The sequence below is a fragment of the Drosophila willistoni genome (genome assembly GCF_018902025.1).
Source record: "Drosophila willistoni isolate 14030-0811.24 chromosome XR unlocalized genomic scaffold, UCI_dwil_1.1 Seg106, whole genome shotgun sequence".
Lineage (NCBI taxonomy): Eukaryota > Metazoa > Arthropoda > Insecta > Diptera > Drosophilidae > Drosophila > Drosophila willistoni.
This window is the reverse complement of record NW_025814055.1, coordinates 1,536,989-1,609,077: the sequence shown is the minus strand read 5'-3', so window position 1 is coordinate 1,609,077 and position 72,089 is coordinate 1,536,989. Positions and strand designations below refer to the sequence as shown.

General features: G+C 36.8%; 4 protein-coding genes across 4 annotated transcripts; all 4 read left to right on the top strand.

Annotated features, from left to right (window-relative positions):
• The first annotated feature begins 4,368 nt into the window (after positions 1–4,368).
• LOC6651939 (enhancer of split malpha protein) lies at positions 4,369–5,167 on the top strand. The gene has a single exon (XM_002074352.3). The coding sequence runs from the start codon at positions 4,461–4,463 to the stop codon at positions 4,923–4,925; it is 465 nt and encodes a 154-aa protein (XP_002074388.1). The 5' UTR covers positions 4,369–4,460; the 3' UTR covers positions 4,926–5,167.
• An 11,441-nt stretch (positions 5,168–16,608) lies between these two features.
• LOC6651938 (enhancer of split malpha protein) lies at positions 16,609–18,205 on the top strand. Its single transcript, XM_047011780.1, has one exon. The coding sequence runs from the start codon at positions 16,648–16,650 to the stop codon at positions 17,095–17,097; it is 450 nt and encodes a 149-aa protein (XP_046867736.1). The 5' UTR covers positions 16,609–16,647; the 3' UTR covers positions 17,098–18,205.
• Positions 18,206–21,023: 2,818 nt separating this feature from the next.
• LOC6651937 (angio-associated migratory cell protein) lies at positions 21,024–22,684 on the top strand. The gene is made up of 4 exons (XM_002074350.4): positions 21,024–21,181; positions 21,241–22,042; positions 22,107–22,314; positions 22,376–22,684. The coding sequence occupies exons 1-4, from the start codon at positions 21,095–21,097 to the stop codon at positions 22,587–22,589; spliced, it is 1,311 nt and encodes a 436-aa protein (XP_002074386.2). The 5' UTR covers positions 21,024–21,094; the 3' UTR covers positions 22,590–22,684.
• A 41,518-nt stretch (positions 22,685–64,202) lies between these two features.
• Positions 64,203–67,077, top strand: LOC6651935 (Y+L amino acid transporter 2). The gene is made up of 4 exons (XM_002074348.4): positions 64,203–64,751; positions 65,502–65,720; positions 65,790–66,385; positions 66,450–67,077. Exons 1-4 carry the CDS (start codon positions 64,430–64,432, stop codon positions 66,834–66,836), a joined length of 1,524 nt encoding a protein of 507 aa, XP_002074384.1. The 5' UTR covers positions 64,203–64,429; the 3' UTR covers positions 66,837–67,077.
• The last annotated feature ends 5,012 nt before the right edge of the window (positions 67,078–72,089 follow it).

Below are 72,089 nucleotides of genomic sequence, written 5' to 3'. Positions count from 1 at the left end.
TTTACGGACTGCACTCTACATATGTATATATGTGCATATGTACATACATTTGCGTACATACATACATACATATGTACATGCTAGACACAGACATTTGTACATACATATATGAAATTCCATTGACGAGGGTCTGCAAGGACGAGTCTCTATTATTTTTAACAACCTTACAAATAACCTAATTCCTATGTTTGATTGTCAGTGCAGTTTCTATTACAGTCCACCGCAACCCAGACAAAGACTCCAGAAATTTGATACACGCACTTGAAACAAATTAAAATGGATAACGTACTCCAGAACTATATATATGTATATTACATACAGTGTTTACTTTCGGCGTAACTCACATATATATTTAAGCGCAGAAGATATAGATTTTCAATTGGCTCTAAATTGGGTTGTGGGGCTAAAGCGAAATATTATACAGTTCGTCCTTTTAAAATGCACTATACACATTCCAACCCTTAGAAAAAGTTGAGGTCTAATAAAACTAAGCCAGAGGGCCGGTGCTAACTTCGACCGCGTCAAAGTTTGTATACCCTTGCAACTTTTTTGGTAACTCTTTCCTTACCTACAGCCATCAAAGTGGAAAAACGTTTCTTCTAACAAGGCTAAAGTTTGCGAAAGAATGACCTACAATCTTAGCATAGTTCCTATGCTAAATAAGATATTGATCAAGGTGACTGTTTTCCACCGATCGTTCCTATGGGAGCTATATGATATAGTTACCCGATCTTTATCAAATTCGGCACAGTCACAGTCACATATCAACAGATATGTTACACTAACAAATGTTTAATTTGAAAGCAATCGCGTTAAAAGTAACGAAGTTATTGACAAAAGTCACTGTTTTCGAAACATCGTTCCTATGGGAGCTATATGATATAGTCCCCCAATCTTGATCAATTTTGGCATAGTCGTTTATATGTGTAATAAACTCTCTAATATTCAATCTCCCAAAACAACAATACAACCCCTGCAGTATATACAAGCCTACATGCAAAATTTCAGCTCTGTAGCTCCAACGGTCTATGAGGAGTTTGCGTTAATCCAGACGGACGGACATGGCTATTTGAACTTTTTGCAAGGGTATAAAAAATGCACAAACAGTTTTTAGTTGGATTCAATTGATTTATTTGATAAGAAACGAAATACAAAAATACTCAGAATAAACATAAGCTTCTAAGTTTTTAAATAAATTACTATGTGGAAGATCAAAAATTAGTGAATGTACCGCAAATTGCCAATATTGCGACATAACGTCCAATCCATAAACTTATTCGTTTTAAGAATATATTTTGGAAATAATAACACTTTACAATAAACATCCTTTTTATCCATAAGCATATTTTCTGAGGTCATAAACACAAAAAGGAAAATTTATTCTAAGTCGAAGCCATATGTCAAATTTATGAGATCCCTAATGGACAGATCTTTAGAATTTTCAAAAAAATCCAATCGGACAAACCACAAGCCAAAAGGTCGACCACGATATTATTCAACGGTAACAGAACAGGTAATGGCATTATGGATTTCGCGGCACGTAATGAATCTACAAGACCTTAAATTGTCTAGTCTAGTGTTGAGAGGATAACATTCCGCAGGACGCCGGCGCCATGAAGATGATAACACCGTCTGGTTGTTTCTTTTTTCTTAGAATTTAATTTGAAACTTGCTGTCCCGTTTAAAACTGTGTGATTTTTTACACTTGTCCCGATAAAGAACAAATACCCACATATAAATGTATGTATGAAAATGTACAGTTGTTTTGTTTTCTTTTACTGAAAGGTAGTTCAAGGGATAATGAAAAAGATTGTCAATTAATCAAACTCTATTCGGTTATTTTACGCTAGCTCGATTTTCCTAAGATGCACCCATAAGATTTAATAGCATTTTAAAGTCACTAAAATGTAAGTAACAGAAAGAAAGCTTAACCGACACCATACTTTATAAAGTAAAGAGCGTGAACAGCCGGATCAATCTATCCATTACTGACCGTCCGTCCGTGTGGCTGTCCGTCTGGAGTAACGCAAACTTCTCCTAATCTGTAAAATTTCTGATATCTTGGATTCACCTTGACCAAAATATCATATAGTTCCCATATCAAGAACTTCATTGTTTTTTTTAGCGATTGTAATATTATATATGTAAAATAATACTTTTTGAACAGTACTCATTAATGAATGCGCCAAGTTGATTATACCCTTGCAAAAAGGGTATATTCATTTTGGTCAGAAGTGTGCAACGCATAGAAGGAAGCATCTCCGACCATATAAAGTATATATATTCTTGATCAGCACGACGAGGCGAGTTTAAATAGCTGAAATTTTGCATGTAGGTTTGTATATACTGCACAGTTTTTATATCTCGGATTCAGCCGGATCAGATCACTATACCATATAGCTCCCATGCAAACGAACAGTGACTTTTCTCAATAACTTCGTTATTTTTTGAGCTATTGTCGTGAAATTAAATATTTATGAATTTAACAAACGACTGTGCCAAATTTGATCAAGATCGGGTGTCTATATCACATAGCTTCCATAGGACCGATCGGTCGAAAACAGTGACTTTGGTCAATAACTTCGTTACTTTTAAAGCAATTTCCATAAAAATTTATATTTCTCAGTTTAGCATAACTATTAATGACTGTGCCAAATTTGATTAAGATCGGGTGACTATATCATATAGCTCCCATAGGAACAACCGGTGGTGAACAGTGACTTTGATCAATAACTTCGTTATTTCCTAAGCCGTTTTTTCGCAAACATTAGACCTTTTACACAAAAAACTTGCAAGGGTATACAAACTTTGACGCGGTCAAAGTTAGCCCCGGCCCTCTATGCCAGTTATAAATATATGACTGTCATCCTTTAATTTTTTGCTTGACTTTTTACAATTAATTAAGAGTAACTCAAATATACATCATACACATATCAAGATCCTATTAACTTTGAAACTGAAATTCCACCATATGTATGTTGGTATAATATGCTACATTTGATATTCTTTGATAAACAAGGTATGGCGTTTGTCAACTAAATAACATTGTCAATGTATGCAATTGAGATTTCACCCTTGATGGATGAATCCAGTGTGATGATATCACAATACAATATCTGGTTTTATGGCAAGAAAAAAAGTATTTGATATTTTGGTTTGTGCTAACATGTTTCTGTAACTAAGTATGAACAGTTTAACTAACGGAAGGCTTTATAGAACTCGATCGATAATTCCCACTTGTCAAAAACTGGCTTCACTTACAAAATCCTCATAGACATATTTAGCCGTTACAAAAATGTGAGAAACATTTAGGAAATATGAGAAGAGAAGACAAAAAATAAAATAAATAAAAAAGGGATAATAACAATTAAGAAGTCTTAAAAATAAAGTGCCGATGATATTCCCAAAAATTACTACACCGAAGCCCACAAACTATGTGAGCGCAAAGAGATGTATGCATGTACATACTTCTCTTTCCTCTTGTGCGTTGTAAATTTTTCATGCATCAACAGATATGAGATTTAACAATGACAAACAAATATAACGAAGGTCCCAAGAAAAGGACCTGCCAACATTAACGTATATTGGCTATCCTTGAGGAAAATTGCTTGTACCCAGAAAATACGTTACACTCAGCCTTAGGACAAAAGGACATGGGCACTTCGTGGGCTCTTCTTCAATGAAAATAACCGAAAAGTAAGGTATTTGGGTTTTCCGACAGCGAGATTGTCTGCGAGATAGGGCAAATCGAATGTATTGTTGTATCTTTCCCGAGCATTCTGGGATACTGTGTCGAATTTAGGAATCCCTCCATGCTAATAGCAATGGAGTCTTTGTGGGACAAGCAAAGACTTGTTTGGGTCGATTTGTGTTTAAATTTTTTGTTCGGAATTAGGGATTTCGCTGCTGTTGAAAGGAACAGGTAGAAAAGATCTATAAGGAGAGAGTAGAAAAGGGACCTGATCAGACAAACAAATTCTCAGTAAAAATCTACCCAATTTGTTTCGTGAGTGTGTCCTAGCCACATCGACTGCCGTTTACCCTGTAATCAATAATGTATTTCAAAAGCAACATGAGTATTTACGTTTATTTATCCTGACGAACTAAATTCCCAAATAAAAATAAACCCCCTTTTCCTATCCACATTTTATAAATGCATGTACCAGTAGTTTTTACTATATACCCCAAATTTCATGCCCACATAAGTCTCTCATCAGCATGCAACACGTTTCTCTGCTTCTCTCTCACTCTCTCTTTCCAGTTTGTCGTTCAACCACCTGCCTGCATTCTGCATTCTCATTGGCCAGACAAAACGACTCTCTTCTGCTTGCAAACTGAGAGCGAACAGTATAAAAGAGGATCGTTTGGCTCTTGGGAAATCAGAACATTACCGAACAACAACGTGGCAACAACTACGCAAATATCTGATCGAAAATTAAAATCAAAACAAAGTTTCCAGTATGTCTTTCAAAACACAAGAATACAAGTTTGACTGCAGCCAAATGATGCAGCACAAATCCGGTCAACATACAATGGCCATGCGGAGTCTGAAAAAACTTGTCAAACCACTGCTGAGGCTGGTTAAAAAAAAAGAGCTCTTGCGGAAGACTCTGGCAGAGGTGCAGACCCAAAATAATATCAATGCATCGTTGGAGGACATGCGCAAAGATCCCGCGGCCAGTTGTGACAACATGGCCAATGAGCAATTGGAACAGCGTCTGTACAACGAACTTCGCCAGTGTTCGAGCAACATGGCAATGATCGTGCGGCAAGGTCAGCAGCAACAAGTCGTGCCCATTCACCCAGAGCACACCTTCATCCCAGTCCACTTTGCCCGCACTACCAGTGGTACTTTCTTCTGGACCACGGCCCACCAACAAGAACAGAAGCTACGTCAGCAATACGATCGTTGGGTCCAGGCCTAAAATGGACAGCAAACTCACCCTATACCTACAAAATTTTAGTGCTATCAGCTTTAATTGCAATTATCTCTTCACACGGAAGGATCTACAATTTGCATCAACGCAATCTCAGGGTGATATTAGGATATTTGCTTTTTTTTTTATATATACATACATATATATGCGTAAAGATAAAAATGGCGTCCTTTTTGTACGAACCTTAGTCTTAAGAAAAATCATTGTCTTCCATGTTTGTTTGTTAGGGTTAGTTAAGGTCTAAATTTAAGAATCATTGTCTTCCATTTGAAATATATAGTTTAAGGAAAACAATAAAGTCCTACATCAAATTAACATTAAAGGATTTATTAATTTGGGTTTCCATAAGTTGACCTAAAACTTGTTTGGCATATTCTAATCATATTTCCAATCAGAGTAAATATAATCACCAAAGACTGTTATAAGCGTATACACCGAAAAGGGACCGTGCCGAGATATAGAAGGATTTGAATTAAATGATTAAGTGACAACTATACATCCTATACTATACATAAATGTAGCTACTTATAAAATCTCATAGGATACGTATGTATTACGTGACTCAGTTAAGCAAGGGTGAAGAAATTAGTTGTCACAAAAAATTATTTTTATACCCTTGAAAAACGGGTATATTAATTTTGGTCAGGAGTGTGCAACGCATAGAAGGAAGCATTTCCGACCATATAAAGTATATATATTCTTGATCAGCATGACGAGAAGAGTTCATATATGTAGCCATATCCGTCCGTCCGTCCGACCGTCTGGATCAACGCAAACTCCTCCTAGACCGTTAGAGCTACAGAGTTGAAATTTTGCATGTAGGCTTGTATATACTTCAGGGGTTGTACATCTCGGATTCAGCCGGATCGGACTACTATATCATATAGCTCCCATATAAACCGCAAAGTCACGAACAGTGACTTTACTCAATAACTTCCTTATTTTCTGAGCTATTGTCTCGAAATTGTATATTAGAGTTTATTATACATATAAACGACTGTGCCAAATTTGATAAAGATCGGGTAACTATATCATATAGCTCCCATAGGAACGATCGGTGGAAAACAGTGACTTTGATCAATATCTTCGTTATTTCCTATGCTAAGATTGTAGGCCGTTCTTTCGCAAATATAAGTCTTTTTAGATAAAACGTTTTTCCTCTTTGATGGCTATAGGTAAGAAAAGAGTTACTAAAAAAGTTGCAAGGGTATACAAACTTTGACGCGGTCGAAGTTAGCCCCGGCCCTCTAGTTTTTATTGTACCATATATTTATATAGAACCCATCAAATAGAGCTAATTTAAATAAATTATGCATTTATCCACAATCCGCTTTAAAATATTCACACCCGAAGTCAAGTAAAAAAGTAGTATTTTTTTCTTTTTTATGCTCATTTTGTCAATTATTACTCTTAATGAGAGATACATATATGTCATTGACTTGTGTTGTTATAAATATTGGTTCATATATAGAGAATAAAAGAAAAATGTATAAGAGCCAATATAATTGACGGTTACGGTAACATTTCGTTTCATTTGGCAGTTTCTTTCTTTGTAGCGTGCTACAGTCAACATTCAAATGTCTTAATATATGAGCAAAATTATTTTTCCAAATAAAAATTTGTACTGAAAATAAAATTAAATGAAGTAAGTCGTCCCGCCGACTTGGGTATACCATACACCAGGAGAAAAAAATATTTAAAATTTCGAAAACCACTCTACACACACACGAGAACTCTAGCGCCGCCACTAGCCAACGGCCAATTCTGCCGTTCATACGTATATACGTATGTATATTTTGCATGTTTCTAGTCTGATTTCAATCAATCATTTTGGTAGTTTGATAGAAATAAATAAGTTTTATTAGTCTGACAAATTTGATAGCGATGGTCAAAAAATTGCAAGAGCTAATCGGTTTTTTCTAAATTATGGAGGCGGAAGTAGGCGTGGCAACATATTAAAATATATATATTCTGCGCGCATACTAAGCCAGTATACATACTAAATTTGGTGGCTTTATCTTTGTTAGTTTCCGAGAAAATCTCTTTTGCATAATTTGCAGGGGCGGAAATGGGCGTGGCATAATTTTTAAATCTTTAATATCTGCGCGTCTATTAAGCTAGCTTACATACCAAATTTTATGTCGGTAGCACTCATAGTTTTTAAGAAAATCAGTTTTTTGTAAATTCCGGGGACGGAAGGAGGCGAGGCAAAAAGTTTGAACAATAAGTTTCTGCGCGCTAACTAAACGAGTATATAAAACAAATGTCTCAATACTGTTATACTTTTTAAGAAAAACAGTTTTATGTAATTTCTGGGGGCGTGGCCAAAATTCCAATTAACTCTATACATTTACATACACGAGTCTACATACCAAATTTGGTGGTTGTAGCTCTTATAGTCTCCGAAATCTGCGTGTTCATACAGACGGACGGACAGGCGGACATGGCTAGATCGACCCGGCTGTTGATGCTGATCAAGAATATATATACTTTAAGGGGTCGGAAAAGCTTCCTTTTGCCTGTTACATACATTTTATACCACTTCACCCTATGGGTGTATGGTATAAAAATCCATGAAGCTAATAATATTAGTTTGATGTGTTTTAAAAAATAATTAAATGCATTATCATTGTGTAATATAAGTAATGCAATATTATTATGCAGTATAAACTGCCTTAAAATAAAACATACATTTTTCAATTTGACAACAAGCAATTTTATACCCTTGCAAAGGGTATTATAAAATTCGTCAGATTTTTGACACACAGAAGGAGGCGTTTCCGATCCCATAAAGTATACATATTCTTGATATGATGATCAAGCATGAGAAGCTGAGTCGATATAGCCATTTCCATCCGTCCGTTAGTGCAAATCAACTTCACGCCGTTATCTTAAAAGCTATTGGGATGAAATTTGATATTTAAGTTAATTATAACCCGGGTAAGATAAAGTATGCAATTCATCAGCAACGGACTACTATATCATATACAGTGGTGGTCAGCGGGTTAGCCCCTTTTTTTTGTTTGATTTTAAATTTGATTTTCTCGGCTCCTAAGAAAGTTAATGAAGAAATTTTTTCAGTAATTTGTTGGTTATTGTATTTAGATAATGACCCGTAATTATTGTCATGTCAGCTTTCGACGTTTTTTTACAGGTGCGTTTGAACGAAAATCGGCCCCCAAATGCTGGCCATTAGTTTAGCCCGTTCTTTCCAAAATCTTTAATATTATAGTTAGACATGTGTATTCTTTGAAGAAGTTGTAGATCTAGGTAATCTAAGATAAACTGCATACCAAAAAGTTTGCTTACCTAGTTTTTTGAAAGTATGGGCGATGAAATCAATCTAATTTTTATCGGATTTCAATGAAACATGTATTATTTGACGGGAAATTCAATTCACTTTCATACTTAGAATAAGAAAATATTACTTTAGTTTAAATTGGTATCGTAAAACGGCGTCAAACCAAGAGACCTCAAGAATTACATACAAAAACCCGAAATTTCGATTGGCCCCAAATCAAATACTGGGGCTAAAATGAAAATTTTTGGTATGCAGTTTATCTTAGATTACCTAGATCTACAACTTCAAAACTTGATTAAATCAATGAATAGACGTTTGAATGCAGTTGTGAAAGCCAACGGAGGCCACACAAAATATTAATTATAGAAATATGTTAAGTAAATTGAAAGAATTTAATGTGTGTAAACACTTTCTTGGCAGTGGATTTTTGTGCCTTCTCTAGTTTTTGCTTGTTTTTTTTTATTGGAAACATTATTATTATGTTTTTTTTTTGTTAATTTAGAAGATAATTGTTTACTTTACCTAACCATATCAAAAAATATTGAAAAAACTTACTATTTATTGTTTTATTTTCATCTTGAAGTAGAAAAATGAAGAAATTTTTACTTGTGTAAACACTTTCTTGCCAAACTGTATATAAGCCACTGTTGGCTGGTGCTAATATGCCTGTAAGAGTGAGCGAGATACTGAGATATGATTGTAAGAAGCAGGCAATCAGAATTTTTATAAATTCATAAATGCATTTGTTATTATAAATTTGAAATATTTGTTTTACTGGTGCATAGTATACATAAGTCGGCGAGACGCGTTACCTACATAAATTTTTAACTATTAAAATCAAATTCAGTCACTGTTCGTGACTTTGCCGTTTGTATGGGAGCTAGATGATATAGTGGTCCGATCGGGCTGAATCCGATATATATAAACTGTGCAGTATATACAAGCCTACATAAAATTTCAGATCTGTAGCTCTTACGGTCTAGGAGGAGATCGTCCATCCATGGCTATTTTAACTCGTCTCGTCATGCTAATGAAGAATATATACACTTTATATGGTCGGAGATGCTTCCTTCCGTGCGTTGCACACTTCTGACCAAAATTAATATAACCTTTTTGCAAGGGTATAAAAATATACCTGTAATTGTTAGTTTGTTCCTTTTTACAGTAATTATTTCGCTTATTATTTAAATGGCATTGCATAATATAGTGAGCTAATCTGACTTGGCATCTTACTCTGAACAAGAGTTTATATGCTCGAAACGTCGCCTTCTCTGTCTGCATTAGAAATATGAAATCAATTATTTATTCTGTAAGGGTATAAATGTAATGCTTTTTGTGCAAGATTGGCTGGTTCTTTAGTTAAATGTGACAGAGTATTTGAGTCCAAATTAAATGCATAATACCGATAGAAAGCCCTCAAAAATAAGACCAGCTAAAAAAAACCCAAAAAACTACCTGTGCTCGAAGGCCTCGATGGGAAAATACAACTTCTATTTGTAACACGTGTTTAACGTGGGTCCGAGTCCAATCCACCTCGAACCTTCTCCCTGTCAGGGTCCATGAACTATTAATAGTGGAACGACTAATTAAGGTACATACTTGTACAAAAATTTGAAACTTTGCTCAGAAAGGGATAAAAAACCCAATAAATATTTGATTGTTTTAAAACTCTCCCACGAAAAGAGATTGGTTAGCCCACAGGTCTCACACGTGCACTACCTGATCTTCGTAAGGCGTAATGTGATTCATTGAATGTTTGAGCAGAAAGAAAAAAAAACACCTGCCTGTAGATTCGCCGTGATTGGTTCAACCAATCCTGAATACTGAATTTATTTTTACTTAGGAATCGGTGGTCGCACGATGGTTTTGGTATAAAAGTGTAGCCGAACATTTAAGAGGACATCATTTCACATGCAAAGGTTAAGCAAGCAAATTCTATTTCCAAAACCACCTTCAACATGGCCTACGACACTTTGATCACTAATACTGCTTTCAGACCTATCCAGAAGAAGTCCTATAAGCCATACAACATGATCGAGAGAGTCTTCAAAGCGGCCTGCCAAATGTTTAAGAATTCACCTCATCCAACATTGACAGAAGAATGAAATCCAACCATTTCCTGTATCGAACAATATCAGAATTGACAAAACGAACAGCTATAGCAATCTATCATAAATCAGATATGATATAAGACACTATCCGTTAAAACTCCTATCAAGCTTTCAGACCGAAATGCGAATGGTCTCTAAACTAAGCTGTAATGAATGTTTACCATTTAAACATACATAATATAAAATATAAAAATAAAGTAATTCACCGACTTCCACGCCCCAAGTAAAACGATTTTAAACTTATAACCTTATAATCGTAGATGAATTGCAGTTAGTTAGTTTCGCTAAAACTCGAGAACGGCAGGACCGAATAGGCTAATTATCTTGTTGCGTGCGTTGGCGTGAATGTCTAGGGAAGGTTCAAGGTGTGCTGTGTCGACGCCTTTTCAGCAGTCGACATGTACACAGGAATGTCAAAATCGAGTACTAACGATTGACATACACCCGTTCGAGCCGACGGCAGCTTCGAGTAGAAGAATACATTGATCTCCGTAATGCTATAAATGCTGTAAGTTGTTAGATGTACTCCTTAAAATGACAAAAGGGTGGTCTGGGGCCCAATGAGATGGATTCCACAACTTCAGCTGAAATTCCTGATGATACAGTTGATCCAAAGTTGCTGATAAATTGATCAAGCTGATAAATTTGCAGGTACTTTGCTGTATGCCGATTTGATAGGTGACCAGGCATGGCCAAAATGATCCAAATTCGTTCATTTTCCAAGTTATTTGTTTAAGACATATACATAGACAGGTATAGCAATACCTCGATACCACAGAAATTAGACTCTAAGTAGGTAAGTCGTCTCGCCGACTTAGGTATACCATGCACCCGTAAAAGAAATATTTTAAGTTTATAATAACAAATGCATTTATGTATATATAAAAAATTCTGTTCACGTGCTTTTTACACGCATATCTCAGTATCGCGCTCAATTAAGCATGTGTGCACCTCAGCACCCAGCCAACGGACAACTCCGGTCTTATGAAAAAAGCTTTTATATGCATAATTTGGCTATTTCCGATTTGGATCAAATTTGGTATGGTTCTGGATATTAATATCAAATTTAAGTATTCAAAATTTGATTGCATGAGGTAAAAAATGAAGTAAGTAAGTTGTCTCGCCGACTTAGGTATACCATACACCAGTAAAGCAAATATTTCAACTTTATTAAACAAATGCATTTTCACATGCTTTTCACAAGCATATCTTAGTATCTCGCTCACTCAATCATACGAGCACCCTAGCGCCCCCACCAGCCAACGGCCAACTCCGGACTTATGGAAAAACGTTTATATGCATAACTCGACTGTTTTTAGTCCGATTTTGATCAAATTTGGTATTTTGCTAGATATTAGTATCAAATTTAAGTGTGCCAAATTTGATTGCATAAGGTAAAAAAATACGGGAGATAATCAAGTTTTTTAAATTACGGGGGCGGAAAAGGGCGTGGCAAAATTTTTACACATACAAATTGTGTGCATTTACTAAGCGAATATACATGCCAAATATGGTGTCTCTAGCTGGAATAGTTTTTGAGATAAACGCTTTTTTTAAATTGCGGGAGCGGAAAGGGTCCGAATATGATCACTCTACATACTACACGAGTCCACATACCAAATTTGGTGGCTCTAGCTCTTACAGTCTCCGAGATCTAGGTGTTCATACAGACGGACGGACAGACGGACATGGCTAGATCGACCCGGCTGTTGATGCTGATCAAGAATATATATACTTTGTAAGGTCGGAGATGCTTCCTTCTGCCTGATGCATATTTTTTGCGACTTTAATATACCAGTTCAACCTAGGGGTATAAAAATATCAGTTATTAAATGAAGTAAGAAGTCGGTATACCATACACCAAGTGACCAAAATGTATGTCTATTAAATTCTTTTCAATTTTGTGGTCCTAGGAAACTCTTTTCAAAACAATATACAAAACAAAACGGATTAGAAGATCTTCAACCTTTTCCTATTCTCTCGCTTACTTGTCAATCCCTTGGGGTTCTTAAAAGAAACCCAAAAAACCTGTTATGGGCTTAAAAACCTGTTACCTTAGTGGCCTTTTTGTTTTTTGTTTTCTTATCTTCTTCGTTAGCGTCCCGGGCTCCGATAAAATAAATCTCAAGTTGCAACAGGTAGAGAGATAAACACAAACATGTCATACAATAATAAGTATAAAAAGAAACATGGAAAGGGATTCCGAAAAATGTCGTTACACTTTGCATTGACCAAAAAACTTACCAAGGCACTAAATATGTACGTATGTAGTTACATATGTATGTATGTAGTTACATATCCTATAAAATGAATTGTTGTTGATCGCACAATACAGTCCTAGGATTTGATATTCTTCTACCCGATCTTCTTTAAAATTGAACGGGTGGCATGTAAACAACTAGACTAAACTGATCACGAAATCTCTATTGCGTAATTAAAAATCATTTAATTGCATCATCTTTTTATGGCATAACTCATTTCCACTTCTCGAGTAAAATGCAAAAACACCCCCAAGAATGCATTGTACAAATATAAGAAAAGCACCAAGATTAATAAAAACCAGAGGGCCGGGGCTAACTTCGACCGCGTCAAAGTTTGTATACCCTTGCAACTTTTTTGGTAACTTTTTCCTTACTTATAGCCATCAAAGTGGAAAAACGTTTTATCTGAAAAGTCTAATGTTTGCAAAAGAACGGCCAACAATCTATGCATAGGAAATAACGAAGATATTGATCAAAGTCACTGTTTTCCACCGATCGTTCCTATGGGAGCTATATGATATAGTAACCCGATATTTATCAAATTAGGCACAGTCATTAACAGATATACTAAACTTACAAATATTTAATTTGAAAGCAATCGCGTCAAAAGTAACGAAGTTATTGAAGAAAGTCACTGTTTTCGACCGATCGTTCCTATGGGAGGTATATGATATAGTCACCCGATCTTGATCAAATTTGGCATAGTCGTTTATATGTATAATATATTAAAATTAATATTAATATTAATTTCACGACAATAGCTCAAAAAATAACGAAGATATTGAGAAAAGTCACTGTTCGTGACTTTGCGGTTTGTATGGGAGCTATATGATATAGTGATCCGATCCGGCTGAATCCGAGATATACAACGCCTGCAGTATCTACAAGCCTACATGCAAAATTTCAACTCTGTAGCTCTAACGGTCTAGGAGGAGTTTGCGTTGATCCAGACGGACGGACAGACGGACGGACGGACATGGCTATATGAACTCGTCTCGTCATGATGATCAAGAATATATATACTTTATATGGTCGGAGATGCTTCCTTCTATGCGTTGCACACTGCTGACCAAAATTAATATACCCTTTTTGCAAGGGTATAAAAATCATTTCTTCCAAAGGCATATATATTCTATTTCGAATACATATATCAAGAACAGAAAGGTTTCGGCTAAAATCATGACTACAGAGAACCTTAGGGTGCTGATGAGGCCTATTAACACCAAGGATGATGGCATAACTTGGCTATATAATCAGCCCCTTTGATTTATCATACAAACCTATGTTTTTATGACTGTGGGCAAAAAGTAAGGAAAAGGAAGAATTTTCAATTTAAACTTCGCGTGCTTCACATTTCGGGCTAGTGATTTTTAACATCTGGGCCAAATTTTATGCCAATGTCATTATCAGTAATATATTTACGCTTGTGTTTACCAATCGAGCAAGTGTGCGTTTTTTGATTTTTAGAATGTCTGATTGGATTGAGCAGAGAAGTGCCATCAAATTTTGTTTGCGGAATGAAATTTTGGCTGCGGAAACGTTGAGGATGTTGCGGAAGGCCTTCGATAAAAATCGTCGGTTGACTGTTAAAGACCTTACCGAAGGATCTGTGAAAACCATTTTAAAAGACCATTTGGGACTACGAAAAGTCAAATCTCGCTTGGTACCGAAAACGCTCAATTTCTTGCGTCTCACACGTATTCGGCTGATTTGGCTCCGTGTTACTTGTGGCTATTTCCAAAACTCAAGAGACCACTCCGGGGAACGCGTATCGAGTCGATTGAGGAGCTAAAAGCTGAATCGAAGAGGGCGCTGATGGCTATACCGGAAAGGGACTATTTGGCATGTTTCGAGAATTGGATAAAACGTTGGCATTAGTGTATTTTATCGGGAGTGGGATGAAATTTATTTACCAGAATAAATAAAGATTTTGCATTTTACAAACAAATTCACCTTACTTTTTGTCCACAGTAAAATAACACTTGGGCATTTATTCTCTAACGCTTTCAATCTGAGTATAATAAAGTAATTAGGTCGTCTCGCCGACTTAGGTATACCATGCACCAAGTAAAACAAATATTTTAAATTGATTACTTGGGTTGGCTATTTTTAGTCGGGCTATAGCCGTACGTTTCTGAATACTAATGACAAATTTAAGTATGCCAAATTTGATTGCATAAGGTGGACAATTACAAGAGATAATCGGTCTTTATACCATGCATCCATAGAGTAACATGGTATATCAAAGTCGCCAAAATGTGTGTAAAAAGCAGAAGGAAGCTCTTCCGACCCCCTTACGTATATAAATTCTTAATCAGCATCAACAGCCAAATCGATCTAGCCATGTCCGTCCGTCCGTCTGTCCACCAAGAATCACCAAATTTGGTACTTAGGTTGGTATAGTACGCCCGCAGATTATGAATATTAAAAATTTTAGCCATTCCCACTTTCGCCTCCATAATTTAGAAATGAAGTAAGTAAGTCATCTCGCCGTCTTAGATATACCATACAAAACAAATATTTCAAATTTATAATAACAAATGCATTTACGTATTTTTAAAAAATTCTGTTTTCATGCTTTTTACAAGCATATCTCAGTATCTCGCACACGGCCATCTCCGGCCTAATGGTAAAACGATTATAAGCATAACTTGGCTATTTTTATACCCTTGCAAAAAGGGTATAATAATTTTGGTCAAAAGTGTGCAACGCATAGAAGGAAGCATCTCCGACCATATAAAGTATATATATTCTTGATCAGCACGACGAGACGAGTTCAAATAGCCATGTCCGTCCGTCTGGATCGACGCGATCTCCTCCTAGACCGTAAGAGCTAAAGAGCTGAAGATTTTGCATGTTGGCTTGTATACACTGCACAGTTTGTATATCTCGAATTCAGCCAGATCGAATCACTATATCATATAGCTATAGTCACGAACAGTGACTTTTCTCAATAACGTCCTTATTTTCTGAGCTATTGAGCTATCATAATATTAAATATTTATGAATTTATTACACTAACAAACGACTGTGCCAAATTTGATCAAGATCGGATGACTATATCATATAGCTCCCATAGGACCGATCGGTCGAAAACAATGACTTTGGTCAATAACTTCGTTACCTTTGAAGCAATTGCCATACAAATTTTTATTTCTCAGTTTAACATAAGTATTAATGACTACCAAATTTGATTAAGATCGGGCGACTATATCATATAGCTCCAATAGGAACAATCGGTGGTGAACAGTGACTTTGATCAATAACTTCGTTATTTCTTTTTTGCAAACATTAGACCTTTTACACAAAAAACTTCCAAGGGTATACAAACTTTGACGCGGTCAAAGTTAGCCCCGGCCCTCTGGTTAGTCCTATTTTAATCAAGTTCTGGATATTAATATCAAATTTATCAAATTGGATGGCACAAGGGCGTGACACATACAAAATGTGCGCATTTACTAAGCAAGTACACTTGGACACCCGTGTTTGGTGTTGCCGTAAATACAATTTAAAGCAGGGTAGACAGGTTATATAAAAATTTTGCTCCAGTACTTTTTCATATTACTTCGACGTTTTCGTTGTGCGACCAGAATACATCTATAATGTATCTATTTTCTCAATTTGCCCCGTTATTGTCTAATTACAGATCCTCCTGTACCCAAATCAAAACATTGAAATTTATTTGCAGAGATTGATTCGCTCTAATTTACAGATTTAAATCACACACTGTTTTGATACGATCGGAAAAACAGTTTTCTTACAATTAGACTGAGCAACGCATAAATATAATATTTTTGGGCATGAGATTCCCACGCTTCTACATAGCATATTTTTTTACAGGACCTTACCTGCTTGGTCCTTAGCATGTGAAATTTAAACTCTAGGTACCTGCATCAAGATGAAGCCCTTTGCTTGGCAGCAGCTCTCTTTATCTCCCTCTGTTTCTCTTTTACTGTATATAAATAGAGCCGTATGGGTCAGAGAGCGTCATTCAACCATCGAACGTCAGAAAGAAGACTTCTATTAAATTTCTAAATATGTCTACCATCAGTAGGCCAAAAAACTGCGCCGTGTACAAATCGAAGGTGTCGCCTTCCCGAAGAGTGAAGAATATTTTAAAACCTCTTATAAACCATATATTCAAACTAACAGAGTCGAATCAGCCGAAACGCAGCTCTTACATCCCATCGGAGAGAAAGGAAGCGGAGTTCGAGTGGCTTAGCAACGACATGGATAACATGGCCAATGAGCAGTTGGAAAAGCGTCTTATCGATGAAATACGTCAATGTGCCAAAGAAGATGCTATTATTATATACAACGAATTTGACTCAGGAGAACTCCACACTATGGGTACAGATGACTTCTATGTGCCTGTACATTTCGCTAGCACTAACACTGGCACTTTCTTTTGGACTTCACTTCAGCCAAAAACCGCCGAACCGTATGCCATTGAGTGGAATTTTTTGGACCGTTGGGCTCAAGCTTGAACAAGAACCCTGATATGGGGGCTATGTTAAGCATAGTCTTTTGGGGGATTCATTCTTTGCATTTGGACTTCTTAGACCAGGATGAGCTTATTAATGTTTGGGTACTTCGACATTGAGTTCATCAATTGGAGACAACGTTCACGTTTCAAGTAGTTTCGCGAATTTTAAGCTTGCGTCTTAAAACAAGAAGGAAACTTATTCAATTAGCAGAGCTTATGGCAATTATATTTTTCTTTGTGCTAAGAGAATGTAAACAATTGTAAGCTGGCCTAAATTAAAGTAGTCTACAATGTATGTATATTCTACGCAAAAAAATAAACTAAACTTAAAGTAATAATTTTTGCTTCAGCAAAAACAGATTTCAAAAACATTGATGTAATTTTTAATTTTAATCGATATTAAATGAAATGCTGCTTTCGCATTAAGATATTGTTTATGTATGCGTGCCAATCACTGCATGGATGTACACATACAAAGGGAATGAAGAAACAGAAAATCAATACATATACATATAGCAATATATTAAGAGACAAAGTGAAACTTAGAAGGTTTTGTCTGTGCATTGATAAGTTTAGTTACAGTAAAAGAGTTTGTATCATGTAAATATTTTGAACAGGGACTTTTTTGTGCATATATTACTTTAAAATACATACATAAATAGTAAGTACCCTGCAGTACGCGTCTGCGGAGACTCTCCGTCGAGTTTGCGGGGACATGTCCGCTGTCTTGGGGGACATAGCGGCGACACGCTCATTTAAGTTGCGGCGACATTTAACATTAGATGACCTAGCAATAAGGACAATCGGGACAACTGAGCGACAAAGTCGACGGTATGTCCGCGGATGGTTTTTCGAAAATGTTTTGAGGGACATTTGCAAAGAAATTTCCTCTGAACGTCGACGGTATGTCGGCAGGTCTTCTTTGCGTTCGTGTCAGAGGACGTTCCAGCGACATTTGCTTTGAATGTCGACCGTTGATCGATGGATTTTCTTTGCATGCGCGTCAGAGGACGTTCCATCGACAATTGCGTTGAATGTCGACCGTTGATCGATGGATTTTCTTTGCATGCGCTTCAGAGGACGTTCCATCGACAATTGCGTTGAATGTCGATAGTGTTGTCCATACAAAAATAAAAAACAAAATACAAATGTTCTTTTGATTAAATTATTCATTTATTAAATTTTTATTTCACAGCAATTTATTATATTATATTTTTTATTTATATTTATTTATATATTTATTCTTAATTTTTAACTAATTTTATTTAATTACAATAAGCTGTTGATCCAGACAGACAGTCGGACAGACGGATTCGAACTCGTCTTGTCATGCAGATCAAGAATATATATACTCCATATGGTCGGAAACGTCTCCTTCTGTGCGTTACAAACATCTGATCAATTTTATAATACCCTCTGCAACATAAAAAATTAAAATTTGTCACTTCTATTGTTACAATTTATTTTCATTAAACTTCATTTGATTTATTTTGAAATCCATGCAAACTTACCTTTATAAATTTTTAATAATTTAAATATTTTCACTGTAATATTTGACAACTGTCTTGTACGCAATTCTAAATCAAATGCAAAGAGAAACGAAAATTACAAAGCGACGCGTGCCGAAATGGTAAATAAAAACAACAATGCAATGTCCCGTTTTAACTTTGTTCTTTTTGTCTTCCTTCTTGTCGCGTGCCGAAAACACAGAGTATGCTTGGCCATAACCGACGATGCATGTAAAATTATGTAAAATTTACATATGTTTCGCATCAAAAGAACATGCTTATTTAATGATAAATTTATAAGTAACAAGTTATTGACAAATTATGTATATATAAAAATAATATGTATATGGTAATAATGTTCAAATTTTTCCCTCATCCATAAGTAACAAGGGTATGGAAAAGCCGTCATGAAAATAAATATTATTTGATGCTGCATTTTTCCTATTCTTGCCTTTTTTTTTTGTGTCAATTTTTTTCAAGAAATTGTGTTTGCTCAATTCTTTTCGAACGACGAAGTGTTTCGACGACCACATTGGATAGTTCGGGCACCGTCGGCTGGTCTTTGCTTGTCGACGCCGGCAGAATTAAATTCTGCCGACGGCGGTATAGTCGACGATGCGGCGACATTGTCGACCGGGGACATTTGGTACTGGAGGGTATGTATGTGCATATATGTACATATGTATATGTAGACTTGTTTGATCAAAAACTGTAAATTAATTGAAACACATGCTGCATGTACAGTTGCTGTAATTTGCTTTGGAATTTTTATTCAAAAAAACAACCCTTTTTCTACATGGCACAATATACCGTGTATGAAATAACATGTCATGAACTTAGATTGTTAAGGGCGAAGCTCTTGCACTAATTGTTCATAGCACCTAAGGGTATGCACAAAAACACGACTTTGGTATTGTAGGCTTCTCGATATTTTTTTTGCTTCATTTAGTTGCAATTCCCAACTAGTTTTAGCGTTAAAGACATGGTATGGCTATTGCAATTCTGGAGATCTTTAGCAAAATCTGCTGATGATAGAACTTGGTGGTTCTTGAAATAGCTATACAGACAATCTGCTCACCTTTTTGTGTTGCCTTTGAAATAATCTTTTGGAAGATTGTCCTCGATTCAAGGTTTGACATAATTGAAAAACTTTTGATAAAATTAAATACATATAAGAGTTTTTTATACCATTGCATATGTATATTAATTTTGTTCAGAAGTGTGCAACGCATAGAAGGAAGCATTTCCGACCATATAAAGTATATATATTCTTGATCAGCATGACGAGATGAGTTCAATTAGCCATGTCCGTCCGTCCGTCCGTCTGGATCAACGCAAGTTCCTCCTAGACCGTTGGAGCTACAGAGATACAGAGATTGAAATTTTGCATGTAGGCTTGTATATACTGCACAAGTTGTATATCTCGGATTCAGCCGGATCGGACCACTATATCATATAGCTCCCATACAAACCGCGAAGTCACGAACAGTGACTTTTCTCAATAACTTCGTTATTTTCTAAGCTATTATCGTAATATTAATAATGGTGAGTTTATTACACTAACAAACGACTGTGCCAAATTTGATCAAGATCGGGTGACTATATCACATAGCTCCCATAGGAAGGATCTTTCGAAAGGAAGGATCTTTTGTAAATAACTTCATTATTTCCTATGCTAAGATTGTAGGCCATTTTTTCGCAAACTTTAACCTTTTTAGCTTAAACGTTTTTCCACTTTGATGGCTATAGGTACGGATAGAGTTACCAAGAAAGTTGCAAGGGTATATGTACAAACTTTGACACGGTCGAAGTTAGCCCCGGCCCTCTGGTTTTAGATTAAATTTAGATCGCTTGGTTACCAAAACCATCTTTGAAGTCAGATTTATATATTTTTCATAATAATATTCAGAATATTTGTTGAATTATTCCATATACATATATAACTACAATTATACCGACCAACTGGTGTTTATTTGGGATGCTTTCACAAAAAATCATCGTTCTTAACTATATTTCCAAATTATTTAATTTCCTTTATGCTCCTTTGAGCTCCTACAGCCTTGAAATTGTGTGACGTTTTTAATGACTAATGTTTTTAAATGTCGGATATGTGTTTGTGTTATTTTTGTTACAAAAGCAGTAAGTAAGATATTACTTTTAATCTGATATAATATTTAATCTTCAGAAGCCCAAGAATAACGAAAACAAAATTTTTGCAAGTAACGGAACAACAGTCAACTAAACAATCTTTTCATTATTTAGTCAACACTGAAACTCAGCAGCGTTCAGTAACACAAACGTTTTTTTACATTTCCTTACTACGTAGAAAAAAAGTACGTAGATACTTATTTACTTGAAAATGTAATTTCGATAATTGCTTTTGGTTGACATATGCTATCGATAACAATAATTGATGGAATACGATTGTTGTGCTGCGACACAGCTGATATGCACGTGCACTATCAATTAATTTAGTTTGTAATTTAGTGAATGCTGCAAAGAAATTATAAAAAGGATATGCTAGAAAACACACCCCCGCATCGTCCGGACATTGACGGTGAAGATGAAATGTTCGAGGTAATATGTCGTTATAGCAGTTGATGTCAAAGGTTAAATTTTAAACATGCTTTAAACAGGAAATTGAGGTAGATGCAAATGAACCGACACAAGATGATGACGAATTGGAAATGGAGGAAATAACGCTGGCCGAACTGGAGGCCCGACTGGGCATGCACGATGACGCGGACGATGACGAAAATGATGCAGAAGAAGAAGCCAAGGATCGAGAAAGGATATCCCAGATAAAAGACGAGGCGGCGGTCACATTTAAAAAACACACAGCTCCAGTCTTTGCCTGCAGTTTACATCTCCAAAATAGCTGGGCCGTCACAGGAAGTGAAGATGACAAAGCGTATGTGTGGGATATAGCAACGGGAGACGTTCTCTTTGAGATCGTCGAACACAAGGATACTGTGACAGAGGCTCATTTCAGTAACGATGGTTTGTACCTGGCCACAGGGGACCTTTCTGGCGAAATATTCGTTTTTAAATTAAATGAGCAGAGGGAGGAAAACCCAATTTTCCACAAAGTTTGGGAGTATTCTATGAGTGACATGACGTGGATGTTTTGGCATCGCGGTGCGCATGTGCTCTTAGCTGGCAGTGACAGCGGAGAAATCTATGTTTGGCGGATACCAGGTGGAGATTGTAAAATTTTACCAGGAGAATCTTCAAGATGCGAGGCAGGTGAACTAAGTGGCGATGGCAAGAAGTTACTTACAGCTTACATTAATGGAACAGTCAGATTATGGGATCTTAAATCATGTCAAATATTGATGGAAGTCAATGACCAGCATCCAATGGGTTTTCAGGAAATTACTCATGCCGTAGTAGCCTGTGAGAAGGATTCGCCCTTCTATATCTGTGGAGAGGCAAATGGTGAGTTTTCGCAATAACGATAGATTATTATATGAGATTGTACTATATTTACGGATGTACATAGGCAAACTCCTCTTTTGTACGAACAATGGACCAGTGTGTAATGCGCAAGCTGAGCACGGCATAGAGTGCATAGCCTTTGCCCCTTCCTCTACGCAGTTGAAACTCTTTGCTGTTGGTTCTCTCGACGGTCAGATATCCATTTGGGACTACAGTAAATATAGTTTGCGCATGATTTGTGAAAGTCCAGTACCCAATGATGGAGTTCTGGGGTAAGTTAATCTCTAACTCAGCAATTGCTTAAACTCATTACTATTGTCCGACGTTTTCCAGAATAAAATGGTTAAACGACTTCACAGTTCTGGCGGCTACCACGCAGGGCAACTTGAATGTTTTTGATGCTCGTACAGGTACTCTTAAATTCAAACTGACGGGTCACTACTATCATATTTATGAAGTTGTCTATAACCCAACCGAAAGTATACTTTTAAGCGTTTCCGAGGACAACACGGCAAAAATATTTAGGATTCCCCCGCTGGGCGAATAAAAACAACTAGCCTTTTGTAAATAAAATAATCACACATGCGACATTCGAAGATAAAAATGTTATGATTACAAATACAAAATGAATTCATTTAGTGACCGGCGACGGGCATTTTGATATCTAGGCATCATTAACATCACAATACAAATTCGGCACAGTCATTAACATATATATTAAACTAACAAATGTTTAATTTGAAAGCAATCGCGTCAAAAGTAACGAAGTCACTGTTCGTGACTTTGCCGTTTGTATGGGAGCTATATGATATAGTGGTCCGATCCGGCAAAATCCGAGATATACGACCCCTGCAGTATACACTAGTCGGCATAAATATTTTGACGAAATTAAAGTGATGTGTTTTTGCTTATAACGTTTTATTGGCTTTGTAGAACTGAATAATTTTTTTTTTGTTTCTTGCATCTCGGTAATACAAACTTAAAAATAATTGAACAAAAATAATTTCTTTGAAATTTAGAAAGATATGAATTAAATTGATTTTCAGCTGATGGCATAAGTATTTTGACGAGTAATTTCTATTAATAAAATAGCAATTGAAACATAAAAGGGCTTTGAAATATTGTTTCGCTTAATAGAATGTGTAGTCCCCTTTAGCTTCAATAACTTTTTGAAGCCGTCTTGGAAGTGAGTCCACTAAAGATTCAAGGATGTGCGTGGACACTTCGTTCCAAATGGAAGTAATCTCAGAAATCGTTTCCTCTTTGCTTTTATGCAAAGATGCAATTCGCTTCCGCCTAATGAGGGACCACACGTTTTCAATAACATTTAAGTCTCGACTCTGTGGTGGCCAGTCGAGAGTATTGACACCAACATCCTTCAAAAGCTTCGTGATCAATCTGCTTTTGTGGCATTATCCTGTTGCAGAATGAATGACTCACGTGATCATTCAGGATTCTCAAATATTTGCCTTGGTTCATCGATCCTTCAATGGGAACCAAGTCACTCAACCCCTTGTGTGAAATGCATCCCCAGATCATCACAGAACCCCCACCTATTTTTTTTCGTTGTACCAGCGGCAGCCTTACAAAAACCTTTTGCCTTGACGAATTATATTCAAAGGAACTTTCGTCTGTCGAAAGAACGCTCCTCCTAAACTCTTTTGGTTTATGCTGATGCTCCTTTGCGAAAGCCAATCTTTTCGCCTTGTTTACCTTAGTGATGTAAGGTATTTCCTTCGCTCGGTAAGTCTTGATACCTGCTTCTTTCAAGCGTCTTCGAACAGTACGTTCACTGATTCGGTTATTGGCCATCCCATTCCATTCATTTGCAGACGATTGAGGCTTTAAAAGAATGTTTTTCTTAAATTTCCGCAAAAGGATTCTGTCTTCATTCACCGTTGTTTTGCGTTTAGCAGCCAATGATATTAATGATAAATAATAACTATAATACACACTAACTACAATAAATACATACATTACGAAATAAAATAAACTACAATTAATTTAAAGCAAATAAAATCAGAATCTCTTAAACACTCTGACATCGGTCAATTCATCTACCGCCCACAATAGTATTATACTTTTTGAATTTATTAATTTGATAATGTACTGTTTGACGCGACAGTTTAAATTCACTTGCAATATCTTTTAACGCAACCCCAGCTTTAAACTTCGCTACGATTGAAGCTCTAACAAAGAGGCTTAACTCTGACGTTGTCCCCATGTTTTTAAATTATTAATAATTAAAAAAAAAAATGTTTTATGATAACCGAAGCGTAACTGTGAAAAAAATGTTGGTATCTCTTGCTTAAACTTGCGAGATAATAACCACGAAAGTTTCGTCAAAATACTTATGCCACGCAGAAATTTGATGTTCGCTTGCATTCTTATAATCAGAAAGAGAATACAAAAGCTAAAGAACTTAAAATTTGGCATGCACATACATACATAGCTGTTAATAGATTCTTTGTTTTGACATTTATTTTCGCACCGTTATTTAACGGTAATACGCGTGGACAGCTTCAATAGGCACAATACAATTTCGTCAAAATATTTAGTGTATACTAGTATAAAAAAAAATACTAGTATAAAAATAAATACTTGTATACTAGACTAGTGTAACAAGCCTACATGCAAAATTTCAGCTCTGTAGATCCAACGGTCTAGGAGGAGTTTGCTTTGATCCAGACGAACGGACGGACGGACGGCTATTTGAACTCGTCTCGTCGTGCTGATCAAGAATATATATACTTTATATGGTCGAAGATGCTTCCTTCTATGCGCTGCACACTTCTGACCAAAAGGGATCTAAAAAAAATTATTAAAATCAATGTTGAAAATATCAAACTTGTATTTCTTTACTCTAATACATAATATATGGATATCTTACACTATGGGAAGTGTGCGGTTGTAGTGTGAGAAACGTTCACCCAAAAGTCCCAAAAATCTTTTGTATCTAGCTGACTGCTGACTGAAATAATTGAATTCATGCTGACTGCATGAATTCAATTATTTCTAACACCAGAGTACTGTACAGTTACAAAGTGTTCACAAAAATACTGTACTTGTTTTGCCGTGAGTATTTTAAAGTAGTTACTCAAGGTGACTTTGAGTGGCAGTATAAAAAACATTAAAGATGTAAGTGCATTGAGAATGTGCACTTACCTATAATCAATATTAACCAGTTCTGCTGCGCCTATTTTCCCGACTGCTGGGACATAAGCTATTGAAGTTAGTGGAAAAGTCACTGTTCATTACTTTGCCGTTTTAATAAGTGCTATGTATATGATATAAAGGTCAGATCCGACTGAGTCCGAGATGTACAACCCACATGCACATTTTACCCAATAATATTTTATGTATGTATATATACATATGTACATATGTATTTCATATGGTCGGAGAATATTCTTTATATGCATTGCACAATTCTAAACGAAATTAATATATGGTGTCCACAGTGGCACAAAACCTTAAAGCTTTGGCTCTGGCAAAATTTATTTGAAGTAAAGGTTAACCGCCTGCACTTTGATACTGACACAGACCAATTGAAAAAGGAAATTACAAAGAGGAACCACAAATTACTCAATATTCATAACCCAATCGGCAGGATTTCGGAAAAGCCTCTACACATATTCTTTGTGGAATTGGCCCAAAAAGCCAACAATAATCAGATATACAACATTCGCGTCTTATGCTACCAAACTTTGCACTATTGAAGCTCCAAGGAAGGGGAGCTGATCACCGTGGTGGCGCTTCCATTCTGGTTGATCAGACATCCGACATTCTGTGGCGTCACCGAAAATACTGGTTCGCCATCTTGTCGTTTCGTCGTTTGTCGTTTCCCAATACTAAACGGAATTCCTAGTAATATTAATGTTAGTCAACACTAATCTCTTTTATAAAACTTGTCAAGACGCTTTGATCGGACTTCCAATAAACATTTTATATATTTAGGTACAAATGGCTGCCTTGTAGATTCAGAGTAGCCAAAGTGGTGACCCCGACGTTATGTTCATCATCACACAAATTTCCTTGGAATCGGTTCCGGTCTACCATCAAATTTCGTTATCCGAAGTCAAACTTGCCACCAATTTTTTCAATTTCACGATGGACGAAATGAAAAGGGACGAAGTCAAACTTGCCACCAATTTTTTCAATTTCACGATGGACGAAATGAAAAGGGACCTAGACGATAAAAGCCAATTAGAGCTTCTACATGCAACTGGCAACGCCACCACAAATAATGCGGCAACTGGCCAACGTGCGCCCATGCGCTTGCCATTTGCAAAAAACCACCCCCATTTGTGGTTCGCTCAAATCGAGTGCTTATTTCGCTTGCACAACATTGACGATGACGCACAGTTCGGATAGCGTTGCAAAAATCAGTTTTTTCGTGATCGCGTTTGGCAAAAATGATATACATATGTATGTATGCAATCGATAGGGAATACTTCAGAGATTATGAATCCAAAAAATTTTTGTAATCGGTTGAGATTCATGGGTGCTAGAGGCGCCCAAAGTTGAGACATTTTATGTAAGTATGCTAGCAAATAACTGTTAACCTTTTTTTTCCTTACGCTCTGTTCGCGAGAACAATCGAAAAAAATCATACTTTTTCGCTCTCGCTCTGAGCAAGACCCTTTGGTTGTTTTCGATCCGGTTTTCGGTTGAGCGCTAACAGTTGAGCAATTTCCTTAACGGTCTTTGAGTGAACAGCGCGTAAAGAGTGAAACGCTCACACAGTGAGGCTCACCAAAAGACCGATTGACTGAAAAACTCAACGCAAACGGTCTTTTCAACTATTTGTCTTCTTTTCGATGCACAGTGGTACCTTGTGTAAAATTGCAACATTAAATTTCACTTTAGATCTTCTTGAAAAAATTGTATGTATTTCAGACTAATTATACCCTTGCAAAAAGGGTATACTAATTTTGGTCAGAAGTGTGCAACGCATAGAAGGAAGCATCTCCGACCATATAAAGTATATATATTCTTGATCAGCACGACGAGACGAGTTCAAATAGCCATGTCCGTCCGTCCGTCCGTCCGTCTGGATCAACGCAAACTCCTCCTAGACCGTAAGAGCTACAGAGCTGAAATTTAGGCCTGTAGGCTTGTATATACTGCAGGCGTTGTATATCTCGGATTCAGCCGGATCGGATCACTATATCATATAGCTCCCATACAAACGCCAAAGTCACGAACAGTGACTTTTCTTAATAACTTCGTTATTTTTTGAGCTATTGTCGTGAAATTTAATATTGGTGAGTTAATTACACATATAAACGACTATGCAAAATTTGATCAAGATCGGGTGACTATATCATATAGCTCCCATAGGAACGATCTTTCGAAAACAGTGACTTTTGTCAATTACTTCGTTACTTTTGAAGCAATTGTCATAAAAATTTATATTCCTCAGTTCAGCATAACTATTAATGACTGTGCCAAATTTGATTAAGATCGGGCGACTATATCATATAGCTCCCATAGGAACAATCGGTGGTGAACAGTGACTTTGATCAATAACTTCGTTATTTCCTAAGCCGTTCTTTCGCAAATATTAGACCTTTTACTCAAAAAACTTGCAAGGGTATACAAACTTTGACGCGGTCAAAGTTAGCCCCGGCCCTCTGGTTTTTTGTTTAAAACAGGAATAGTTTTATTTTTTTAAGTATTTTATTTTGAATTAAGCTTAACAACTAATAATGAATTTATGTTTTGGGAACTTAGTGAACTACGTCGCTCGCTTAAAATAAAGTGCAAAGCTGAAAATGCTCTTTCAACGGAGACTTGAGTAGCTGGAGTGGCTAATACAACCTGTGCCAGAGCACTCATGTGTGGCGATTTAAGCTTCACGTTTTGAAAAAAATTAATATATGGTAATTTAATGGTAAGCGGTGATATATGTATGTATTTTGTCGAAGTCCTCCACTTCAGCATATAACTTGACAAGCGCGTCAGAAACCGGCTCTTCTTTTGCTTCTGGAACAGTTTGCACATCATCCAAAAATGCCGAGAAAAGTATGGTATGGATGGTATGGATGAGAATGAGCACTCCATGTCCATATGCAGTTCAACCTCCTCCAATTGTTTGCGATGCAACAGTTCGATCGGAGTCAACCTATAATAATACTTTTACTTACTCAAACACAAACTCTTTTAGTTCGAGTAGTTTTTTCACCATTGAGTATGTGGAACTCCACCTAGTGACAACGTCGAGCGATGGTATATTTTTTTTGTGCTCGATTAAGATACGTCTGTACAAGTTTCATATAGTATTTATTTTATACATGTATATAAAAAAAACATATAAACAAAAAACAAACAAAAATGTTTTGCATAATTTGCGGCAGATACTAATTTTTTCGCTAATCTCATCCAGCTTGTTAACATCATATACGCATAGTTGAAGAGTGTGCGCAGCACATCGTACAAGATGAATATTTGCCAAATTCAGGTCATCAAAATTATCCATAAATTTTTCACTCTCAGTGTCATCTTTAAAAAGGGACTCCTCCGTGTCTCCATTAAGAATTTCTATGGCTTTCACCAAAATCGTCAAGAATTTCTGAAATTTTGTCTCTAATGTAGACCCCAGTGTGTGAATAAGTGAGCTGGATCATGCCCAACGTCTTGACAACAATTTCCGACTTGTTTACATTTGTGTGAATAATTTGCAGATTATACTTACAGTGGCTCACAGCTTATTTGATACAGGGCAATTTTTTAAATTGCTTGTGTCATAACTCAAAAGCCTTAAAGAATATCGAAAATATTTATATGCCACATTAAAGAGGACAACTTCAAGTTTTCAAAAACAAAAACATTTAATTCAAAATATAGCTGTTCAACAGCAAAAACAAAAACAAAGCAAAATAACTCCAAAACTTTGCTCACAGCTTATTTGATACAGTGTTAGTAAAATGCTTAAATTTAATGTTAGTGCTTATTTTAATATTTGGTGTGCATCCCTTTAGCCTTAATAAGAGCCTGCAGTCTACTTGGCATCGAATCCACCAACTTTTGGGTGAAGCTAGGTGTGATTTTGGCCCATTCCTCCAGCAAGGCTTTTTTTAAGTCTTCCTTATTGGAAATCTTATGTTTCCTGACTTCCGCATCTAATTTGGCCCATAGATTTTCGATGACGTTCATGTCAGGAGACTGTGCCGGTGGTTTCATAACATGGGGGCAGTTCCAAATTAGCCACGTTTGAACGATTGCGGCCTTGTGTTTCGGGTCGTTATCCTGATAAAAACTGAAATTGTCCACTATTCCCAGCTTTTCGGCACTTTGGAGCAGGTTGTTCTTTAATATATCGAGGTACTGCATTTTTTCCATGTTTCCCTCTACGAAAACTAAACTTCCGACTCCCGCTGCGGACATACAAGCCCAAACCATCACGTGGCCACCTCCATGTTTCACTGTAGCTTTTATGTTCTCCATTTGAAGCTCAGTGTTCGGCTTTCTCCACACATAAGTCATCCCGTGCGAGCCAAATATATTAAATTTGGACTCGTCCGAGAAAATTACTGTGTTCCAAAATGAGCAATCCTTCAAAATCATCTCCTTGGCAAAAGAGAGTCGGCTTTGGACATTTTTTTTTGAAATGAATGGCTTCTTTCGAGCTACTCGACCGTTAAAATCATGGTCGCGCAGCACACGTCGCACAGTTTCTGCGCTCGACGCCTTGCCCAGTTCATCCTCCACCTCTGCAGCCAACTTTGGAGCGGATAGCCCTTATTTTCCGGACTATATAGCGCTCGTCGGACTCATTAAAAATTTTATTTGGCGCTTTTCTGCCCTTGTTTTCGATCCGATTTTCGTGTTTGAAGCGCTCTATTATATGTTGGACTGTAGAGGCACTTAAGTCCACCAGCTCTGCAGTTTTCCGGACGCTCTCCCCTTTCTTAAAGTGATGGATGACCAGCTCACGCTTCTCGATAGTTGTTTGTCGGCCCATTGTAAATCTCTTAGGTGAATTTTTTCCAAATCGCCAAAAAAACTTCTTCTATATTGACTAAACATAGCAAAATGCTACTTAGATTGAAAAAACCTCAAATTTGTTAATTTTACTTACATCAAAGTGGCTGTATCAAATAAGCTGAGAGCACTAAATTTCACGTCTACCCGTAATTGTTGCCTTCCTCGCCAAAAACAGAAATTCCCGGGAAACCCATTACTTAGAAATAGTATTTTAAATACATACCTAGTCGAGTGCATTCTCAATTTATCGATAAACCTGCTACTTTCGATATTAAAGAGGTGTAAAGACAAAAAATTGCCCTGTATCAAATAAGCTGTGAGCCACTGTACCTAGAATTGCTTTGTCCATTCTAGTTGCCACGTCGAATTTTTAGTTTTCCATTGACTAAAGTCCTTATACCGTCTTTGATGGCCTGTTCTCTTACGGACACGAAGCTCATAATGTTCCTCGATGTGATTGGGTTCATACCAAGGGCATTATAAATGGGATCAACAATTTCCCTAAATCCGTCGCTGTCCAAGAATACAAACGGCTTTCCATCAGTTGTCACAATTTTAATAAGTGAATTCACAACTGTTTCTTCACTTGTTTCATATGTGTTTTTTTCGCTACTTTTATTTTGGTGTCTTCTTCACTGTCGCACTCTCTAAATATTTCATAATCAAGTGGCGTTTCAAATTTGTAGTATGAATGCCAGCTAATTTCACGTCGCATATTTTACACACTGATTTTTTGCTTACTGCATCAAATTTAAAAAATTGATGCACTTTTTTATTAGTTTCACGTCCCATTTTGTTAAAACCACTGTGCTCAATCGAAACTCACAAAGCAAATTGACGCGTAAAACCCACGAAACTTCACATACACACATACATATGTACATGGGCAAAAGACTTTTTGAATCGTCGTTCAGAAGCAAATGGTCCCGGAATGAGCAGAGCAAAAGAGAACAGAAAAAAGTAAACTTCGACTGAGCGCGAGCAAAATTTATTTACGAACAATCCAATCGGTTGCTCTCAGACCTTTTGCTCAAAGTCTCAGTGAAGAACACTGTTTTCGCGACAGTGTGAAACGGTTAACAGTTATTTGCAAGCTATGGTAAATAGGAAAAAATGATAATTTAAAAAAAAAAATCCCAACTTTAAAATTAAATATTGGGCGATTTCAACAATCGATCTTGGATTTTTTGGTTTTATCTGAAAAGTATGTTCTTTATTAATAGCATGTTGTAATTTTAATAATTACTTAAATCGTTATTGAACTAGAAGCGTTTAAAAAATGTACTAAATATTGGCATTTTATGAACTTTGGTGGAATGCAACTTACAAGTATCACCTAGTATCACACCCGGACTACATACACTAAATAGGTGAAATATTTTATATTTACCTATCAGATGTACATATATGGTCCCAATATGCGGAGACCATGCGCTGCAGGTATAAGGAAGAAGAAGGCGCATGCGTATTTGGCTGTAGCGTCTTTGTATTTAAATGATGACATTGCGTAATGCTGTTTTGTAAATACTACGTGTTCATATATATGCCTTTCTACAATGTTAGATTACTAATTACCTGCTTTGGAAAAACTGACAAGACAGGTAAATGTTAATTAAGTTGATGGATAATTGGTCATAGTTGTAGGTTTTATTTCTGTTTACCAAATTGGATGTAAATATTAAGTTTTTTACCTAATTAATACAAATTATTTACACCAAGAGTGGAAAAACATTTAAATTTTCGATGAAAAAGTCTTAAGCGAAATTAAAAAACACCTCCCAAACGTTGATGTGTCCAATTTGCAAAAAAAAACTCTAAAAGAATGAGGAGAACTGCTACGAATATGGAATATCTCCGTTGCATTGCAGAATAAAGTGTATGGATTTTATTCTGAAGCTAGCTTACACACTTCCTCGGCCAGGACAAATAAAAACGGATAATACACCTCGTGAGGATATACAGAGTAGGAAGGAGATTATAGAAGCTGAATTCTCTCGGAAGCTAGAACTTAAAATTTGACTACCCAAAGCACGGATACGGGAACACGAATAATGGAGTCTATTGCTAAAGGTGGTGGCTTAAAATATGGATGTGATGCTTGCCGGGAGGTCGAGAATGAGATGCGCTCTTTCATGAGGCGGACTTGAGATAGTTTTGACACTTTAAGGGCAGGTTTTAATAAACTCCAAGCGGGGTTTACTGCGGTGGAGACTCAGTTCAGAAGTTTATCGCTTATGAATGAGTCTCCGAAACGTAAAAGGACCAGTCCTTGGGGTGTTTCTGTTTCTGTAGATCCGCCAGCGTCTCTTATCGTCCCCGACCGGTCTCATGCACCGTCCACTCCTAATGTACAGCAATTGATATCGTTTAAGAGCCCGGTTGTGAATGCTATTAGTAATGAATTACCGGTATCACCTGGGAATGATCTCTTAAAAACGATGCCTATTGTAGTGTCCGCCTCTCGTTGGCATACCACAAAAGAAACATATATTTGTTTCTAGGCTAGACCCTGTTGTCACATCTGATGATGTAATAGCCTAAATTCGGAAGAAAGTTAACGTCTCGAATATTGCGGTGGAGAAGTTTAAAATTTCTTATTCTCGGGACATTTCGTCCTTTAAAATTAGTGTTTCTGCCAATATCTTCGACACTATATGTCGAGAAGATTTTTGGCCTAAACATATAATAGTTAATAGTAAAAAAGAAAAATCGGCAACCGATTCGCTTGCCTACAACAACAACTAATACTATTCCTGCCACATCAGCATCTGCTGGTGTGTCAAAAAACTAGCTTCGTCCCTTAACCTGGGTTACCAGAACGTTAGAGGACTGAAATCTAAACTTCCTAATCTCTATGTAGATAGTCTTTCTTTTGAGCATAACATTCTAGCTTTCACAGAGACGTGGCTAAAACCTGATATTGCTGATGCATCGGTTTTTTCCACAAACTTTTCTATTTTCAGACGTGACCGGATTTCTCGCATAGGTGGTGGCGTTCTGATAGCTGTTGATGCTGCTTTATCATCTGAAATTATTCAATTTTCTAGTACCCAGGAGATTGAGTTTGTCGGTGTTAAAGTAAATTTTAAATCTTTTAATGCTTTCATTACTTGTTCCTATATTCCACCATTGTCAGACATGGTGGTATATTTAAATCATTTAGAGGCAATTCAGTTTGTCTCCTCTTTAGTTTCGAGTCAAGACATGCTCATAGTTGTAGGTGATTTTAATTTACCCGCTTTAGCATGGTCACTAACCGATGAATCTACCACGTTGCTGCCCTCTTTGTCACATGACTTTATTGATGGCCTTCTAGGCTTATCTTTATCCCAAGTCAATCCTGTCTTAAATTCTAATGGAAAATCGTTAGATCTTATTTTTGTATTGGATTCTTCTTATTGTGAGGTTTCTAGGATCGAACCATTTGTTCTTCCAGAAGACAAATTTCATCCTACATTAAATTTAAAAATTGATTTGCCCTTGCCTTCACCATTACTTGGTTCAAATGAGTTACCTCTAACTAGGTGCTTTTGTAAGACTGACTTTGCCAGCCTTAATGAAAACATTGCTACTACCGATTGGTCTTATCTGTACAATTGTAGTGATATGAACTCTGTTCGTTTTTTCTATGATACTCTGAATTCACTCTTTGATATTTGTGTGCCTCTTGGTAGGCTGGAGCGAAATTTACTTTAAGGAGATTTTTTGAAAATGATGAGATGACATCTTTAATAACAGGTGTTAGTCAAGAGATCATTAAAAGGTTGGCTGTTATCTTGAATGTTATATTAATAATAATAAATTGCAAGGAAATGGTAAATGGTGAAACTGCTCAACTTTTGACTGAATTGTATCCGCAAAAAAAACTTACCTTAACGGTACATAGGATTTTGGCTCACGTAAAGGATTTAATAGAATTTCAGTGTTTACCAATTGGAGAGCTATCCGAAGAAGCACAGGAATGTAAAAGCAAGGACTACAAAAGCTTCAGATATACTAATGTATTAAAAACTTCTCGTGTTAGACAAAATTAAGACCTTTTTAACATGCTAGCAGCCTCTTTGGGCCCACTTATTGCATCACTGAGACACGTACGATCACGAAAGGATTTGGAAAATAGCAACTATAGTCCCGAAATGTTGAGTTTATTAGATATTGATGTAAATATTGAAAATTATTATTTTGAAGAAAATCAGCCATCAATAGCAAATTTTCAAAATTAACCTAAAAAAAAATTTAAAAAAAATGTTTTTTTTCTTTTTGTAATTATGTTAAAAAACCAAATTAAAACATTAAAAAATGTTACATAGTCGTCTAAAACAATGAAAAATTCCATTTGTGATTGAAAAAACCGGGTTTCGCTCCATTTTTAAAGGAAAAACATGCTTGGAAATATTTTCTGACTTTGACCTTGAATATTACAGCACCACGAACACCCAGCGCTCATGACAAACATTCATTTTAAAGCTTAAAGCTTATTATTTATCATATGCTTTTATATATGCATATGATTTTTAAAATTGCTTTATTGGTTTAGAAGCTATGATTTGTGCAATGTAAAATGCCTAAAAGCCCCACTGTGCGACGTAGCGGAGCCCACGAGGCGTAGTTGGTAGAGCGCCCATAATGTTAATCGCTAGACCGAAAGGGGCTCCGATCAGCCTTGGTTGTAGGCGACCGACGGTTCTTCAAGGTGGTCTTTTGCGTGCATTGCAGACGGTGCAGCGTGCGTACCAGGGTTACATATATCGGCACTTTGGCCGATCCAGTAAAATAGTTTTTTCGCTTTGGCTAAGGTCTTCTTAGCACCAGTGACTTCCAGCCGGTGAATCGTGCACGCCTCGAATGACAGCATCTACCAGTGAGCGGGGCATAAGGGCTACAGATATTTTCTCTGAGTTTTTCATGGTAATCACTCCTATTTCGTCAACGGCTAATCGGTCGTAGAGATGCCACAAGGCTCTAATTTCCGAGCTCTCGACCCACAATCGCGCACCTTGCCGAGGGCCTCGTCGGCCTCTTGCTCCTTACAAAGGTCGGGTAACAGGACTTGGGTAAACAGCACGGCCACTCCATTTTTTCGTTCGACTCTCTCGCATGTGGGACAGTCGCTACAAGGTCGTCGAGAGAGGCTGTCGGCGTTACCATGTTGTGTACCACTTCTATGCTGAATCCGCATGTTGTACTGTTGCAGACGTTCTATCCAACGTGCCATCTGCCCTTCCAGTTCTTTGAAGTTGTACAACCACTGTAAAGATGCATGGTCAGTCCGTACGAGAAAAGGACGGCCATACAAATAATGATGAAAGTGTTTAGTGGCACGGACTAAAGCGAGCAGCTCTCGACGTGTTACACAATAGTTACGTTCTACTGATTGCCCCAGAATTTGAGGCGTCCGTATCCAAAATAAATTAACCGGTGTCATTAGGAAACGCCAAAACGGGGGCTGTCGTTAAACAGTGCTTCAAGGTGTCAAATGAGTGACTGCAGTGAGTGTCCTATTCAAAGCGTCGGAGTTTCTCGGTCAACTGGTGGAGGGGTCGAGCGATAGTAGCGAAGTTGGGGATAAACTTGCGGTAGTAAAAGCAAAGCCCCAAAAACGATCGCACTTCCTTGGTATTCCGAGGTGTAAGCCAGCTCAGCGCTTTATCAATCTTGTTGGGGCACGCCAGTAGCCCATCACGGCTCACGATATGGCCTAGGTAACTAACTTGTTTCTTATAAAAGCTTCACTTTTTATACCATACACCCATAGGGTGAAATGGTATATTAAAGTCGCCAAAATGTATGTAACAGGCAGAAGGAAGCTTTTCCGACTCCATCAAGTATATATATTCTTGATCAGGATCAACAACCCAGTCGATCTAGCCATGTCGGTCTGTCCGTCCGTCCGTCTGTATGAACACGCAGATCTCTGAGACTATAAGAGCTAGAGCCTCCAAATTTGGTAAGTAGACTCGTGTAGTATGTTAATATATAGAGTTAATTGGCCACGCCCCCAGAATTTACATAAAACTGTTTTTCTTAAAAAGTATAACACCTAGAGACATCAAATTTGGTTTACATACTCGTCTAGTTAGCGCGCAGAAAATAATTGTTCCAACTTTTGCCACGACCCCTTCCGCCCCCGGAATTTACATAAAACGGATTTTCTTAAAAACTATGTAGGCTACCGACATTAAATTTGGTATGTAAGCTAGCTTAATAGACGCGCAGATATTGACTATTTAAAAATTTTGCCACGCCCATTTCCGCCCCCGAAAATTAAACAAAACTGATTTTCTCAAAGGCTAACAAAGCTAAAGTCACCAAATTTAGTATGTATACTGGCTTAGTATGCTCGCAGAATATATATATTTTAATATGTTGCCACGCCCACTTCCATAATTTAGAAAAAACCGATTGGCTCTTGCAATTCTTTGACCATCGCAATTAAATTTGGCATACTAATAAATCTTATCTATTTCTACCAAACTACCAAATGGTAGAAAATCGGACTAGAAACATGCAAAATATACGTATGAACGTATTTTGCTACGCGATCCATAAGGGCAGAATTGGCCGTTGGCTAGTGGCGGCGCTAGAGTGCTCGTGTGTTTGTAGAGTGAGCAAGATAGCATATGGTATGAGGCATGTTAAAACAATTTAATAGACATACATTTGGTTTTAGAAATTTTAAATATTTTGTTTCACCTGGTGTATGGTATACCCAAGTCGGCGAGGCGACTTACTTACTTCATTTTTTTGTGTTGTCTCAGCTTCAAACACCTTTCACAACGAATTTGAGCTTTTTAAATTGAGTCAATGTTATCAAGCAATCTGTGTTGGTCGTCAGTCCAAAGGATGCAGACGCTTTAGCCTACGCCTGGAGGTGCTGACGGCCAAATCGTTGGCTAAGGGATTCGGATGAGATTCGAGGCGGTCTCTATAGCGCGTGCTGTGGCGGCCTATTAGTTCAGCTATCGTGGGTAGGCCCAGGTCGTAGTGGAGAACTGAATTTTGCACGTACCATTCTGCTTACGTCGCATCTTGTGGGTCGTATGCACTGGAGAGAATAGCTGTGTCATCAGCATACGTCGCAATCATCATGCCGTTGCTTGTGGACTCGTTAGAAGTTGGCATATCGCCTGTGAACAGTGTGTATAAAATAGAGCCGAGTACACTACCTTGAAGAACTCCTGCGCAGATGGGTTTGAAGGATGAAAATGCGTCTCCAATAACCACATTAAATTTTCTTTCTAGAAGATATGATGCAACGGTGGTGGTAAAACTTCTCGTATTTTTTGAAGGAGTCCAGAGTGCCATACTCGGCACAAGGCTTCTTTAACGTCTAAAAAGACAGCAGAGCAATATTTCTTTTCTTCGAAAGCACTTAGGATATTATGAACAACCCTGTGTACTTGTTCAGGCGTACCATGCTGACTCCTGTAGCCAAATTGATGATTCGGGATGGTTTCATTACTACCCAGGTGCGCCTGTACTCTACCAAGAAATATTCTTTCGAATACTTCGGAGAGCACATGCAGCAGGCCAATTGGCCGATTGGAACCCATTTCGCCCTCAGGTTCGACTGGTTTAGGGATCATTACAATCACAGCACGCTTCCAGACCGCAGGAAAGTACAGGTATCCCTGGTATAACGCGATAGTTACGTTCCAGAAGAATTGCGCGTTATCTAAAACATAGTTTTCATATAAATTTGGGGGTTATATTCCAATAGGTTTTTTTAAATAAAATACATACAAAATAACAGATGCACATATATTTTAACTCAATACTAAAGTTCATACTTCTTATACAATTAAATACACAAGATATGAATAATAATACATATGTACATATGTACATACAAAATTCAAAAAACAAACTAAAACAAATTAAAGGTTTATTAAAAACTTCATTGTTATTCTTCAAACTTCATATGGTATTTAATCTGTTTCACAGTTGGCAAAAGTTTTGTCCAAGGTGTGCCGTCGTTGCACATCAATGCGGCTTTTAGAGACCTATGCCATCGTTCGATTAAACCGTTGGATTGAGGGTGATAGGCAGTAGTATGTATCGTTTGCTGCCGATGAGTTGTGCGAGTTCCTTGAAGACAGCGGATTCGAACTGCGAGCCTTGATCTGTTGTTGTAATTTTGGGCGTTCCAAAACATCATATCCGCTGGGCGTAGAAGGTATTTGCTATGGTCTCTGCTGTGATGTCAGTGAGAGCGACAGCTTCAGGCCATCGTGAAAATCGGTCGATCATTGTTAGGCAGTAGCGGAAGTTCTGATAGTTACGCATTAATATGATGTCCAAGTGAACGTGGTCGGATCTACTATCCGGAACGGGTATCTTCTCTGGTAGTACGTGGTTGTGCTTGTTGATTTTCGCACGCTGACAAGAGAGGCAGTTTCGGCACCATTTGGTAATGTTTTTGTTCATTAATGGCCAAACGAACTTCTGGCGAATTTGCTTTAGCATAGCCCGACCACTTGGATGTGATAAACTGTGGGAGAAAGAGAAAATTTTGTAACGATCAGATTTAGGTACATACGGTCGGTTATGTCCCAAAGAAACCATGCATTATAATGACACATTGTTGTCGAGTTTAATGCTTTTTAGAGTTAGCGATGAATTTCCTTTTAACAACTCCGATAATTCAAGGTCTGTTGCCTGTGCCTCTTCGATTTCAGACAAGTTTACTGAAGTGGGCATCCGAATGGCACACAGTCTTGAGAAGGCATCTGCGACAATGTTATGTTCGCCTTTTACGTGCAGGATTGTCGTGGAGAACTGCGATATATAGCTTAAGTGTAGAAGGTGACGAGGCGATGCTTTTTCAGGTTTTTGATTAAAGGCATAAACAAGCGGCTTATGATCAGTTCTGATGATAAAGGCTCGTGTCGCTACCAGGTGTTTAAAGTATTTAATTGCCTCGAAGACTGCTAAGAGTTCTCTACCGTACGTGGTGTAATTTCGTTCCGTGATGCTGAGTTTTTAAGAGAAAAACCCTAGTGGCTTTCAGATGTCATCTATCTGTTGTTCGAGGGCCGCGCCGATGGCCGAGTCAGAAGCGTCGCAGGTGAGTTTGCGCCTGGTGACGGAAACCATAAAAGTGTTGCATTAGCCATGCTTTGCTTACAGTTTTCAAATGTAGCAATGAGTGTCGGTGTCCATTCGATCCTTCGTTGGTCGTTCTTCTTCACATCGGATAGCATTTATCCGATCAGCTGGCGGCTTTATTCCACAGTCGTTGATTGCGTATCCAAGAAAGTTGACCTCTCGTTTTTCAAATTAATACTTAGACCATGGTTTTGAAGAATTTGAAAAACCGAACGAAGATGTTCTTTGTGCTGTTCCAAAGAGTTCGACATGACGAGAATGTCGTCGATATAGCAGAATACAAAGTTAATGCCACGAAAAATGTTGTCCATGAATCTTTGAAAGGCTTGAGTCGCATTTTTTAACCCAAAGGGCATGTACAAAAATTCGAAGAGTCCAAAAGGCGTGCAGACAGCTTTTTTTGGGACGACGCTTGGCTCCATGGGGATTTGATAGTAAGCTTTTACCAAATCGAGCATCAAAAAAACGTTTTTCCGATATAGTTGATTGGTGAAATCGTTGATATGAGCGATAGTATAACGATCCGGAACCGTTATCGATGACATAAGAGACGTCGTTGTGGACATTAGTTTTCATTGACGGTTTGGTTATGTCAATAAATTCGTGAAGGATTTCCGGATTTTTGCGTGGGTCTTCTACTGTTGATATGGAATGTTGTCGCGTTGCAGCTAAGCATCCAGGCGTCGAAAGACCTGCGATCGAGTCAATCAGATGTTTATTTGCCAAATCAATGAGTAATTCGTTTTTGGTTAGCTTCAATAATGGCTGCTTGGACATCTGCGATGATGAAGGGCCAGGCAAGAGCTCTGCAGCGTATTGGCCGTACGTGTTGATGTTTGATTGATTGGCAGCATATAAAATGAGATCGCAAGGTTTGGTTTTTTGGCATCATCCCCAAATTTAAGATGGTAGAAACAAAGTTTGGATTGTTGTTCCTCCGTTTTTGTAGGCCATGAGTTGCTCCATTGCGATCTGCCACTTGATGCGCTACATGAGCGATACTGAGCATCATGTTTAGGTGATCGAAACTGTTTTAGCTTCTTTTGAAGATTCTTAAACTTTATGTTAAGCAAGCGTATGCTCTCTAAAACATCTGAAGTTGAATCGCTAGGTGCCACAGCTCAAATGGCATTGTTGGGTTCCATTGAATAAAACGATTTGTTTTGCACTGCTTCAATCATTTTGTCTGCTTTTTTGGCAAGCTTGTCTAAGTTGGTCTCCTCCCACACTGTCAGCATTGGACGTATTGACTGAGGCATCTCTGCAAGAAAGAGTGTACAAATTAAGCTTTCAGCAATGATTATCTCCTCGTCTATATGCACTGTGATCAGATCGAATTTGTCTGCGTCGCACAGTGGGGCCTTTTGGCATTTTACATTGCAAAAATCATAGCTTCTAAACCAATAAAACGATTTTAAAAATTTAAAAAGCATATGATAAAGAATACTTTAAGCTTTAAAATGAATGTCATGAGTGCTGGGTGTTCGTGGTGCTGTAATATTCTAGATCAAAGTCAGAAAATATTTCCAAGCATGTTTTTCCTTTAAAAATGGAGCGAAACCCGGTTTTTTCAATCACAAATGGAATTTTTCATTGTTCTTGCAGAGGGTATTATAAAATTGGTCAGATGTTTGTAACGCACAGAAGGAGACGTTTCCGACCCCATAAAGTATATATATTCTTGATCAGCATGAGAAGCTAAGTCGATATAGCCATGTCCGTCTGACCGTCTGTCCGTCGGTGCGTACGCGTTTTACTCAGCCATCTTAAGAGCTATCGGGATGAAATTTTTTTGGGAGCTTTTTTTTACCCGGGTGAGATAAAGTATGAAAATCTTTGGGATCGGACCACTATATCATATAGCTCTAGAAGAAACATTTTTGCAAAAATTGGAGTATCCCCATGAAATTTACCAATATGATAGTAATAGATATAAAATCTCAGATCCCAAAATTTGAATCTGATCCGATAAATAGAACACAAGTTACAGTCAATATAAATCGGTTCAAACGCTGCCGGCAGCGCTGCTTGCTGCCTACTACTGCCATCATCAAATCAACAGAGCACACGCATACACACACAGACGCAACGCTACATGAACTGTATGTGTATGCGTGCCGTGCTTTGCTTAGAAAATGATGGAAGAAGAAAAACTTGTGGTAAAAAGAGAAATAATATTTTGTTTGTGTATTGATGAATTGAGTTGCAGGGAAAGAAATTTCAAAAAGGAAAAATATTATTGCCAAGTATACTGCAAGGGTATATAAACTTCGGCATAGCCGAAGTTACCTTCTTTGATATTTTAATGTTTTAATTTGATTTTTTAACTAAATTACAACAAAAAAAATTTTTTTTTTGAAATTTTTATACCCTTGCAGAGGGTATTATAAAATTGGTCAGATGTTTGTAACGCACAGAAGGAGACGTTTCCGACCCCATAAAGTATATATATTCTTGATCAGCATGAGAAACTGAGTTGATATAGCCATGTCCGTCCGTCCGTCTGTGCGTATGCGTTTTACCCAGCCGTCTTAAGAGCTATCGGGCTGAAAGTTTTTTTCGGGGTTTTTTGTTACCCGGGAAAAATAAAGTATGAAAACTATCAGGATCGGATCACTATATCATATAGCTCTAGAAGAAACAACATAAAAATCGAAGTATGCTATGAAATTTACATATGTGATAATATTGGATATAAAACCCCAGATCCCAAAATTTGAATGTGATCGGATAAATATAACAATATAACACAAGTTACAGTCAATATAATAATTGGCTCTGCTCCCAGCTCTGCCGGCAGCGCTGCTTGCTCTACTACGTCTTTCGTCATCAACAGAGTACATGCATACACACACAGACGCAACGCTACATGAACTGTATGTGTATGCGTGCGTTGCTTTGCTTTGGGAATGAGGGAAGAAGAAGAACAAATTGTAAAATAGAGAGTAAAATTGTTTTTTTTGTATTTTAAACATGTAAAATTATTATTACCAAGGACTGCAAGGGTATATAAACTTCGGCATAGCCGATGTTAGCTTCTTTGATATTTTTATACCATACACCCATAGGGTGAAATGGTATATTAAAGTCGCCAAAATGTATGTAACAGGCAGAAGGAAGCATCTCCGACCCCACAAAGTATATATATTCTTGATCAGGATCAAAAACTGAGTCGATCTAGCCATGTCCGTCTGTCCGTCCGTCCGTCCGTCCGTCCGCCCGTCCGTCCGTCCGTATGAACACCTAGATCTCGGAGACTATAAGAGCTAGAGCCACCAAATTTGGTATGCAGTCTCGTGTAGTATGTACGCTTATCGAGTTTGTTTCAAATTTTTGCCACGCCCCCTTCCGCCCCCAGAATTTACATAAAACTGTTTTTCTTAAAAAGTATAGCAGATAGAAACATCAAATTTGGTTTATATACTCGTTTAGTTAGCGCGCAGAAAATAATTGTTCCAACTTTTTGCCACTCCCCCTTCCGCCCCCGGAATTTACATAACTCTGATTTTCTTAAAAACTATGACAGCTACCGACATTAAATTTGGTATGTAAGTTAGCTTAATAGACGCGCAGATATTGACTATTTAAAAATTATGCCACGCCCATTTCCGCCCCCGAAAATTAAACAAAACTGATTTTCTCGAAAACTAACAAAGCTAAAGTCACCAAATTTAGTATGTATATTGGCTTAGTATGCGCGCAGAACACATATATTTTAATATGTTGCCACGCCCACCTCCGCCTCCATAATTTAGAAAAAACCGATTTGCTTTTGCAATTTTTTGACCATCGCGATCAAATTTGGCAGACTAATAAATCTTATCTATTTCTATCAAACTACCAAATTTGATTGAAATCGGACTAGAAACATACAAAATATACGTATGAACGTATTTTGCTACGCGATCCATAAGGGCAGAATTGGCCGTTGGCTAGTGGCGGCGCTAGAGTGCTTGTGTGTTTGTAGAGTGAGCGAGATAGCAAATGGTATGAGGCATGTTAAAACAATTTAGTAGACATACATTTGGTTTTCGAAATTTTAAATATTTGTTTCACCTGGTGTATGGTATACCCAAGTCGGCGAGACGACTTACTTACTTCATTTAGGTTAATTTTGAAAATTTGCTATTGATGGCTGATTTTCTTCAAAATAATTTTCAATATTTACATCAATATCTAATAAACTCAACATTTCGAGACTATAGTTGATGGTTGAACATCTTCGTCCTCCGAATCTCCGAATTCGGTATACTCCTCAAGCCAAATTTCATTTTATTCACGAAATTTGTCAGATTTCTGCCGCTTGCGATCCATTTTCGCCTTAAGTTACATTGTGTATAATTGATTTTTACCTTAAGCTCCGTACTAGCGTTTTCGAATGAAATGCCCATCTCCTTCAGCAATCCCATTTCAAAATCATTTAAGTTTTCATACTCGTGGAAAACTTTCAAAATTCTTTCATTCTTTAACAACATTTTTGCACAAACAAATAAAACTGTCTTGAATTATATTGACAAATACTATTCAGTACGGATCTAAGGTGTTTCCACTTATGGAGTTAAAAATAAACTGTCGCAAACAAGATGAACAATTAGCTCTTTATGTTATATTTTTTGAATTAACTAGGTAGAACGAAAAATCGGTATTACCCTTTTTGTATTAAATAGGTAAAAAACTTAATATTTGCATACAATTAGGTAAACGGAAATAAAAACGACCAACCTGCAACTAGGACCAATTTTTCATCAACTTAAATAACATTCACCTGCCTTGTCAGTTTTTCCAAATCAGGTAATTAGCAATTTAACATTGTAGAAAGGCATATATATGAACAGGTAGTATTTGCAAAACAGCATTACGCAATGTTATCAATTAATAACAAACAAGCCATAGGCAAATATGCATGCGCTCTTCTTCTTCCTTATACCTGTAGCATTTTTTCACCTATCTAGTGTATGTAGTCCGGTTGTGATACTGGGTGATACTTGTAAGTTGCATTCCACCAAATGCCAAATTTTACAAAAATGTTCAATAACGATTTAAGTAATTTTTAAAATTACAACATGCTATTAATAAAGAACATACTTTTAAGATAAAACCAAATCCAAGATCGATTGTTGAAATCGCCCAATATTCAATTTTAAAGTTGCGATTTTTTTTAAATTATCATTATTTCCTATTTACTAAAAATGTCTCAACCTTGGGCGCCTCTAGCACCCATTAATCTCAACCGATTTCAAACATTTTTTGGATTCATAATCTCTGAAGTATTCCCTATCGATTGCATTTATCATTTTTGCCAAACGCGATCATGAAAAAACTGGTTTTTGCAACGTTATCCGAGCAGAGGCACAACTGGGATGAGCTGCTGCCCATGGCTTGGCCAATAGCGCCAACAGGTCCGCAGTTCACGAAAGCTCCGGTTATTCGACCGCAATGCAAACTTTTGGAAGAGGACTTTGGCTGCTTAACAATTTACTATGTGGCCTACCAGCTCTTGTCCCTACGGAAGTCCCGGAATTCTTCGCTAAAGTGCAAAATCAAATGCGGGTGGTAAATGCGAACGCTCTCTGCCAGCTGCTATCGGCCGCCCGGACTAACAAAATCCGCTACGATCTACGATCACGCCCTCAGGAATTCCGCCCCGGCGACGATGTATTCACCTTGGCCGTTGCCCAAAGCTACAATCCGACTGGACTGGGCCCGCTACAATAGTACCTACGTCGGGTTTCGGATCTTGTCTACGAAATTCGACCTCATCGAAAAAGAGTTACCCGAACCATTTGGCTGTTTACCGTCCCGATCCTCGTAACGACTTGGTACTTGGGCAGGAGCCTCGAGTCTAAGGAGGGGGTAATGTAACGTAGACGGCCTAGGTGGTAAATCGGCTCTTCAGATTTCAACTGGTCATTCAATGCAGCTCCTTGAAAGTAAAGTTTTAACGCAGGAAGTTGTTCTAACAGACATCTCTTGCAAATCCTCCACTTTTTTTATAGCATTTTTTGCAAGCATTGGTGAAATGGGTGCAGCAAATCCTATCATGTTCTGATCATATGGTATGTCCCTTTCTTCAAAAAATTTCTTGCATTCATTATGCAATGCCGTGGCAGAGCTGTCAGAGACTGCAATAAGCCCCAAAAAGCTACACTTGTACACTAAATGCCACTGCAGTCTTGTGCAATAAGAGTGAAAAAAAAATTTTAAAAAAATGTTTTTTTTCTTTTTGTAATTATGTAATTGTCATAACAATTTATATTTCTCAGTTTAGCATAACTATTAATGACTGTGCCAAATTTGATTAAGATCGGGTGACTATATAGCTGCCATAGGAACAATTGGTGGTGAACAGTGACTTTGATCAATATCTTCGTTATTTCCTAAGCCGTTTTTTTGCAAACATTAGACCTTTTACACAAAAAACTTGCAAGGATATACAGACTTTGACGCGGTCAAAGTTAGCCCCGGCCCTCTGGTTTTTATTTAATTCATAATATACTGATATTACCCAAAAATTTTAGTTTTTATAATATTTTCCTTTAAAATACGGAGATCTACGTGAAAATACGGAGTGTTGGCAATAGACTAATTCTGTTTTTACGCTCTCAAGTGCACTTCGTGTTGACTTCGGCATGCACACAGATTGCAAATCGATAAAATGCCGAAGAAGTGCCCGCACGGGCAATGGTTGCCTACCCCTCATATATAGTATGTACATGAGGAGGAGTACTTTGCGTTGATCCAAACGGACGGACATGGCTCCTCTCGTTCTGCTGATCAAGAATAAATACATACATACATATGTATATGTATTTACTTTATTTGGCCGCTCTATGCGTTGTACAGTTCTGATCAAAATTAATATACCTACCCATTTGCCATATTTGAATATCGCAATCAAACTTTACATATTGGTTTTATATTGCAAAATCGATTAATGCATTTTATTAATAATACGAATTTTAATAAAATCGGAATAAAAATAGCCTATGTGCGCCATAACGGCGAAGTTGGCCGATGGCTGGTGGAGACGCTAGAGTGTTCATGTGCTTGTAGGAGTGCATTTGTGAATTCCTACATATATGTTAAATAGTTAATATTTATACTGTAACTTCTACCATGATTGTACATATACAACATATAATGGGGTCATTACACTAATAGGGCCACAGCACGTATTTACGTACATACATATATATCTACATGCATATGTACATACATACATACTTCTGCAAAAACAAGCACCGATTGACATTAATCAAGGTTTAAAATTATTTCGAGAATTTAGCTAAAAACCCTTTCTGATGCAATGCTTATACACAAATTCACGCGACACCTGTTATATAGAAGATTATAATCTTGTCAAGGCAAACCATTTGTCTTTCGCTCTCATTCAATTGCAATCGAAATCAAATGCGAACTGCACTCATTTCGCATAACCCTTTCTGGCTGAATGCTCATGCGTCGAGAGAACCGTTGCAAGTAATTTCTCTACAGCCTATGCTCCCTCACACACATTCCCAAAAGGTGATTCGCATACAGAGACATCCCAATGTATTTATACTTACTTATGTTTGTATACGTACATATGTACATACACAAATGCATATGCACACTAACATGCAAATCAAGTGGGCATTATCCATACATCAACCCTATTACTGGGTTAAACAACTGTAATCTGTACAAATTTTAAAATTATATTATTTTTTTAAAGCTTTTTGGACAGTGCAGCTATTTTTCGTCATTGTACTAGTAAATTAATTCACATTCAGTGCTTTACGGGTATTGTATTCGTTCGTACACACGGCTACGGGTAAAAAAAAAGGTTCGTTCAACGAATGGGTAAATGCAACTGAAAACGCAAAACACGAAAGTGTAAGAAGTACATATCACAAATTAATTAATTATAAAACCAAGAAGATCCTTATTCTATTAAACTGAGAGTCAGCCAGTTTCTTAGTCTGCCTTTGCCAAACAACCAATTGATCTCCCAATTGATTTACTATCTCGAATTTGCATTGATCCCGATTGCGAAAACTATTTCAAGTCAGGGCAAATACCATTCGCAACCCCGGTTCAAAAAGCAATCTGCATGGATTTAGGAAATATACATGACTAAATATTCATTTAAGTACATATGTATGTATGTACAAACTTATGTATCTTCCAAGCACACCTCGTATATTTATAGATATATGTATCCTACAAGGCAGCAACTTTTCTGCTTGCTAAAGTCAGATTCAAGTGTTCTCTAGTGCAGAATCATTTCTCACGGAAATAAAGATAACCCGGTTCTATGCAAATGAATAAAATAAAGATCTAATCAAATTTGTCGTGACATTGGTATGATTACGAAAACTATATTACGGTTTAGGTGTTTTTTACCAAGCTGATGCATAATATTGTATATTTTAAGATTCAATATCAAAGAAAACTAGGCATACTTAAAAAACGACTCTATGAAGTTTCTAAAGAAATATATATACATGTACATATATACATATGACTCGTGGCATAATGAAAACGACAAAAAAATATTAACGAAAATTGCATATGGAAGTGATCCATCATATTTTTCATTCTTGGATCGCCATGTGTTTGTGTACGTGTGTGTGTTGTGTGGGTGTATCAATGTGCGGCGCAAAACTTGAAAACCAACAACAAAGTACAATAAAAGTGACAAAAAATCATAGTTAATCAACTCGGGGGCCTGGGCCTCTCACCGCTTGCGTATGTTTTTTATTTTTTTTTTTTTTGTTTTGTGACTTAGAATTAGATTATCAACAGAACAGAAGCTAACATGTAGGCGCTACGATTTTGTATACATATCGTTTGTGTGTATGCGTGTGTTATATTTTTACTGTCTACATTGTTGTTTATATAGGTACTAAAAGCTTATGTGGATTACGATCGACCACACAATTGAATTATCGCAGTGTGAAATGTCACCAGGCACACGCGCCTAGAAGCAGGAACGAATCAGACTCTATGAGCACAAACGCTATGCATTAATTCAAATGTACACATACGGGGCATCTATATTAATAATAATAAGCTGAAGTGTTTAACAAAAGTCACACAAATTTATAAAACATATATTTTACAAAAAAGACTATCAAATTAACTAAAAGGGCTTATCAAGGAGATTCGCGAATAGCTTTCAGTAGCGAGTACGGGTTGATCAATTTTTGTCAAGTTGATTTGGGCTGATTTCTTAGAATTAAATTCTTGATGTACATACATATGTACATACATACATATGTTTTAAAACTCATTTCAAACTATGCATAAAACGGCAATGTATCCACTTTTACATTCTTACGATATACGATACCAGTATCGACAGCCGGGTCGATCTACCCATGTCCGCCCATCTGTTTATCCGTCCGTCTTCAAACCTAGACCTCGGTAGCTTTAAGAGCTAGTGCTACCAAATTGACAATTTTTGGGTAAATATTTACTTAAGCAACTCGAGATTTCAGTGTTGAAAAGTGAAAAAATTGGCTAAAGCTAGATTTCAGTGTTGGCGAACGCTACTTTTTATTTGGCCAGGGCGGTCAAACAACGCGACCGCCCTAGCAGCCAAATATTTTACTTTGAATTATAAAATTGAGGAATATTCGGCTGCTCTGGTAGCCGAATATTGTATTTGAAACTATAATTGTTCTTTAAAATCAAGAAATATGGTAAACTCAACAATATTTTCGTTTGTTGAGAATAGTGCGAACGAATGTTTCAAAAAGCCCGCTTATTCGAGTGTCCGAAATTTGGCATTTGGAAACACTATCTCAAAATTTGACAGCTTCTTTTAGCCGTAAATTGCTACTTTTAGCTATAATCCCGATTGGTAAGCTGCGTGCAACGCATAGAACGTAGAATATCTGACCACTCCATTCGTCTGCGTGTCCGTCCGCCTGGATAAACGAAAACTTCTCCTAGACCGTTTAAGCTTCAGGGCTGAAATTATGCTTTTCGGATTCCGCAGAATCAGGCCGCTACATCAAATAGCTCCTATTGGAACGAACAAAATATTAAGGTAAATATTTACTATAGCTACTCGGGCCCAAAACGCGCTTAAACTACATAAATTTGGTATCAAACAAAAGAGAAAAATTCCACGCACCTCAGGCGCGCCTTGGCGATTTATTATGTAGTTTTTGTGCAATTAACAAGAGAAAAATCATGTTTTTAGCGGCACTATAGCTAAAAGTAGCTTTTTCCGTCTAAAAGAAGCTGTCAAATTTTGAGATACGTTGCCAGATGCCAAATATCGGATACTCGAATACGCGATTTTCGTTTTGACAGGCGTCAACGTAAGAAAATATCCTCACGATGGACAAATCCATTTGTTTCTCTTAAGAACCGTTTTTTTTGCCCCTTTAAAATACCCACCAGTATGTACATACTTTAAATTTAAGATCGGGTGGAAATTTGTTGCAAGTTTTTATGTAAAATATAATTAAGAAACGAATTACCGCCTACAAACTTGAACTTAACTAATGCGGACCATAGATCAATTTCCAAGAGTTGTAGTGGTATTATGAAGTAAACAAAGTAATTCCCAGTAATAGTTACCAGCCTTCAAAATTTGTCTGACCATACTTCGTAATGTTCCCACTTTTTCCTTTGGCTAGAATAATACTCAAGAGATCTGGTGATAATTTGAAATATTTTACGATTACATTTATATATTGTTATTATTATTAAAGTATAGGATACTTATAGTTCTAAACTATCAACCTAACTATATTTTACAAGCATTGGCAACTAAGGCCTTCGGCTTAGACGAAAATTACATCCATACACTAGCCTGGGATTCGAACCCGCATCCTCGTTGTTCAGTTAACTAAATGACTGGGCCACTTACAATTAGACAACTCATTTACCGAGGACTACGATACATATGTACATACATATATTTATTCTCAACAATTTGTTCCATATTCCTGGAAACAGACGACATTGCAAGATTATGCTCTGATTTTTGATGTGCTAACAGCACAAGGCAACCAAGGTTAATAATTGTTTTTTAAGGTTGTTTTTAAAAGTTTTTACTATAATTAAAATGCAATGACAAGGGTGTCAGGGTGTTAAGAACCTTATTTAATATAGTTTACCTGTTAAAATCTGAATTAAAAGACACCACTTCGGTGGCAAATAGTTGAATTACGATTTCTAATAAATCCTTGTACAGAAATTTGCCCAATTTCACAATTTTGAATGGGTCAAACGAATAGACTAGACTGCCGAATCACGTAGTTGGAATTAGAGAGCTGCATGAATGATAGAAAAATCAATTCGAGTTAACAACATTCAAAACCAAATAAATGAATTGAATGACTTTGAAAATCGACTTCAACTAAATGAGTGTGCGACGTAAAAATCAGTCGCACAACATTCAAACGAAACAAAACGAATTGAATGAGTTAGAAAGTGAGTCAATGAGTTGCTAAGATTCGAATGCATTCGAATTCCAATTCTGATTTTAGTATTTAGTATTTATTTGTATTGTATATTTTTTAACTATATGTGATTACTGTACTACAAAACTAGAGTGGTTAAATAGTGAAGTATATTAAAAAGTAGATCCATTGTGTATATGATGGATTAAAAAATATAATTTTTTTTTTATAATATATTAGAAAGCCTTATTTATGTTTTCACGGTTCGTGGCAACTAGGAATCTAATTTAGAAAAAATAGATTTTACAAAATTTGTCCCAAATCGTCAAATCCAAAACTGTGTCCACTTATCATATATCTCCCATACAAACCGCAAAGTCACAAACAGTAACTTGTCTCAATTACCTAAACTAGTGACTTTTGTCAATAACTTCGTTAATTTATACTCGATTGCTTTCAAATTAAACACTTGTCAGTTGCATATATCTGTTAATAACTATTAAGATTGGGTTACTATATCATATAGCTCCCATAGGAACAACTGTTTTGGCGCAAACATTAGACTTTTTGATAAAACGTTTTTCCACTTAGGTATGTAAAGAGAGATGCGGTCGAAGTTAGTTCCAGCCCTTTTGTTTTTTCCTCCATTCACATTTTCCATAGTCTGCTTCATTACGGAAAAAAATACTTACAACGTTTTGACTTTGATTTATTCATAGGTCATACTTTGGTGAATAACTATTAAAAAGATTTGTTTGTGAATACATTTTATATTCTAATGTATTTTTGCTGCTTATCGTTTTCAGAGTAATTATTTTTACACGTACGCACTCTGACGTGGAGTTTAAGCTTGACTCAATGTCAGTGTTTTTTCAAAACTGGTCATAGGCTTTACGCGACCCATCTTCCAAAAAAAATGCCAGCAGTGGCTATAAATTTTAGAATACAAATGAATTGAGCCCAAAAATTATATATATATTCTTCAAAATATTTAGGAGACTTGGAGTTCTCTTACCGTAAAGGTTTTGTTCTTAAATTAAACATAAATAAGTGAACTAGCCGTAAAAAATATAGGGAGAGTACAAATTTACCGTAATTTTGCTTTTCTGTTAAGTCATTTTTATACCATACACCCATAGGATGAAATGTTATATTAAAGTCGCCAAAATGTATGTAACAGGCAGAAGGAAGCATCTCCGACCCCACAAAGTATATATATTCTTGATCAGGATCAACAACCGAGTCGATCTAGCCATGTCCGTCTGTCCGTCCGTCCGTCTGTCCGTATGAACACCTAGATCTCGGAGACTGTAAGAGCTAGAGCCACCAAATTTGGTATGTAGACTCGTGTAGTATGTAGAGTGATCAAGTTTATTTCAAATATTTGCCACGCCTTTTTCCGCCCCCGCAATTTAAAAAAAGCGTTTATCTCAAAAACTATTCCAGCTAGAGACACCATATTTGGTATGTATATTCGCTTAGTAAATGCACACATTTTGTATGTATAAAAATTTTGCCACGCCCTTTTCCGCCCCCGTAATTTCACAAACTTGATTATCTCCCGTATTTTTTTACCTTATGCAACCAATTTGCCACACTTAAATCTAATACTAATATTTAGCAAAATACCAAATTTGATCAAAATCGGACAGAAAACAGTCGAGTTTACATATAAACGTTTTCCCATAAGGCCGGAGTTGGCCGTTGGCTGGTGGGGGCGCTAGGGTGCTCGTATGATTGAGTGAGCGAGATACTAAGATATGCTTGTAAGAAGCATGTGAAAATGCATTTGTTTAATAAACTTGAAATATTTGCTTTACTGGTGTATGGTATACCTAAGTCGGCGAGACGACTTACTTACTTCATTTTTGTCGTGTGAGTGACCGAAAAATAGTAAAAGTTGTCTTAGCGTGTACATTTTTTGAGGAAGATAGATAAAAAATTTTTTATTTAGAGGACACTGGGGCTAATCGGCCCTTGCAAAAAGGGTATATTAATTTTGGTCAGAAGTGTGCAACGCATAGAAGGAAGGAATTCCGACCATATAAAGTATATATATTCTTGATCAGCATGACGTGACGAGTTCAAATAGCCATGTCCGTCCGTCTGAATCAACGCAAACTCCTCCTAGACCGTTAGAGCTACAGAGAAATTTTGCATGTAGGCTTTTGTATATACTGCAGGGGTTGTATATCTCGGATTCAGCCGGATCGGACCATACAAAGAGTGACTTTTCTCAATAACTTTGTTATTTTCTGAGCTATTGAAATTTAATATTGGTGAGTTTATTACACATATAAACGACTATGCTAAATTTGATCAAGATCGGGTGACTATATCATATAGCTCCCATAGGAAGAATCGGTCGAGAACAGTGACTTTTGTCAATAATTTCATTACTTTTGACGCGATTGCTCCTTCAAATTAAACATTTGTTAGTTTAATATCTCTGTTAATGACTGTGCCGAATTTAATAAACATCGGGTAACTATATCATTTAGCTCCCATAGGAACGATCGGTGGAAAACAGTGATTTTGATCAATATTGTCGTTATTTGCTATGCTAAGATTGAAGGCCGTTCTTTCGGAAACAGCTTTTTTAGATAAAACGTTTTTCCACTTTGATGGCTATAGGGAAGGAAAGAATTACCAAAAAAGATGCAAGGGTATACAAACTTTGACGCGGTCGAAGTTACCCCCGGCCCTCCGTCATATATTCTGATTGAGTGCTCGTATCCTCTCATACGAGCTCTTAAATGCAATGTTAATTCATTGTCCAATTATTGATCAAAGATACGTTTCGATATAACTTACCGTTACAAAGCTATATCGGTTTTTTCGAACGTACCTCAAATTGGCGTTGTCAAAAATAGCGTGGCAATAGGGCGCATCGGCGTTTTACAAATTTTTTATATAAAATAAAGCAATTTTTCGAAAAAAAATTTCTTTTAAAAAATTTATTTAGAAAAAACACTTTTTGTACCATCAACAATTTTAATTGGTTAAACCTTTTATTTATGATTTTTAATTTCATCGTTTGTACGGCAGCTATATGATATAGTATTCTGATCCACATGTACTGTTTTTATCAATAACTAGTTTATATATCGGACTTTTATTCAAATATAGTTATGATTTTAGAACGCCATATTTAAATTTCTACTAGTGCGCCATTTTGACCCATCCTTAGTTTTAGCGTTTTAAACTAAAAATTTTGAAACGATTTGTATTAAATTTGTTATTTCGCTGGATAGTGCTATCAAATGGTATATTAAAGTCGCCAAAATGTATGTAACAGGCAGAAGGAAGCATCTCCGACCCCACAAAGTATATATATTCTTGATCAGGATCAACAACCGAGTCGATCTAGCCATGTCCGCCTGTCCGTCCGTCCGTCTGTATGAACACGCAGATCTCGGAGACTATAAGAGCTAGAGCCACCAAATTGGGTATGTGGACTCGTGTGGTATGTAAATATATAGTTAATTGGAATTTTGGCCACGCCCCCTTACGCCCCCAGAATTTACATAAAACTGTTTTTCTTAAAAAGTATAGCAGATAGAGACATCAAATTTGGTTTATATACTCGTTTAGTTAGAGCGCAGAAAAAAATTGTTCCAACTTTTTGCCACGCCCCCGGAATTTACAAAAAACAGATTTTCTTAAAAACTATGAAAGCTACCGACATTAAATTTGGTATGAAAGCTACCTTAATACTAGAGAGCTGCATGAATGATCGAAAAATCAATTCGAGTTAACAACATTCAAAACCAAATAAATTAATTGAATGACTTTGAAAATCGACTTCAACTAAATGAGTGTGCGACGTAAAAATCAGTCGCACAACATTCAAACGAAACAAAACGAATTGAATGAGTTAGAAAGTAAGTCAATGAGTTGCTATGATTCGAATGCATTCGAATTCCAATTCTGATTTTAGTATTTAGTATTTATTTGTATTGTATATTTTGTAACTATATGTGATTACTGTACTACGAAACTAGAGTGGTTAGTGGCTCAGTGGGGACCTACTCAGACTACAATACTGTTGTTATCGGGTTCAAACCCCCTACAGAGATTCGAAATAGTGAAGTATATTAAAAAGTAGATCCACTGTGTATATGATGGATTAAAGAATATAATTTTTTTTTATAATATATTAGAAAGCCTTATTTATGTTTTCACGGTTCGTGGCAACTAGGAATCTAATTTAGAAAAAATAGATATTACAAAATTTGTCCCAAATTGTCAAATCCAAAACTGTGTCCTTAAGTTTTTGGTGTATAGCATATTTTAATTTTAATAGCCCCCATTTCGCCATTATTTTCCATACATTTTTGATAAAATAATTAGTTTTTGTTGCTTTTAAACATCCCAATAAAAATGAGGCAATTCGAATAATTCTAATGATTCGAGTGCCTTAGTACAATTCGATGTTTTGACACTCAATTCATTGCCTTTCATTAAACAGAGTTACGTATTTTGCGAGATATGACAAGTACAAACTCACACTCATTCATTTCATTGTGTAGTTGTCACTCATTTATTTGAATTCAATTCGAATGGATTCATTTGACTTTGACTTTGCTTCCATTCATGCAGCTCTCTAGTTGGAATCAATTTCTAGGGCTTCTAGTCTTTGAACATTTACGTTGGCATCAGAACAAAACTATTTTACCCAAATTTCGGTATTAAAAGCTATCGTTTATAAATTTGTCTTTCTAGGTGATGCTCACGTCTGCATGTAAAAAATATCAAAGAAGGTAACTTCGGCAATGCCGAAGTTTTTATACCCTTGCAGTCTTTGGCAATAATATTTTTACATTTTGAAATTTCTTTCCCTGCAACATAATTCATAAATACACAAACAAAACATTATTTCTCTTTTTACTACAATTTTATTTTCTTCTTCCATCATTCGAATGATCACTAAGCAAAGCACGGCACGCATACACATACAGTTCATGTAGCGTTGCGTCTGTGTGCGTATGCATGTGCTCTGTTGATGACGTGGTAAGCAGCAGGCAGCGCTGCCGGCAGCGCTTTAGCCGATTTATATTGACTGTAACTTGTGTTCTATTTATCCGATCAGATTCAAATTTTGGGATATGAGATTTTATATCCAATACTATCATATTAGTAAATTTAATGGGCATACTCCAATTTCTATGAAAATGTTTCTTCTAGAACTATTTGTGGTCCGATGATGATTTTTATACTTTATCATACCCGGGTAATAAAAAGACCCAAAAAAAAATGCATGCCGATAGCTCTTAAGATGGCTGAGTTAAACGCATATGCACCGACGGACAGACGGACATGTCTACAGCTATGGTCACATAATTGGCACAAAAAAAATTTATATTTTTAAGGGTAATTTTTTATTATATAATAAAATATAAGGAACACATATTGGATGGCATTTTCTAGCCCAAGGTTTGACTAATCTATGAACACAAAAAAAAATTAATTTAAATTCAAAAAGTCATAAAAACTCAAAAACTTAATAAAAAACTCAAAAATTGCCTGGACACATAATTGGCACAAAATATTAAAGAATCGTTTTTTTACAAAAACTAACTATAATTGCCCGATGAAAACAGAAATTAATACTAGTATTTCGTACTATATCCATTATTTTCGATGACTGCCTGACATCTCCTGTTCATACTCTCCACTAGCTTCTGACATTTGTCCTTAGGTATGGAATACCACGCTTCCTTGACTCCAGACCACAAATCTTCCAAATTTTTAAACTTTTTCTTTGCAATTTCCACTTTGACATCGTTCCACAGATTTTCGATAGGGTTAAGATCTGGACTTTGAGGTGGCCATTCCATAACTTCCAGCTTTTCTTCCTCGAACCAGCGTTTAACGACCTTTGATGTGTGTTTGGGGTCATTGTCCTGCATAAAAGTCCATCTCACAGGCATGTTGTCGAAGGCGAAAGGTTCCATGGTATTTTTTAGTATATCCAAATACTGAAATTTGTCCATATTACCCTCAATCCTTACGAGCGGGCCCACACCGTGCCAAGAAAATGCACCCCAACACATGATTCTACCTCCTCCATATTTGATGCCTGTGTACCTGGAATTAAGGGCTTGGTTTTTTGGGCGACGAACAAATGTTTTTCCATCAGGTCCCATTCTATTTATCTTTGTTTCGTCACTCCAGAGCACGTTTTTCCAGAATTGGCCATCTTTATCCTTGTGGGCCTTTGCGAAAAGCAATCGTTTTTGTATATTTGCTTTTGACAGGAGCGGTTTCTTCCTGCTCATGCGCCCAAAGAGTAAATTTTCGTTTAGTCGTCTTGATACAAGTCTTCTGGATACGTTTAAGTCATATTCCTCATTGATTTCAACCATAATGTCTCGTGCAGACTTAAAAGGGTCAGCCTTACTCTTGCGAGCTATGATCTTCTCGATGTTGGGGTCAGTCTTTCGAGGCTTTGGCTTCCTGGTCTTGTTCTCTTTTAGGTATTTGGGATTTTTTTTAACCAAGGCAAGTGCATTGTATACCATTTTTCTGGAACATTTCATTAGCTCAGCGATTTCTGCTGGCTTTTTACCCGACAAACTTAGCCGGTGAATGATTGCTCTTTCCTCAATGGTACAAGTCTTTCCACTACCCATTTTTTCAATAAAATTATTAAATTGGTTATATTTTAGCAAAATATCCAAAAATATTCAACTAACGCGACTTTTTTACAAGAAAAACGTGCTTTCCAAAGTTTTGTGCCAATTCTATGTCCAACAAAAAACCAAGCTGTGCTAAGAAAATGCAGATCAAAACAAAACCAATAGAAGTAACGGAACAATTGTCCGTTACATTTAAAGAGCATGATCCAAGTAAAGTAATAAATCCAAAAATTTGAAAAAAATGTGACCAAGTTTCCCAAAAAAAAGTTTTTAAAGCAAAATTTTTTTTTGTCCCAATTATGTGACCATAGCTGTATATCGACTCAGCTTCTTATGCTGATCAAGAATACATATACTTTATGGGAAATGGGGAATTCGAAACGTCCCCTTCTGTGCGTTACAAATATCTGACCAATTTTATAATACCCTCTGCAAGGGTATACAAATGAAGGAAGTAAGTCGTCTCGCCGACTTCAGTATACCATGCACTGGGTGAAAAAATAAATTTAAATTTCTCGCTATCTTGCTATTTCGCTCACTCTCACAAACACACTAGCACTCACTCTCAGCTCTTATGAAATAGATTACTATAGTAACAAATTAGTTTTCGAGAAAACCAGTTCTATGGCAGGGCGGGGCAAATAGTTTGAACAAGTAGTTTCTGCGCGTTAAATAACAGGTAGATATACCAAATGTTATGACCTTAACTATTATAGTTTTTAAGAAAATCAGTTTTATGTAAATTCTGCGAGTATACTAAGCCAATACAATTCCATATTTGGTGGTTCTAGCTTTGTAAATTTGCGAGAAAATCAGTTTTATTTCACTTGCGGAGGCGTGAGGGGTTGTGGCAAAAATTTGAAATAAACTTCAACACCGTAGATATTACAGGAGTCAAAGTATCAAATTTGGTGACTGTAGCTCTTATAGTCTCCGAGGTCTACGTGATCTACGGACAGACGGACGGACGAACATTTGACCCTATGGGTGCATGGTATAAAAATGATTCTCAAGAAAAAATATCAAAGAAGCTAACTTCGGCATAGCCGAAGTTTATATACCCTTGCAGTCCCATACTATTTTTACATGTTCCAAACTCTTTTTCTGTAACTCAATTCATCAATGCACAGACAAAACCTTCCAAACATCATTTCCATCCCCTTGTACAGCATGCCGCGATTGGCAATCTGATTGAAATTTCGGGATCTGATGTTTTATAACCAAAACTATCATACAAGACTGACATGGCTATATCAACTTAGCTTCTTAGCTGATCAAAAATATATATACTTTATGGCAAGGGTGGGCACGAAAATTTAACTTGGGAGCCAGAGCATCAGCAGCAGAGGCTGGGCAGAGAAAAAGGACATTTTTTGGTCTCGACGCACACAAAAATTTGTGTGTCTCGAGTTTTATGACGGGTCATAAACGACCTTTTTTGGGTCGAGCGAGCGATCGTCGTCGAACTTTTAGGCAGAGGGACAGACAAGTACCGAATTTTTCGGGGAGGGGGAAAAGGGTCGCGATCTCGAGCTCGCAACTTGACCTTTTTCTCTGCCCAGCCTCTGCCGGTAAAGAGCCACGGGAGCCAAAAGAGCCACTACGTGCCTCTGCGTTACAAACATCTGATCAATTGTATAATACCCTCTTCAAGGGTATAACATTCTAAAGTAGGGGAGGGGGCCCAGTTGTGACACGGGTTTTAAAAAGCCTCTTAAAAGAAAATAACCTTCAATGGCCATAAATGACAACGATTTTTATTCATCATCGTCATTGAAATATTCCTCGTCGTCGTCCACGTCACTTTTGTAGTATTTGCAAGTGAAAATAATAACGCTTGCATACATTGCAATTGATCAAGTTGGCAGCTGTCAATTTGATGCAAACGATGCAAAAATCTGTTTCTTTATCAGATGGTGGTGATGCTGGTTTGACGCGCTTGGCCGCTCGTGATGGTGTTGCTCGCTTGGTGTTGCCCGGTGTTGCCTGGTGTTGCTCCCTTCGTTGTGTTGGCTTCTTCGCCCCTTTGGCCTCTTTTTCTTCAAAACAGCACGATTTTCAGGAGAGGTCAGTTTAGCACTTTGCATCGGCTTTCGTCACCGATTCGAAGGCTTTTTTGAAGCAGCGGCACCACATAATCACATGAATTCATATAGAATCACAAAATATACGGCAATTACAATATTTGGATGCATTACACTCACCTTTTCAGTGTTAATTTCACAAAATTTTGGTACTTTGAAAACTGGCAATAACTTTTTCGCACAATTTTCAACACGATGTTTGGTGGGCGTATGTATAATGCGACTATTAACGTTGGTGTCTGTCCAAAAACTGCAGAACGTCTAACAAACATGATTTACAGGGCTCAAGCTGTCAATCTCATACCGGATGTCAAAAATATTTGAGAATGTCCCAGCTGGTCCCCCTCCCCTACACTTAAAATGAAGTAAGTAAGTCGTCTCGCCAACTTGGGTATACCATACACCAGGTGAAACAAATATTTAAAATTTCGAAAACCAAATGTATGTCTATTAAATTGTTTTAACATGCCTCATACCATATGATATCTCGCTCACTCTACAAACACACGACCACTCTGGCGCCGCCACTAACCAACGGCCAATTCTGCCCTTGTGGATCGCGTAGCAAAATACGTTCATACGTATATTTTGCATGTTTCTAGTCCGATTTCAATCAAATTTGGTAGTTTGATAGAAATAGATAAGATTTATTAGTATGCCAAATTTGATCGCGATGGTCAAAAAATTGCAAGAGCCAATCGGTTTTTTCTAAATTATGGAGGCGGAAGTGGGCGTGGCAACATATTAAAATATATGTATTCTGCTCGCATACTAAGCCAATATACATACTAAATTTGGTGACTTTAGCTTTGTTAGTTTTCGAGCACATCAGTTTTGTTTAATTTTCGGGGGCGGAAATAATCTATTAAGCTAGCTTACATACCAAATTTAATGTCGGTAGCTTACATAGTTTTTAAGAAAATCAGAGTTATGTAAATTCCGGGGGCGGAAGGGGGCGTGGCAAAAACTCGATAAGCGTACATACTACACGAGACTGCATACCAAATTTGGTGGCTCTAGCTCTTATAGTCTCCGAGATCTAGGTGTTCATACGGACGGACGGACGGACAGACGGACATGGCTAGATCGACTCGGTTGTTGATCCTGATCAAGAATATATGTATATACTTTGTGGGGTCGGAGATGCTTCCTTCTGCCTGTTACATACAATTTGGCGACTTTAATATACCATTTCCCCTATGGGTGTATGGTATAATGAAGTAAGTAAGTCGTCCCTCCGACTTAGGTATACCATACACCAGTAAAACAAATATTTCAAATTTATAATAACAAATGCATTTACTTACTTTTAAAAAATTGTGTTAACATGCTTATTTCAAGCATATCTTACAAGGGGAACTTCAGGTATGCGAATCTCCGACTTGGATAAAGTTTGGTTATGTTGTAGAATACCCCGTCATTTAAAGCTGTGTGAAATATTTCGGCGCACTATTCTATATTTTCCTAATAAATTGGCTTTAAAGTTATAATTTTAATGACTTATAACTAAAACGCCGACTAGACGTCAAGCAGCTCGACGGTATAAGGGGTAGAGGTCCTGCCTAAAATCGACGAAACTCGGGTTCGAGTTTCGAATGAAAGCCCAAAACTAACTAGTTTCGGGCGGGAGTTGACCCAGAGTTTCGTCGATTTTAGGCAGGACCTCTACCCCTTACAGCGCCGAACTGCTTGAATACCACTCGGCGTTTTACTTATAAGTCACCAAAGCTATAACTTTAAAGCCGATTTCTTAGGAAAATATAGAATAGTGCGCCGAAATATTTCACACAGCTTCAAATGACGTGGTATTTTACAACCAAAACCCAAAATTCATCCAAATCGGGGACTCGCATACCTGAAGTTCCCCTTGTTATACTTGTATTTTAATTTTGGTCAGAAGTGTGCAACGCATAGAAGGAAGCATTTCCGACCATATAAAGTATATATATTCTTGATCAGCACGACGAGACGAGTTCGAATAGCCTTGTCCGTCCGTCCGTCTGGATCAACGCAAACTCCTCCTAGACCGTTAAAGCTACAGAGCTGAAATTTTGCATGTAGGCTTGTATATACTGCAGGGGTTGTATATCTCGGATCGGACCACTATATCATATAGCTCCCATACAAACGGCAAAGTCACGAACAGTGACTTTTCTCAAGAACTTCGTTATTTTCTGAGCTGTCGTGAAATTTAATATTGGTGAGTTTATTACACATATAAATGACTATGCCAAATTTGATTAAGATCGGGTAACTATATCATATACATAGCTCCCATAGGAACGATCGGTGAAAAACAGTGATTTTGATCAATATCTTAGTTTTTATACCATACACCCATAGAGTGAAATGGTATATTAAAGTCGCCAAAATGTATGTAACAGGCAGAAGGAAGCTTTTCCGACCCCATAGTATATATATTCTTGATCAGCATCAACAGCCGAGTCGATCTAGCCATGTCCGTCTGTCCGTATGAACACCTAGATCTCGAAGACTGTAAAAGCTAGAGCTACCAAATTTGGTATGTAGACTCGTGTAGTGTGTAAAGTGATGAAGTTTATTTCAAATTTTTGCCACGCCCCTTTCCGTCCCCGCAATTGAAAAAAAACGTTTATCTCAAAAACTATTCTAGCTAGAGACACCCTATTTGGTATGTACATATATTTGCTTGGTAAATGCGCACAGTTTATTTGTGTGTTTGCCACGCCCTTTTTCGCCCCCGTAATTTGGAAAATTTTGATTATTTCCCGTAATTTTACCTTGTGCAATCAAATTTAGCACACTTAAATTCCAGCAAAAAAAAAAAACAAATTTGTTACAAATCGGACGAAAAATAGCCAAGTTATGCGTATAAACGTTTTTCCGTAAGGCCGGAGATGACCGTTGGCTGGTGGCAGCCACACTAGCGCTGCCGACCGAAGTCGTCTGGCCGACTGAGGTATACCATACACCAGTAAAACAAATATTTTAAATTTATGAAACCAAATGCATTTACGTATTTTTAAAAATTCTGTTCACATGCTTTTTATAAGCATATCTTAGTATCTCGCTCACTCAAAGCATACGAGCACTCTAGCGCCCCCACCAGCTAACGGCCAACTCCGGCCTTATGGAAAAACGCTTATATGCATTTGGCTTGGCTATTTTTAGTCCGATTTTGATCAAATTTGGTATTTTGCTGGATATTAATAAGTGTGTCACATTTGATTGCACAAGGTAGAAAATTACGGGAAATAATCGAGTTTTTTCAAATTACGGGGGCGGAAAGAGGCGTGCAAAATCTTTGCACATACAAAATGTGCGCAATTACTAATCAAATATACATACCAAATATGGTGTCTCTAGCTAAAATAATCTTTAAAAAAACGCTTTTTTAAATTGCAGGGGCGCGAAAGGGGCGTGGTAAAAAATTTAAATAAACTTGATCACTTTATTTATTACACGAGCCTACATACCAAATTTGGTGGCTCCATCTCTTATATTCTCCGATATCTGGGCGTTCATACGGACGGACGGGCAGACGGACATGGCTAGATCGACTCGGTTGTTGATGCTGATCAATAATACATATATGTACATATACATTAATTAAGAAACATTTGTTTTATATTCTTCTTTTTATTTTGTAAGATAACATCAATAGTGTTAACAATGTATTAATATTTAATTTCATAGTATTTTTCAAGTATATGTATGTACGTATGTATGTACATACATACATATGTATATGTACCTCGCTCACTCCTATGATATTTGTATGGAGCTATGTAGATACATATGTACATATGTATGTATGCTTATATGGGAGCATCACACTGAAAACTTTAGGTGAGTTCCGCGCCGATTAAACATTATCTGATTGGCCCCAAATTTGTTTGAGATTTTTTTAAACTATGTAAGAAAAAACAAACGCCCGACACATGGTGAATTTCGAATTTTTTAAAATAAGAACACCCCTAATGTTTATGTACATACATAACTACATACATATGTATGTTCATACATACATATGTATGCACCTCAGACCTTAAATGTCAGTGGCTAACAGATTAGACTTACTAACTATGCTGCGCATGATTGTTGTCAACAAAAGAGCGTCTTAGAGACACGTGTGCTTCTGTATGAAATGTATGTACATACATACTCACATACATATACATATGTACATATGGATGTACGTACATACACATGTATGTGTGTATGCACACGCACATAGTACATACATACATACATGCATATGTACATACATAGTTCATCAAACTTTTGCTAGTGACGACACACGACGAGACATTTGGCAAAAAGGCATTCTATTTTTGGGCAATAAATTTGCTTTAGACGAAGGCCAGACAAGAGACGACGCGCACGCACAGTGCTTAATGGAAAGCATACAGTTTACCTGCTGAAATGTTCGTAGGTTCTTGCATCATACGTACGTTTGAAGACCATGTGGCAAATTCTTACCCGATGAAGAACGTACAAAACGTTTGGATACAAAAATACATACATACGAACTTGCAAAGAAAAGAGATGTAAGGAGAGAGAGAGAGAAAACAAAGAGTAAACGCAGCTGTGTCGACCCACAAATAACAATATTGAATGCAAAGTCAAAGTTGAACGTAAAAAAGCAGGCAAAGGCAAACGCAAAAGCAGAAGTACCGACGACAGTTTCGTCGACTAGACGCATAAAGGGGAGTAAAAATTGTGTGTTCAAACTTAGTTTGAATTCAGAGCGTGCAGAGAGCGGTCGCAAAAAGGGAAATTTGAATTCTGTTTTATTTTTTAACCATGTGCCCACTTTATTAAAATAAATCATAGCAGACAGAAAAATATGTCTCTTAATTTAAAACAAACTCTTACAGCAAGATCCACGTGTGAGCTATGATAACTGTTCAGTAAAAAAAAAACAAATGCAATACAAAGGCAAACAAACAAAAGCATGTGGCCTAGTACAACAAACACAACAACACGAGATAAAAATTGTATTTGAAACGTTCCAAATAATATTCACGCTGGCACTAGAAGGCGGTGCACTGAAAACTAAGAACGATAAAAGCAATGAAATTATATGAATAACCTATACATAAATAGATAAAAAAAAACGAGTTGAAATTAAAAAAAAATAAATCTTTAAGAAGCGCTTAGTTTAGGCAAAATCACAAAAACATGGCGCGAGTTCAGGCTAGCGAAACATTAATTCCCCGCCAAGTTTTTGAGGTGCCTTCAATAGAAGCCTCTGGCAAGCAACGTGTTCGCTCCGGTTCAACCACTTCGAAGAGTTCCAGCAATGTTTCGGGTGTTCAATTAAAAAAACAAATCGGTCTTCTTGACGGTGTGGCCATCATTGTCGGTGTGATTGTCGGCTCTGGCATTTTTGTCAGCCCCAAAGGAGTGCTCAAGTTTTCCGGTTCCATTGGACAATCGCTTATTGTTTGGGTATTATGCGGAGTACTCAGCATGGTGGGAGCTCTATGTTATGCGGAATTGGGTGAGTAATGAGGTGGGTGATAAAAATACGCTCCTAGTTTTTTTTTACAAGTGCATATGAAAATATGTATGTTGTATTTACACACATAAATTCATTTGTATATATTTTGGTTAGCTTGCAGTTCATAAAGTATTTAGTACAAGTAGTTCAAGTAAACTTGCTGATTTAATACGAATTTCTATAGGAGGTCATGTAGAATTTGGGACACTGTCTTACAATTAAAATGAAAATGTTGTTAAGAAGTTGACCATACGTAAAATCTATATATGTATGTATGTACATACTACATACATACATACTTATATACATTCATATTTAAGTGAAACAAATCTTCAGTCCAACATTTAAATATTATATAAATATTAAATTTAATCTATCTAGGGCTTATTTCAGTATTATAGTTCAGTTTAGATGATTTGCTTACACCAGATCAATCTTACGTCATTTGTTAAAACAGCTGAATAATTCGATCTGACAAGACCAGTTTATTAAACTCAAACATTTTTATATAAACTTATGGTTTCTTGAACTTAGAGCTGTCACAGAATATAAAATAAAGAAACAATAATGTGTAGAATAATTACATTAATAAGTATGAACATATAGAATCTTATGGTCTTGTGCTTAACTCGAACAAACATTACGTTTAGAGTTATTCTTTAGATGATTAGAACTGCAAACTACTTAAATTCTCTTTTGTTAAATTTTGGATTCTAAGAAAATAATGCTATTTGTCCCGTACGCTTTTAGGCACCATGATACCCAAATCAGGCGGTGATTATGCATATATCGGAGCAGCATTTGGTCCACTTCCGGCATTTTTATATCTTTGGGTTGCCTTACTAATCTTGGTCCCGACGGGTAATGCGATAACGGCTTTGACCTTTGCACAGTATTTGCTAAAACCCTTCTGGCCATCGTGTGAGGCACCCATCGAGGCTGTTCAGCTACTTGCAGCTGCCATGATATGTAAGTTATGCTATTATTTGGGTAGATAAACCCAATAACTAAATGCATCTGCTCATTTCTTTTTCAAAGGTGTGTTAACAGTTATAAATTGCTATAACGTTAAGTGGGTCACTCGGGTCACGGATATATTTACGGGCACAAAAGTGGTGGCTCTTTTGGTCATAGTCGGCGCTGGAGTTTGGTATTTGTTTAACGGTAATACCGAGCACTGGAATAAGCCCTTCGATGGTGGCCTCCAATCACCAGGCTATATAGCATTGGCCTTTTACAGCGGCTTGTTTTCATACTCTGGATGGAACTATCTGAATTTCGTGACCGAAGAGTTAAAGGATCCTTATAAAAATTTACCAAAGGCTATATGCATATCCATGCCGGTGGTGACAGTCATTTACATGATCACTAATATAGCATACTTTTCTGTACTATCCACGGAGGAAATTCTCTCATCCGACGCGGTGGCTGTGACATTTGGTGACAAAATGCTGGGCTATATGTCCTGGATAATGCCATTCGCAGTTGCCTGTTCGACCTTTGGCTCGCTGAATGGAGCGATATTCGCATCGTCGAGGTTATTCTTTGTTGGAGCTAGAAATGGACATTTGCCAGCTGCTATATCACTGATTAACGTAAACTGCTTGACACCAATACCATCGCTGATATTTTTGGTAAGTTTCTACACAGATCTCTACATTAGTTCGATTTAACAATGTCACTCTACTTACTTTCAAGGGTGCTCTGACATTGCTTTTACTCTTTATCGAGGATACCTATGTGTTGATCAACTATGTCAGTTATGTGGAGGCCTTATTTACACTCATCTCGGTGTCAGGACTTTTGTGGTTACGTTATAAACAACCGAAGACAGAGCGCCCAATTCGGGTTAGTTTGATACTTCCTGTCATATATCTCATTGTTTGCCTCTTTCTGGTGATCTCGTCCTGTTCGCAATCGCCCTTTGAAGTGGGTATTGGCACAATTATAATACTTTCGGGAATTCCAGTTTATTATCTCACCATACATCATCCCGTCAATTGGTTAGCAGATACATCGCAGGCCATCAATATTTGGTGCTCGAAATTTTTCATCTGTATGCCAAATCAGGAAAAATTTGATTAGGCCTCTCACAAAAATGATTTATTGATAAGTGCCTTTCTACAAATTTTTTAAAGGATACACATTTTTTTGTAATTAACATTAACAATAAGCCACAATTAATTGTTTAAAAAGTCATCGCACAAAATGTTATTGTAAATAACTCAAAATTATATTCCAAATGATTTATGTATATTCCCTACAGAAGAAGAGTTCCTTTAAAAGAAGCAAATCTAAAAGACATGTTTATATACATATTTACATACATATTAAAAAAAAATTCCCATATACAACATAATTATAAAATATACTTTAAGATTCATATCATAAAAATAAAATGTTTGTATAATAAAGCGAATGAAAAAACTAACTCTACGAGGTTAATTATAATTTAATATGTTGGCGGTTTTAAAAAGCCTTTTCAAAATGTTTAAGTGCCATTTAACCTGGTACAAAACCTTTTACCATCAAAAGTTACAGTCATTTAAGTTCCTAAATTCGGGGAATGAGTCCGAAACCGTGACTGACAGTAATTCGTTTCTAAAAAAATTTTGCAAACCGAAATCCAACCCGCCCGACCGAAAAAATGTTTAATAAAAAATAAAACTTTTTTTTTACTTCTGCGAAACAGTACTTACATTAAATATATTTATTAGGTAATAGTAGAAATGAAAATACAATTTTTTTATGCTTTATCCAAATCAGCACTTACATAGGTACATTAAATATATTTACCAAGTAATAGAATGAATGAAAAAAAATTTCAAAGCAGCACTAAACTTACATATTTTTATACAAAAAATGCAACTTATTAAGATTTGCACTTAACAATCTTGTGCGCCTTTTGTTTAATATTTTGCCCGATGACGAAAAAAAACTCTCGCGCTTGTCGCAGAGCTCACAGGGGTAAATAAAATATGTTTGGCCACCACTTGTAACAATTTCAAGTTAGTTGCCAGCTTCCAAAAGTCTAAAATTCCCATATTTAAATGAAGTAAGTAAGTCGTCTCGCCGACTTGGGTATACCATACACCAGGTTAAACAAATATTTAAAATTTCAAAAACCAAATGTATGTATGTATGTCTATTAAATTGTTTTAACATGCCTCATACCATATGCTATCTCGCTCACTCTACAAATACACGAGCACTCTAGCGCCGCCACTAGTCAACGGCCAATTCTGCCCTTATGGATCGCGTAGCAAAATACGTTGATACGCATATTTTGCATGTTTCTAGTCTGATTTCAATCAAATTTGGTAGTTTGATAGAAATAGATAAGATTTGTTAGTCTGCCCAATTTGATCGCGATGGTCAAGAGTCAATCGGTTTTTCCAAATTATGGAGTCGTAAGTGGGCGTGGCAACATATTAAATTATATATATTCTGCGCGCATACTAAGCCAGTATACATACTAAATTTGGTGACTTTAGCTTAGTTAGCTTTCGAGAAAATCAGTTTTGTTTAATATTCGGGGGCGGAAATGGGCGTGGCAAAATTTGTAAATAGTCAATATCTACGCGTCTATTAAGCTAGCTTACATACAAATTTAGTGTCGGTAGCTGTCATAAAGTTGGAACAATTATTTTCTGCGCGCTAACTAAACGAGTATATAAACCAAATTTGATGTCTCTATCTGCTATACTTTTTAAGAAAAACAGTTTTATGTGAATTCTGGGGCTTAAGGGGGCGTGGTCAAAATTCCAATTAACTCTATATATTTACATACCACACGAGTCTACATACCAAATTTGGTGGCTCTTATAGTCTCCGAGATCTGCGTGTTCATACAGACGGACGGACGGACATGGCTAGATCGACTCGGTTGTTGATCCTGATAAAGAATATATATACTTTGTGGGGTCGGAGATGCTACCTTCTGCCTGTTACATACATTTTGGCGACTTTAATATACCATTTCACCCTATGGTATAAAAAGTAGTTGTGGCATAATATTTTTCTATCTCTAAATCGATCGCATTGTTTTCAAGTTTCACTTTTTATGGTTGATGTGTATCGAAATGCTCTTGTAATTCATAGTTCGAATTTGACGAAGAGTTTTTAATTTTCGAGTCGAATTTTAAGCATCATGCTTTCGACGGTTTCCAAAACATTTTTTTTTTGTCAGGCAAAAAACTAAGTTCTTGGAATGGAGGGTTTAAAAATAACGCAACCAAATGCACTGAACTGAACTGTTTTTGTTTTAGTTGTTCTATAACATTGGCATCAAATATTTCTACTTTACATTGTTTTTAAGCTTTTCATACCATAATGCATATAAATGAATATTTGGCTCTTTTTCAGACGATAATTTGTCGGAACAATCTTTCAACGGTTTTAAAAATGTAATTAGATTCTATTAAAGTAAAATAAATATTTGGTATACGTTTTATCTAATTTTTTGATAAAAGTAAACTTTTGATTTCTTGCTGGACTTTGCAAATACTTTCAAGCATAAATATGGAGTTCCTTCGCGTTTTTACTTCTTGCTTTAGAGATTTGCTTTTTTACAAGATTTACAATTTTACAAGATTTTTTGAATTGTCTATTAAAACTTTTATATCATCAACGGGATTCTTTTCCATAACATTATCCATTGCTAAGCTTAAGTTATGGCAGGCACAAGAAAGCCTTTTGCAATTTTTGATGCACATTCGTCAATTTCATTATTATTCGCGTCCGACATTTCCATTTCTTATTTTTTTTTCTCCTTTCTTAGTGATCACGATTGTAATAGATGGTGATGATAATGGTAATTGAAAGAATCGATAACAAACGTAATCGATAGTGTACACGAAGTTAAGAAAAGAAAATATTTAAATATTATACAATTGCGTTTTCATATTTCCAAATGAATTGTCGGGTTGAGGAACCTAACCCATACCCGCCTGCACCCAACCAGAAAATAGATTTTTCAACCCATACCACGGGTACCCGATAAAAGCCCAGCCCATGCCCACTTCTAGTAACTAGAATGTATTATTGATCAGCTCCAGGGTGGATTCTTGTTCTTAATATTCCCAATCTAGATAATTAACAAATCAAATGATCATCAATGATTCAAAAATTTGACTGTTTATTATACCATGCATCCATAGGGTGAAATGGTATGTTAAATTCGGATAAATGAAGGAAGCTTTTCCGTCATCGTAAAGTATATATATTCTTGATCTAGTCGATCTAGCCATGTCCATGGTATGTAGACTGGCTTACTCGCGCAGACTTTGATTGATTAAAACTATTGCCATGCCCCCTTTTTTTTTTATTAAAATCGGATTAGAAACATCCAAATTATACGTACCAACGTGTTTTACTATGCGGCTTATAAGAGCAGAGTTGGCCTTAGGCTAGAGGCGGCGCTAGAGTGCAGTGAAAACAATTTAATAGACTTACCTATTACATTAAATATTTTTTCGCTTTAACGGAAGAAAGAAATACCACAAAAACTTCCAAGAGCTTCCAATTTGGTGGATTAATTGCTATTAATGAACAAGAACAAGGGGCGAAAGGAAATGTGTCAAAACGTTTTAACAAATGAGCCGGCATAAATTTAAAATAAACTTGATCTGCAAGCATACATAATAAAAGTTTAAGTTAACAATATACTAACATTTCATTTCACACTGAAACCGCGCCCAAAAAACATTATCCGATCGGCCCCAAATTTTTTTGAGATTTTTTTAGACAAAAAGAAAACGAAAAATGCCAGAGACTTAAAAAAATATTAATATTTTTTTCCCCCATACAACTAAGAACACCCATAATGTACATATTAGCGGTCAAACGGTCAGCTCAAAGCTACATTCCTTCCGTCTTTATTGAATATTGTGACACTATGCATTACAACAACTAAGTCAGTGATCTTAAAATAAAACTAGATTTTATGGCAAAAACTGCAAAGTTATTTGACATAAGCAAGTGAAGTTCATACATTAAAATATATAAAATCCAATTGATTACTGAACAACCAACAGTATTTAAATTGTTCAAATAGACAATATTGCCGTTAGTCTTGTGAAAGGACTCCGCAGCAGTATAAAAGTATATTGGATCCAATCGCTTCAAGCAAATTAAATTCTTGACGCCCACCGAAATCTTTGAATGAAGCTTTGCATTAGCTAGTAACAGTTAAGAAGCGGTTACTTTTTAGAGCTTAACTGATATTGCTTGCGGGTACTAAAAGCTTTAAAAAGTAACGAGTACTTACTCGTTCAAGGGTGACATAGTGAAAGATACGCAGTGTTTGCCTGCAATGCCATTATTTAAAAGCCTGAGATCAGTAACAGAGTAAAGTGCGCTTTGTAGTCGCTTTGTAGACGGATCGCCATGACGTTAAAATTATTGTAGTTTCAAAAAGTAGTTTTTTTTCTAACATTAAAGGGGGTTAAGTGTTACGATATTTCAATGGATACAAAATCGATCATAGTCGTGTTCTTTGTAGGCACACTTTTTAGTGCCTCGCCTGTCCAAGGCTCTACAGAATATAATCGATATTTGGGGCAGATATTTCAAAAATATGGCGACGGTGGGAACATCAACTTTGAGGTAAATAACGAAAACAAAAATAAAATTATAAAATCTGAAGAAGCTGTCTTCACATCAGTAAATTGTAAACACTCACGCTTTGTTGGTCTTTGCGGTTAAAAATAAAATTAGTAACATTTTGTCAAATTGGTCAATACCCGAATATATTTACCTATCCGTTGTGAAAGTTCAACACTTTTGTGGGTGCTAAACAAACAAAATACTTGCAGCAGGTTTATTATGCCTCTACAGTTAATCTTTATGTTCAGTTGCGATACGCAGAATAATTTCTTTATGGCACGGACTCAAACTAAAGACCAGACAAGTGTAGTTAAATCCGTGTCGTCTCATTGTTGGCATTGTCATAAATTTAATCAACAAAAATCTTGTAAAACTTTTTATCATTGTGATATATAATATGGATTGGTCGTGCATGGGCATAAGCGGTGCGGCCCGCGCGCACTGGAGGAAATCTTCACGCCTAGATTAGAAGATTGCCTGATAAGAGTACTAGCTAATGAGGAAGATGGTTCTACTGCATTTATATTTAAGCGAACCCCTGTTTAAAGAAATGTATACACACGCCCACACACACATACATACGTTGTACCTTTCGCAATATGAACAAAAGTTAAACATCAGTCGTTGACCATATACAATACGCGTGTGTCTATAAACTATTCCAAGTCTAGTCCAAATTGACATTACTCATGCGTAGTCCACGTCGGCCGACTCAATACGTAAAACGCTCCA

Excerpts from the sequence above, each read along its gene's own strand:
- LOC6651938 (XM_047011780.1), top strand. The coding sequence starts at position 16,648 with ATGTCTACCATCAGTAGGCCAAAAAACTGCGCCGTGTACAAATCGAAG.
- LOC6651935 (XM_002074348.4), top strand. The coding sequence starts at position 64,430 with ATGGCGCGAGTTCAGGCTAGCGAAACATTAATTCCCCGCCAAGTTTTT. Across the intron at positions 65,721-65,789 it reads ACTTGCAGCTGCCATGATAT|GTGTGTTAACAGTTATAAAT; the intron begins GTAAGTTATGCT and ends TCTTTTTCAAAG. Across the intron at positions 66,386-66,449 it reads TACCATCGCTGATATTTTTG|GGTGCTCTGACATTGCTTTT; the intron begins GTAAGTTTCTAC and ends CTTACTTTCAAG.
- LOC6651937 (XM_002074350.4), top strand. The coding sequence starts at position 21,095 with ATGCTGCAAAGAAATTATAAAAAGGATATGCTAGAAAACACACCCCCG. Across the intron at positions 21,182-21,240 it reads GTGAAGATGAAATGTTCGAG|GAAATTGAGGTAGATGCAAA; the intron begins GTAATATGTCGT and ends TGCTTTAAACAG. Across the intron at positions 22,315-22,375 it reads CCCAATGATGGAGTTCTGGG|AATAAAATGGTTAAACGACT; the intron begins GTAAGTTAATCT and ends GACGTTTTCCAG.
- LOC6651939 (XM_002074352.3), top strand. The coding sequence starts at position 4,461 with ATGTCTTTCAAAACACAAGAATACAAGTTTGACTGCAGCCAAATGATG.